General features: G+C 38.9%; 3 protein-coding genes across 5 annotated transcripts; 1 reads left to right on the forward strand and 2 right to left on the reverse strand.

Moving 5' to 3' along the window:
* Window positions 1-17,904: 17,904 nt before the first annotated feature.
* si:dkey-283b15.2 (neuronal pentraxin-2) lies at window positions 17,905-26,167 on the forward strand. Its single transcript, XM_056258784.1, has 5 exons — window positions 17,905-18,570; window positions 20,007-20,454; window positions 21,788-22,038; window positions 24,092-24,271; window positions 25,504-26,167. Exons 1-5 carry the CDS (start codon window positions 17,905-17,907, stop codon window positions 25,711-25,713), a joined length of 1,755 nt encoding a protein of 584 aa, XP_056114759.1. The 3' UTR covers window positions 25,714-26,167.
* A 7,774-nt stretch (window positions 26,168-33,941) lies between these two features.
* Window positions 33,942-55,291, reverse strand: cyth2 (cytohesin 2). Its single transcript, XM_056258005.1, has 12 exons — window positions 55,106-55,291; window positions 52,871-53,021; window positions 52,290-52,356; window positions 51,468-51,586; window positions 50,904-50,984; window positions 50,351-50,463; window positions 49,783-49,931; window positions 47,227-47,338; window positions 42,754-42,830; window positions 41,991-42,062; window positions 41,689-41,843; window positions 33,942-34,336 (listed from the first exon to the last, which is right to left on the reverse strand). Exons 1-12 carry the CDS (start codon window positions 55,170-55,172, stop codon window positions 34,249-34,251), a joined length of 1,251 nt encoding a protein of 416 aa, XP_056113980.1. The 5' UTR covers window positions 55,173-55,291; the 3' UTR covers window positions 33,942-34,248.
* A 1,601-nt stretch (window positions 55,292-56,892) lies between these two features.
* On the reverse strand, window positions 56,893-69,779 carry zgc:91890 (solute carrier family 52, riboflavin transporter, member 3-B). Of its 3 annotated transcripts, none has more exons than XM_056257991.1 (4): window positions 69,758-69,779; window positions 62,453-63,529; window positions 60,003-60,126; window positions 56,893-57,213 (listed from the first exon to the last, which is right to left on the reverse strand). In XM_056257991.1, exons 2-4 carry the CDS (start codon window positions 63,481-63,483, stop codon window positions 57,001-57,003), a joined length of 1,368 nt encoding a protein of 455 aa, XP_056113966.1. In that variant the 5' UTR covers window positions 63,484-63,529; window positions 69,758-69,779; the 3' UTR covers window positions 56,893-57,000. The 3 variants fall into 3 exon arrangements, with proteins under 3 accessions (XP_056113966.1, XP_056113953.1, XP_056113961.1); XM_056257978.1 differs by lacking the exon at window positions 69,758-69,779 and adding an exon at window positions 65,645-65,881; XM_056257986.1 differs by lacking the exon at window positions 69,758-69,779 and adding an exon at window positions 65,638-65,881.
* Between the last annotated feature and the right edge of the window lie 2,310 nt (window positions 69,780-72,089).

The raw sequence follows: 72,089 nt of genomic DNA on the forward strand, positions 1-72,089 counted from the left end.
AGGTGAAAATTCACTCTATATAGCACAAACGGGGCTACCATGATATGTGTTACAAAGCATCTGAAGCAGAGGCAAAAGCAGGATCCACGTGCAGCAGTGTTTTATTTAAATAAACTAGAAACTAAACAGACTTGGTAACCAGACTCAGGAACAGGACAGCGTGCATACAGCATTACAACAATACAAGAACTCACAAAGACTGGACTGAAACACAGGGCTTAAATACAGGGGCAAACGATCTAAACAGGATAACAGGGGGGCGTGGTTAACGGGAAACACCTGGGAAGACTAATAGACAGACAGGGAACCACTAAACATGACAAGACAAACCCACACCGTGACATAGCCCCCTCCCTATGGGCGGCTCCTGACGCCCATAAAACACCAAAACGTCCAGGAGGGCGGAGAAGCGGAGGCGGACTTGGGGGAGGGATGGAGGGCCTGGTCCGCGCAGGGAACGGGACCAGGGCCTTGCAATGACGGGCATGGGCCATGGAATGTGGGCGGACCTGGGCCATGGAACGTGGGTGGAGCTGGACGTGCAGGTGGCCAGGGCGGAGCAGGCTGTGGGCGTGTCCATGACAGAGCAGGCCGAGGGCGTGGCCACGACGGAGCAGGCCGAGGGCGTGGCCACGGCGGAGCAGGCTGAGGGCGTGGCCACGACGGAGCAGGCCGAGGGCGTGGCCACGACGGAGCAGGCCGAGGGCGTGGCCACGACGGAGCAGGCTGAGGGCGTGGCCACGGCAGAGCAGGCTGAGGGCGTGGCCACGGCGGAGCAGGCTGAGGGCGTGGCCACGGCGGAGCAGGCTGAGGACGTGGCCACGGCGGAGCAGGCTGAGGACGTGGCCACGGCGGAGCAGGCTGTGGGCCCTCGGGCGTCCAGGGCGGAGCTGTCGGACCCTCGGGCGGCCACGGCGGTGAAGACCCCTCGGGTGGCCACGGCGGAGAAGACCCCTCGGGCGGCCACGGCGGAGAAGACCCCTCGGGCGGCCACGGCGGAGAAGACCCCTCGGGCGGCCACGGCGGAGAAGACCCCTCGGGCGGCCACGGCGGAGAAGACCCTTCGGGCGGCCACGGCGGAGAAGACCCTTCGGGCGGCCACGGCGACTGGCGCAGGATCAGCGGGCTCTGGCGCAGGATCAGCGGGCTCTGGCTCAAGTGTGTGCGCAGCCCACACACACCACATGGCTGTGGCCATAATGGCCAGTGTTGCGGTCACTGAGGGCTCAGGCAGCGCATGCGTGGGGTGAACAGTCTCTGGCTGGGCAGACGTGACGTGAACGGTCTCTGGCTGGGCAGACGTGACGCGAACAGTCTCTGGCTGGGCAGACGGGACGTGTACAATCTCTGGCTGGGCAGACGGGACGAGAACAGTCTCTGACGGGCAGGTGACTGGTTCAGGCCTTGGCGAGCAGGCGACGGCCTCGGGACTGGACGAGACCAGTGGCTGGACGGGCTCTGGCTGGACGGGCTCTAGAAGACTGGCCCCTTGAACGGTCTTCTTGGCCCTCAACACTGACATCAGCGGTGGCTGTGCCACGGTGGACATCAGTCCTGGACGCCCATAGACTGATGCCATGGCTAGCTTGATGGCTGAAGTGATGAGAAGAACAGGCTGAGGGGGTACTGCGGGCTCACGGAGCTCCTTTTCCTCCCCGCCCACAGTAAACGGAGAACCGCTCAGCAAAAGGGCCAGGTCGATATATTCTTCCAACGAGCCGTGTGGATCATGGGCAGGCATCACAGACCGGAGTGGTTCTGATAATCCTCCACGGAAAAAGATCATCAGGCATTCGGTGCTCATTTGCACGGGATGTGCCAGTTCGACAAAATCTGCCACGTAGTCCTCAATGGATCGATCATCCTGACAGAGACGCAAGATTTGGATATCTGGGCACAGGGTTGGCATGGCTGCTGCTGGATCTCGGTGCGGTGAGTTCTTCTGTTACAAAGCAGCTGAAGCAGAGGCAAAAGCAGGATCCACGTGCAGCAGTGTTTTATTTAAATAAACTAGAAACTAAACAGACTTGGTAACCAGACTCAGGAACAGGACAGCGTGCATACAGCATTACAACAATACAAGAACTCACAAAGACTGGACTGAAACACAGGGCTTAAATACAGGGGCAAACGATCTAAACAGGATAACAAGGGGGCGTGGTTAACGGGAAACACCTGGGAAGACTAATAGACAGACAGGGAACCACTAAACATGACAAGACAAACCCACACCGTGACAATATGTGAGCAACATGTATGTAGTGCTGGGTTTCGATTCAAATTTCAAGAATCGATTCGATTCGGATTCTCAAGATCTTGAATCGATTATCATTATTCGATTCGATTCGATCCGATCCGATCTTCGAGATTTAGAAAAGTGTTTTTGAAAAAAGCATATTTTTTTTCCAGCTGTTGAATTACAGGACTGTAGTTATGCAACATATTGATACAATTATTATAGACATTTAACTGCAAATTAATGGAGTATTGATGGTTGTAAAGAACAATCCCCCTTCCAGAGTGTTGATACAACTGCTTTCACAAACTTGCACTGGTGTAGACGACAGAGGACGCAGAGGTATATCAGCAGCAGTAACCGCAGAGGATTGCAAGTAACCGCAGCAACCGCGATATTCACGTTTTTTTATAAGGCTATACCCTTCTTGTTTTGAACTTCATGCATGTGTATTGAATGTTAAACAAGTTCATAATGATAACAAACAAGACTGTTTATCGTGGTGATGTGTAGCCTACAGAGGCTTCGCACAGACAGTGAATGAGAGAGATCGGCAGAGCGCGTGTGATTACCTGCGTCTGTCTTTGAAGTCATATGTATTTGTGAAAAAGGTTGCCGTGTCAAAGGAAAGCGAAATATTTGTCGTATCATCCTTTTAACTTTCACGTCACGGGGTATTTACCATAAATGCGCGTCAGCAGCAGCGCTGGTCAGCATTCCACAGCGCGAGGAAGCCGCGGGGAAATGAAATCAGCGAGTCACGCATTGAATCAATGCCATATTGGTCTCTAATAAGTGAAGCATCAGCTTCAGCGTTACCCATGCGACGCATTGCTGCTCAGCTGAGCCTTGAAAAGTGGAACTCAAAGTTAAAAATAATTAACACCTTGTTTCATTACATCTCTTTTAATGAATCAGCTTTTTTGAACGTGTTCGTTGAAAGAACGGTTTAATGACTCACTCAAAGCCCGTTGTCGTAACAATGTGCGCGCTGAGTGAAAGCCTTTCAATGCGCATACAGGGATCTCCCAGTCGCGGCAAGTTAAAGTTCACGGGGAAAATGTAAACCTATTAAAATCGATCCTCTGAGTTACGGATCGATCTTTAGAAATTAATATGAAAATCGATTCAGAATTGGTGAATCGATTTTTTCAACACAGCACTACATGTATGTACATGTTTGTATTTTTAAGAGAATATTGTTTATGCGTGGTTATTGAAAAAAATAAAAATGAAAGTTGCTGAAATAAGACCACAAAACACATACTAAATATGTGTACACAAGACTTTTGACTAATGGATGTTGTCGCTTTGAGTTCTGGCTTCAAAATTATGTGAAAATCATCCCTCCTAATTGTTCACATAAAGCAAAACATGAATTCATACTTTGTATGACAGTTTTTTTGTCAGAAGAGGTTTATGCGAGGGGGTGGTAATGGCCTATCAATATTAATGAGATTCAGACCAGGGGTGTGACAGACACTCCCCCAATGGCTAATGGCCCATCAAGTGAGGCAGCCTGAAAAAAGAATGAGAGGAGATTCAAAGGTTTTTCAATCTGTTTTATTGTAATTCCTCTATGTGGAGAAACTAAATGTTCTAAATTTGCTCTAAGCAAATCAAATGTGAGTAAAATAAATAAATAATCAGTCGGCTATAAACAAAGCAATTGTGAAGTCATACAGGCTCATATTGTATTAACACTAAGTATAAACAAAATTGAACTAACATCTGTAAAATTGTAGGAAAATATGTACTTTCTTTCTGATTTCTGACTGTGTTGCTAAGCGCACTCCGAGTTGCAGGCGGAGGTAGTGATGATGCTACATTCCTTTTTTTTTTTTTTTTTTTAAGTTGAGGAATATTATTACATAAATATATCCATAGCAGCATTAGTCTATAATGAATAACTGATGTAAATAATTTTAGGCGAGTGCAATAAATATGCGTGTCAATGGGCCATTGCCGGAGAGGCACACCGCAAACAAAACACATTTGCGCAATTCATTAACTGGGTATATTTACACATTTCAGCACATTTACACACATTTACAACTGATATTTGCGAGCATGCATCGTCAATGATAATAACGAGGCAGCATTTAAACTAGTCAAAATATAATCTAAACATCTAGTAGGCCTATTTTCTAAAATAACGTCTACATTCTAGCTTTCATACACAATGATCTAAACATATCATTTACATATACAAATTTCCTAACTGGGGGTTACAGTGCATAGCATGCAAAAAAAAAAAAAAAAAAAAACCTTTTTCTCTTTAACGAGATATTAAATTCATGGTATAGATATGCACTTTCATTAGATCGTGTTGAATATATCAAATGTCAATACTCTGGATGGCAAGTGGAAAATAGTCCACCCAGTATAATATGTAAGCTATGTTTATATTGAATAGCTTGTCAACTAATGGAAGTAAGACTAAATACTTACTCATACGAAATTCTATCCAGGGCTCGATCAAACGGTCGTCATCAGAGTCGCGCTCTTCTTCTGATGAAAATGTGGAATCTTCGTCGCTAGTATCCAGGACGAGCTGAAGAGCTTCTACACCGTTGTATCATGCCATCTTCCTAACGCGCAGGTGAACTGAATGATGAAACTTGAAGCCTTTGAATGCATTTGCTTGGGGGCGTTTACCTGTTTTCCATAGATGGCTTAACACATTATCTTGTGAATAGCGCGCTCCGGGAGTAGGCGTGAACGAATTAAAGTGAATGAGCTCGTAATGAGCTCGACTGGAATCGCTCTATTTTCATACAGATTACAGAAGCTGAGAATATTTGTTTTTAATATAAATGACTTCATTTAAAAGATGCGATCTCTAGCTTTATGCCCGTGGGTATGTTTGCCTGTTTGACTGAATTTTCGTGGAGTTACAGATCATTTCCGAACGCGTTTCAAATTGGAGTTCGCTGACAGAGAGAGTGAAGAACTCGCATCATGTTCATTTTTCTTTATTTGGCAAAAAGCGAAACACTTTATTTTTATTGTGAGTATACAGAAAAAAAATAGAAACTGAACCGGATCGATTGATGTATAACACGAACATGAAAGATCAAAATTAACAGAGCAGTTTGAGTTTATTTTGCATTGCTAAAAAAAAAAACGAGCAAAACAAGCGGGCGTTTCTGGTCCCCAGAGGGTTAAAGGGGTGGTATAATGCCCTTTTCACAAGATGTAAAATATATCTCTGATGTCCCCGGAGTGTGTATGTGAAGTGTTAGCTCAAAATACCTCACAGATATTTTTATATAGCATGTTAAAGTTGTCACTTTTTGAGGGTGAGCAAAAACGCACCATTTTTGTGTCTGTCCCTTTAAATGCAAATGAGCTGCTGCTCCCGGCACAGGGGGCGGAGCTTCGAGAGCTTGTGGCTTTTACCTCACACAGACATGCACTGAAAATTTCACAAACTTTTAGCCTTTTATGTTCAAACCGGAGTCAGACAATGATGAGAGACTCAAGAAGAAGTGACAACATGTAGAAGCAACAGGACATTTCTGAATGGTTAGTTGAAGAATTTATGAGCTTATGTGTAGTTATCTTCTAGTCATTGATTAGCATATTCTGTCTTGATAATCTATAAATCGTGTTCCGGGGGCGGGGTTTATGTAAATTTTAGGGTTAGTGATGTCATAACCCGGGAGGAATGTTGTGTAGTCTCTACCAGCCGTTTGTTGTAGTCCTTAAAAAGCAATTTCTTTAAAAGCAAATATCTCCCTTTGCTTTGAACTTTGAGCGTCGTAACTTTGCAGATGTTGTTTATGCTCAAACAGCAACATTACACACTAACTAAAGTTAGAAAAGTGAAATTACAATCAACCACCCCTTTAAATAAATCAATAGTGACAGTAAAGATATGTTACAAAAGATTTCAAATAAATGCTGTTCTTTTAAACCTATTCATCAAAGAATCCTAGGGAAAAAAAGGTATCATAGTTTCCACAAAAATATGAAGCATCAGCACAACTGTTTTCAACTGTTTGTGTACACACACACACACACACCCACACCCACACACACACACACACACACACACATACACACACAGGAGCCAGTCAGCTGGAGTCTGTGTGAATGTGTGTCAGTGTGTGATGGTCATTATTGTAACCTACATGTGAGGTGACTGACTGCTGGATCCCTGTGTGTGTGTGTGTGTGTGTGTGTGTGTGTGTGTGTGTGTGTGTGTGTGTGTGTGTGTTTGGTAGGTCGTTGTTAAAGAAACATGCATGTTTACAGCACAGTTTACAGACATGATACACAGACACGAGAGGTGAGTTAAGGTAAAGCTATGATGGACTCAGTGGTTTATCATAATGCTGTATATCCTGCACACACTCGTTAATTCTCCTTCACTCCCCGTCAGCCAGTGGTGTAGTCTACGTGATACGCAGGTATACGCCGTATACCCACTAGAAAATGTCAAGGATTTCCGTATGCCCACTAGGAAATGTCAAAGATCTCCGTATACCCTCTTTAAAAAGCATGAGGATTCGTAACAACATCGTTTTGTGAAAGAACTTTCATTCATAAATTCACCCCGCCGCCCGCCGTGACGTCCGTGTTTGCGCAGCGACACGGATCGAATCGCGGAATCCAGCAACAAAATAATGTAGGCCTAACTTAGCTGTAAAGCGTAACGTCACGCAAAAGTAATGATACAATGAATCAAATCTCGATATGTACTAAGTGTCTATGAATATTAAAGCATTCTGCGTGTTTCTGTGAATGAGCGCTCAATGTGTGCTCTACTACACACTGAAGCGCGCGTGACACGTGACGCGTTGTGTTTTCAGCGTCTATGAGGAGGACATGCACACATTTGAACTTCATCGCAGAGCTTTTATGAGAGTCACATCACAAGAATTTTACCATTTCATTTGATAAAACTATCGTCATTCATTCGTATCATATACACACACTCACAAACTAGTCCATGACAACCTGTCAAAATCAAAGTTTTGTATAACTTGATGAAAATATAACAGAAATATATTACTATTGCACAGTAGAGTATACTTCAAGTAGGCCTAATAATAATAATAATAATAATAATAGTTTATTAAAACACACAGAAGCTCAAATGTCTTTAATTTACAACCCACCAAAATAAAAGTTTGTAGAGAGAAATAAAGTAACTCGAGGGAATTATGAAAGAAATTGCATAGTAAGATGTACTTTTTAAAATAATAATAATCAAATCTATTAAAACATAATTTTAAAGGAATATCACACACGTTTTTAAAAAGTAAATTTTTATTTGTGCTTATAATGTTTAAGTCTTTTAATTGTCAGCTGATAAAACCTGTGCTTCAGGGACCATATTCATATAACATCTAAGGCTAAATGTAGCTCTTTACTGGCTGAGTTAGATGGGGATTAACACTAAACAGTAGAAAATTGGGTGGCGGCAGCGGGTGGGGGACGGGGGTGCGGTGGTTGGGGGGGGGGGGGGGGGGGGGGGGTTGGGCTGGTATATCACAGTATACTCACTACAAAAAACTAGACTACACCACTGCCGTCAGCGCAGATCTAAGGTATATTGTATGAGACGTTTCTGTGTGTAGAGGATGAAGAAGCCTTCAGTGAGAGAGTCACACGAGACACACAAACACTTGGAATATGTTGTGATAAAAATGTATGTACAGTACTGTTCAAATGTTTGCGGTCAAATTTTTTTTTTAAAGAAATGATAACACTGTATTTTGATCGTCCACTACATTTTACTATATATAAGTAACTTTGCAACTAAGTCAACTTATTCTACTATCTCTAACCCTAACCTAACAGTCTACTAATACTCTAATGAGAGTTAGTTGACATGTAGTTGCAAAGTTACTTATAGTTAGTAGAGCATCTAAAGTGGACCATCGAAATAAAGTGTAACCAAAGAAATGTATACTTTCATTCAGCAAGGTTGCATTAAAGTGATCCAAAGTGACAATAACGACTTTTACATTTAAAAAAAAAAAAAAAAAATCTATTTCAAACTTTCTATTCATCAAAGAATCCTCAGGAAAAACAATGACAGTTTCCACAAAAATATGAAGCAGCACAACTGTTTTCAACATTGATAATAATCAGAAATGTGCAAATCGGCATATTGGAATGATTTCTGAAGGATCATGACTGAAGATTAATGATGCTGAAAATTACGCTTTGAATCAAAGGAATAAATAACAATTTTAAAATATATATAACAGAAAACAGTTCATTTAATTGTAAAAATATTTCACTATTTTACTGTACTTTTTGTGAAATAAATCGTTGAGCATAAGAGACTTCTTTAAAAAAAAAAATCATATCGACTGCAGACGTCTGAACAGTAGCGCATGTTTTTACTATAATTGTAACTGCACAATGTAGAACAAACAGAGATCTTTAATACACTGCGCAAATGTTACATTTTTGGTAAAACCTGTGTTTGTTATCGTCAAAAGATCCTTAAATGATTAAATTAAATTTACCAAATTACTTGAACAAAGCAAATCCGTTTAGTACTTTTAGTACAACCACCAGAATAATACAATTACTCAATTAAACTGTCACAATGTTCTGTCCCAAGAAAGTACTGGTTAATATAAGGTAACACCATGGGTTAAGGTTAGGCGTATAGGTTCAGGGTTAGTACTAGTTATTACCCAGTTATTGTAATTACTATAATAAGTACATAGTATGTACATGGGGAACAGGACGGTAAAGTTGTTTTCTGCAAGTAACTCTTGGACAGGTGAGCTGACCTTTTACCTCTGGCTGTGTGCCGAGCAGATTTCTTTATTCCTGGAAACTGTGGAGCTGACACACATACAGCAACACACAAGTGAACTGACCTGACTGTAGAACAGTGTGATAATGATACGTATCTTATGTCCTTATTTCATGTAATTCGAATTTACATTTTGTCTAGCTACTCTGTTTCGGAGAGTTTTCAGTTGCTAATTTTAGGTTACACTTTATTTTCATAGTCCAGTTTAGATATTCTATAACTATAAGTAACTTTTGCGTATAAGGTCGACATGAAACAGAAGTAGCGATAGCTTTTTCTTCTCTATTGTGCCGTATATCCAAGTGAAACGGCTTCTCAAACAAGAACAAATGTACACTGTAAAAATTATTTTGTGGTGAAGTAAATACTACTGAAAAAAAAAAAACAATGTAATTTACATGAAAAAGTTAGTTCAGGCAAGAATTAAAAAAACTAAGTAAATTCCATATCAGTACTTAATTCAAGCGAGTAGAAATGAAAGCGTAAATATCAACTTAATAAAATTAAGTAAAAATGACTCAACTTTTCTGATACTGGGGTTCCCATCATGCGCTGGACCTTGAATAATTAATGAGGTTGATTTTTCACTGGTTTCCAGCTGTATTTACACTGTTTTATCATTGCTTTTGTTGTTAGAATTAGTAACTTGCCATTTTGTGACATTTCGAGTAAATTTTCTGCTCAAAATGACACATTCAAACACAAAAACGATCCATCAAATGTTACCGTCATTGTGTATTTTCTTCCAAGTATTGAGGTCTTTGCATTCACATGATGTTTAATATCTGGCATGATGTAGTATAAATTACTTAGAAGTTGTAAGTAAAGCACATACTGGTATAATTCAATATTATTGTTTGAGTGAAATGTAATGCAAAGGAAATTTCAACTAAATTGATATTGCTCAACCTTTTACTAGCCAAGTTAGAATTTCTTATTTTCTTTGTTACTTTCACTTGACTAGGTTAAGTAAAGTTTACTTAATTCCATATTCCAAGTAAATTTAACTTAAATATTTCTAATTAAAGCTACTGATAAATATGTTTCGGTTTTTACTTGGCAAATCGTTGTAAATTTACTGGCATTTTCTGAGTGAAAAAAGTTAGCTAGCTGTTTTCAAGTAAATCCTACTCCAAATTTTTTTTCAGTAGGGCGGGACTTGATTTATGTCCGTGGGGAATTGATTGGATGGTTGTGGATTGCTATTGGTGGATCTCATGTGAGTGACAGGTTGGCCCCGCCTTCATCATCAGAGAAGAGAAGAGATGTCACTGCAGAAGGGAGGGGAAGTTACTTTGATTAAAAATTACAAGGGCAGATGAATATTTAAAAAATATTATGTGCCCACATAAATCATTTATAATAAATACTGCAATATTCCACTAAAAAATAACTTCCATTTTGTTTTCACGGTTTTATATAATTGATTAAGTTATTTCCCACATTGCTGTGCTAGTTTCATATCACTTGTATCATCCTTTCTTCGCAGACAATTAGACAACACTCAAATCAATTCCAGCTGGCATTTTAACGTCGAGTCACTGTTGAATCAACGTCAGGTGCCAGTGTTGGATAACCGTTGAATTTTGTTTAGATTTTGCAAATCAGATTGCAAATTGGATGTTGGAACAACGTTATTTTTCTACTGATATATTTCAACAAATTGTTTAAAAGTCATGGTTGTAAAAATAATGTTGATTTGACGTACAACAATTTTTTTTTTTATATTTCTATGTTGAATCCGTAGTGAGTCAACGACACAACTTCAACTATTTAGTGTTCAACGTTGTTTTAACGTTGGATTAATGTTTTTTTCATAAACTGACATTATTTCAACCACATTTAAACGTTTAATGTCAGTCGAATGCCAGCTGGGATATCTCATGGTTCTAATTATTTTCTTTTTTCTTTTTTCTTTCTTCCAAAGTATGTGTTATTCTCATCGTTCTCTCAGTCTCTCTGCTTTGTGCATGGCCTATTCCCCCTGACCTCAATAAGTGTCCATCTGTCTCTGTGGCTGCTGTGCTGGATCTCTGCTCAGACTTTAATCAGGCTGGTTATCTTGTTAAGACCTATGACAGCTTGTGGCTCAACATGGCCTTCTAATGTCACAGTCTGACGAGTTTCCTGCACGTGCAAATGAACAAAGACAAATGACCAACACTATCAAAACTTTGCTGAAAAACCTGTTGCACACAATCTACTAGCTTCCTTCTGTCATCTGATATTTGTAGCCGACTTGTTAAGCAAGTTAAAAGCCTTTTAGTATAATTGTAAAAACGTCCTCCCTTCAGGTCATGGTTCACGTGTCTTTTTGCTGTGAAATCTTTACTGTAAATGTAAGAATAACTTGTATATTGTTATTAATATTTCAAGAGGAAAACTTACTGGACTGAATCAACTTTATTTGATTATCCATACATACATCATTTAAAAAAGAAAAGAAAATCACGAGTGTCAAATTAAATATGATCCATCAGGCTTTTGAGGAACGTTTATTTGTTCATCTCTCAATCATTGTATTGCATTATATGTTTCGAAACTACAGAGATTTGATCATAAAACTAAGCATTTAAATATCATCTTGCTAAGACTTTCTATCGTGGAAGATATAGTGACAACTGATATTTATACCTTATGTAGGTATCTGTTATAAAAATCTCAGTAGGCCTACATTACTTTAATTTTTCTTTTTAATCAGTCTCAAATTGCATAGTTTTTCTTTTAAATAAAATCGTTTTTCCTCCTTGAGTATGTGTATATTCTCACATGATATACTATATGAGCCATAAAAACCTGATGTATCAAATCAAGATTTTTTTAAAACTCAAATTTGCAATTAAACTCTTCACTGAAATTGTCATGATAATAATGTAATTTGTTATGGGGGAAAAAAATAGATATAGATTTTTCGCCAGTGCTTTTGAATCCTGCTGTATATATATAAAATGTAAAAAAAAAATTCCAAGACAACTAAACTTGTCAAATCTAAAGGTCTTCATAGCACATCCCAAACATTTCACTGAAACTAGCATTAATTGCTAACTGCAGTTCTTGAGGCCTTTAGGTTGTCAATGAGCACAGGACAACATCGATTTTAATTGCTGTTGAGCAACAGGGGTGACAGAAGAAAGGAGACTGTTAAGTGGAGGTGGAAGAAAAGAGGAGGAGGAGGAGAGAAACGGAGGGGAGGCGGGTGTTAAAGAGACTCTTCTGGATTAAGTGCCTGACAAGCTGTTTGGTGACTGAGTTTGACTAGTACAGGCTATACTAGTGACAGGACGAACAGAGAGACCTGCAGGAGTCCACACATCCAGACAAATGAGCTGACAGCATCTGAACCGTTACTGTAAGTCTCCGTTTGTTGATCCTTTATGTATATCATACATCTAGATAGCTCAGGTAATGAGATGGAGATTATCTGATGTTTTACTGAGAGCTTGTGTTTTACTGGAGTGTGAATGACATTGATGAACGCGTCCCAGTTCTCCGTGTGTTTGTTTATATAATACTTTGGTCATATTTCATGAGCTTTTTTCTTGATAAACGGATTTTTTGGTGTGTTAAAAGCTGTTTTCTATATGAATTATGCTCTTGTGCAGCTGTTTTGGTTGAGGTTATGATTGAGGTCGGAGGTTACAAACATTTGGGTTACTGACACATACGTTTTTGCCCATAAACTTTTGCCATGATAGTCATAACTGTATTCCTGGCTTTTGTTGGTAATGTTAATACGGGATCTCCTTCAAACAGCTTCCAGGATCTTTCTGTCTTTTTGTTAAGTTTCTCTTTTTTTCTGACAGTGGTTGACAGGTTACCACAGTTTTGTTATTGGACATTGAGATTAACACTGCGTTTAAGGACTGGAATTAATGGAATAAGAAGTGCGCTTAATTGTACTGAATGTGCACTTGTAGTGTAGGCCTACTTCAAATCTTAAAAGTATGTTTTTTTTTTTTTTAAATGTACTTAAAAAACTGCAGATAAAACAATATGAATGAAATAAAACGGCACTTAAGTGTATTTAATTTTTAAAGCGAACCACTCAGTACTTAAAACTGAAACAAAGACACATTAAAATAAAGTGAACCATATATTTTCATCTTATTGTAATTAACATGTAATAAAGTGCAAACAATTTTTCCGGATACTTAATATTGTTTTAAAGTATATTAAAGTGCTCTTTTTAAGCTTTTTAAGCTTACTGATTTTTCAAAGGGATGATTTTCTTTTTGCTATAATTTTGAATGTATCATTGTATATGCTTTAAAATATCTGAGCAATACTTCAGTGATATTTGAATGAAAGATTACATATTTCGCAGTAAAAATTGCATTTTATAATGTTACTAAATGACTAAAACAGTCACTGTTTTGCTCAGCCAGTTGTTCCGGATGAAGATCCAGATGGTTCTTTACTACACTAGAGGTGGTTGTTTAATACTATTTCATGGATTCAGCAGACGGCGCATTCAATTTGATTTGAGTGTCTCTGACTTAAAGTTCTGCCTTCATTCGAACCTGACAATCAGGCTAATCAAGTGGATTTAGACTGGAAGATAAACCGAGATGAAGTGAGGATTGAGAGAGACTGCAACGGCTTCACGCTGTTCTCAACTGCTGCCATCTGTCTTGCTTTCTAAGCTCGTGACACGCATGATCTTACCGCACACACATGTTCACGCAAGCACACGACCTGTGTGAGAGGGGTCTAAAACTCAATGTCATTTAATTAGTAAGATATCTTAAATGTAAATGGGTGGGTAAAGTCGTATGAACTGTTATTATTTATGTTGTTTAGTTTTGAGGTCAAAGGCACTTTGGTTTCTTTCTGGTTTCATCAAGGTTGTCTGTCTGATAGCAGAATCCAACACAAACCCATTGGCACATTAAGCAACAAACATAGCCATACTGACCCGACAGACTCCACCCTCAGGAAAAACCACTGCTGCTAGTCAAACCACAGGCTAAATCCACAAAAGCTTTAAGCGAGTTGTCTGATAACTGGAAAGATGTGCATCCTGGTTAGCAGTGAAAATGTCATGATGGACAAAATGCACTGACAGTGGGGATGGACAGTCCAAGATCAGTCAGTCCAGTACAGAATATATATGTCATTTAGGGTTCAAAATTCAGAACTGAAGAATTGGTTCCCTTTTAATTTTCAAGAATTGATTTGATTTGAATTGCCCACACTCGACAACATTGAATTGGATTAGGAATCGCAATGACAGTAAGAGGAATTTACTCAATTGCAATTCAAAGAATTGCAAGACTAATTATAATATAAATTAAATACAACAGCTTAAAACATTGATTATTAATATAATGTAATGTTTCTAGAATTTCCCATATGTTTTGTATATGATAACATTTTTAGGGCCAGATTTACTCAGCTTGCTCTAGCGCAAACCTAGACTGACTTCGTCATACTCACAAGTCATATTCTAGTCAGAATGTGAGTCTGATACTGCTCCATAGGGCTTTGATTATGAGGCGTGTCTTAACCGAACCAGGAAAAAAAAACCTCTGCACTCAATTGGATAGACCTACAACCAATCAGAGCAACGCAGTAAGTGTTTTTTTTTTAATGAGCTACGCAAAGTTGTCAACAGAACCGAACAGAACTCAACTGCACGCACGCTGGAAGAAGTAGTAAAATAATGAGTGTTGCTTCTTTTACTTGGTCCTCCATGAGTGCGACCAAAGGAGAAACCACAACGACCACAGGGTTTTCATTGCGTCCCATCTTCTTAGCGACCATCGGAGCCGGCTGATAAAATAAACTTTTGCCGAATCCCGTAGGAAGGACGGCAAACACATCTTTCCGATCGACAAATTCTCTGTTCGTCTTTTAAAATGAATGCGCAGTCGATTTATTTTACAACAGACGCGATGGCTGAATCTCTACATCTCAATTCTCCAGCTGCAGTCATCTCTGAGGGAAACCAGTTCAACCCAAGCGCTCTTTGATAACATGATGATTACGTATCTGCAGATCATCTGTCCATCATCGTATAAAGCCCGCCCTGGCAATTTGATTGGCTCGACTAATTCTGAACCGATCATAATATGGATCAAGTCCAGACCGAACTTGCCGACCAAAAAATGTTGTGGGCGGGGTTCGGGCTGGCATCCAGGCTAACGCAAACCCTTTTTTGGCGTTAAAAAACTACTGACAGGATTTACTAAAGACACGCTGTGAAAAATTAGCTCTGAAAAGGCTGGACAGGGTTATGTGTGCGGCTGACATTATTGCACATGCATTTGTAGGAGTTTCCATTTCAGACGCAAACTTTATGGAAGGAGAGTATTTTTGAAACACGCAAGGTGATTTACTAAGGTTTGCGCTAGTCAATTTACTGGTATTTGCGCCATTATTTACAGCCCAAGAAAAGCATGTCTTAAACCAGACGCTAATTTTAACTGCTCTTGGTGGATTCCGTTGGTCATTATGGAAGTGATCCAGCTGGATAAAAAAAAAAAGGCTCTCTCAGTTTGATTTTAAATTGTGATTTTAAATTGCGTGCACTGAATATTGCGATAAATTCATTAGTGAAGCTCAAGCTGTGTTCTTCTTTAAGTTCTGGACATGAAACTCAGTCCAGCCTCCTTCCTGCCAGCGATCATACCAAGCACTTAATTAATCCAATTAATGGCAAAGTTCAGTAGAAGAGACAGTATGCGTAGACTCTCTCAAACAGACACGATCACATGCTAATCCTCTGTAGACGACTCTTTTCTTGAGTTATCTTCATTAGGAGGGATTCTGACGTACACACATCCACTTGTGCGGGCGGAAATGTTTCAGTAGCTTCAAACAACTTAAACTAATCATTCCTAACATCCCAAACGAAACGTTCTTCAGTGGTTATTTGCAGCACTCAAATGGAGCAACCTTGAAACCTTCTTTGGTGATCATAAAAGCTCTTGATTTTACATTACAGGTTCTTCTAATCAGTCTATAAGTTTCTGGGGTTCTTTGAAGCTTCAGTATGGGGATTTTTAGAAGAACTAGAGAATAAAAAGTTCTTTGAGGATCTTATAATGGATGTCTTGTGGCATCAGGCTGTCAAACCCCATCAGTTAGAGCTGGTGCCTTTATTTTTATGAAGAAAATAGCAGTCGGGCTGGACGGTATGATGCATATACTGAGCCTTGTGGTTAACAAAACAGTAAATTGCAGTTATGTCATTGGTCATAAGGGTCATACTAACCCGTAATTGTATTAAAACCCTTAATTGTATTAAATTGTATTGCTCTTGTAGTGTCCTTCAAATCTTAAAAGTATATTTAAAAAAAAAACTGTACTTGCAGATATAAGATGATAGTAATGAAATAAAAGGCAACTTAAGTGTGATTAAAGAGAGTACACTTTCATGTTTCTTAAAGGAGAACTCCGGTGCAAAATGAACCTCGGGTGTAATAACACATTGGTACAGACTAAATCGTTCTCTGAGATTTGTTTTCATTATAATCGAATGTAAAGAGTTTTATCTCTAAAAACAGTTTAGCGTATAACGCTAGTATATTGGGCATAGAGTAAGCAAAAAGAGATCGCTAGTTAATACCATTAACAAGGCTCAAATTAGCCCCACACTAACACGGCAGCATAATGAGTGTCCTTACATGCAAACCGAAGCATTGAGAACTTTGTAAGTGTACAGACAGTTTAATAAGAAGATACTTTACACAGACAGTACAGTTAGCGCATACAGACAGGAGCCATCTTGGAAAACAGTCTCGACCAATCGAACCACGAGGGTGAGCGAACAGTACGTGTAGATATTGAAGATAAGATCAATTATATATATATATATTTTTTTTTCTCTGTTGCGTTAAGTGCTTCTCTTATGTGCTCAGTGCTTTCTTCCGGAAACAACGGACCATATGAGATTCCAAGTCACAGTTCAGCTCACGTATCACCGTGTTCGTGGTTTGACTGATCGAGACTGTTTTCCAAGATGGCTCCTGTCTGTATGCGCTAACTGTACTGTCTGTGTAAAGTATCTTCTTATTAAACTGTCTATACACTTACAAAGTTCTCAATGCTTCGGTTTGCATGTAAGGACACTCATTATGCTGCCGTGTTAGTGTGGGGCTAATTTGAGCCTTGTTAGTGGTATAAACTAGCGATCTCTTTTTGCTTACTCTATGCCCAATATACTAGCGTTATACGCTAAACTGTTTTTAGAGATAAAACTATTTACATTCGATTATCATGAAAACAAATCTCAGGGAACGATTTAGTCTGTACCAATGTGTTATTACACCCGAGCTTGATTTTGCGCCGGAGTTCTCCTTTAACACACTTAAGTACAATTTTACTTTAACAAATTAAAGTTTTTCTAATATTTGAATTTTCTGTCATGCTTTAAAGTACACTTGTTTTGATGTGTTGACTAACATACTAAAGCGCATTTAAAGTATTGTAGTGTTTTTGATAATGTACTAATCAGTTCCGTCGAACATAAAAGGGGAGTTTAGATTTCAAGGTTTAAAGAAAAAAGATCCTGTCTTCCGAAAACTTCATCAGGAATGACAAGAGATTTTCTTTGTTTTCTTTTCCCAAGCTTTAGATGGCTGCTCTGAAGAGACAAGAGAAGGATCATCGGACGTATTACTAGTAAATACACGTGGCCTCTGAACGGCTGATGACCTTGGAGAGGAGGAGGAGGCTTGAAGGAGGCACAGTAAGCAGCAAGAGACAGTTTTACAGGATTTAGAAGACGAGGGCAGATACAAGTGCAATCCTGTTCAGGATAAAGACTTTATTTTCATTGTACTGCTGTGCAAAACAACAAGATTTGGTTGCTATCCCGCATTCTCAAACATTTCATTCAACAAATATGCATCCTATAAGGTCCACAGTAGGACTCGGGATGGGGATGAACCATGCTATTTCCCTGTTCTTCTTCTTCTATGCCATCTGTCTTTCCGTATGCGCTGGGACTGGAATGCCAGGTTCCGACTACAACCCTCATCCTCGTTTCATTTGCACCCCCATTCCCGCTGACGCCGATCCCGGGTGTTTCCCAACGACGGGCGGCCCAGGTGGCCCCAGTCCCGGACCCCACAGCGGACCTACCGGGAACAGCAACAGCTGGTGGGGAATGTCCGAGGAGGCAAAAGCGACAATCCTGCACCTGCGGGAAAGTTTGGTGCAGCAGAAAGAAACCATCCTGGACCAGAGGGAGACTATCCGAGAGCTCACCGCCAAACTGAACCTGTGTGAGGGTTTCAACCGCGGCACGGGCAGCCATGACGACCACCCGCACCGCAAACCTACACACCTGGCTCACCACGCCCACCACGCCTACCCGACAGCACCCGACACAGCACACCTTGGGTGGGCGCCGCCCGATGGGAACCACGGCAGTCATGGAATGGAGCTTGGTCACTATGGCGACGGGGCCGGGGGACATCATCGCGGGAAAGCCTCGCTGAGCGAGAAGCAAGTCACGGGGGAGATTCCTTCACCCTCGTCTACGCCGGAGCAGATGAGCCGGATGCTTCAGTCCCTAAAGGAGCGGCTAGAGAACCTGCAGGTATAGAGTCAAGTCACATTTATTTGTACAGCACTTTATCAATACAGATTGTTTCAAAGCAGCCTCACAGTAATAAACAGCAAAATAGCATATCAATTATGAAACAAATTCAATTTCAGCTGTAAAGCTACTCTACAGAAGAGCAGACTGAAGTGTCATTATTCACCTCAATTTAGTTTAATGTTTTATCTTAGTGTAGATTTTGGAAAGGGTATCAGTTATAAAACATTAAATTCAGCTATAAAGCAGCTCTACAGCAGTCAAATCGATAATATTTTTTGTACATTAATTATGAATATATAATGAATTATTAATATTTATATTACAGGGCTGTTGAATGCTTGAGAAATGGAGCAGCCTTGAAACCTTTGGAGTTTATAAAAGCTCTTGATGTTACATTACAGGTTCTTCAGATCAGTCTATGGGTTTCTGGGGTTCTTTGAAGCTTCAGTATGGGGATTTTTTAGAAGAACTAGAAAATAAAAAGTTCTTTGAGGATCTTATAAATTAACTGAACTGACCTCAGCTGAACCATGACACTATTGTCTTTTTAGAGAAAATAGTGTCATTGCTCATTTGCTCCGGCGTGGATGAGGATCCTCGCTCAGCGAGGTTTTCCCAAGATGATTTCCTCCGATGATGTCCTAAACTAATGTCTGAATAAGTATACAAATGTATAACTTTTAAACATAAAATCAAGATTTTTGACACTTCAGACTATTAGGTTTATGTTTGCATTTTCTGGTTTTCTTTGTTCTCTATGTTCCCGCATTCCACTTGTTGTCATGGTTACTCATTAGTTGATTGATTAGTCCCCACCTGTTTCTTGTTTCTTGTATTATCATTACATGATTTTGATGGTAAAATTAAGAAATGTACATGTAAATAAGATCCAAATAACCTACATCTCTAAAGAAGTATGTAACTTTATTGTTATTACTTTATATTAGCGTACTATTTCATTAAAAAAGAAAATGCTACACCTTCAATAGTCTCGCATAGCCCAAACTTCAGACTGACGGCAGAAAGCTCCATCTCAGCTTTCATTGGCCAAGAACCGCCCAAGAGGATGTTTGACATGTAACGCAACCAATCACAGTTCGTTTTGTTCCTTGTCATGTTTACGGGCGTGAAAATGTAAAGTTGATGTCCCTACGATAACAGACCAGCGTGCATCTAATAAATGTTTCATTCAAGAATGTTGCACTCTTAAATTAAACAGCAAAACACTCTTACTGTTCCCAGTCAAAAATGACAGCAAACAACCAATGTGTGACCATTTTTGAACTGCCTGTCAAAGTGAAATAAAACTGATGGGACACTGTTTGTCTTGCTTTTAAACATTGCTGTGGGAGCGTGTTTCATTAGGGTAATGAAAGTCATCCTGTCAATTTAAACAATAAATATTAATATATAATAATATATTGTATTTACAGACAAGAAACACTTCCACCAGCTACTCGAGTTCACTGAAAGATCTCCTGCAGAGGAAGATCAACGCTCTAGAACAACAGATGCAACACCATTCTTCATCACTAATCAGTGTCAGTCACAGTGACCACGAGGGTGACGATGATGGCGGTCACCACGTCGACGATCACGACCACAGCCATCATGAGGACAGCCACGACGACCACGATGATCCTCACGATGAGAGCCAGCACAGTGATCACCATGATGATGATCATCATGACAACGGTCACCATGATGACAACGGCCATGACAATGGACACCAAGACAACAGTCACCATGACAATGAGGTTTCTGAACACGGCTTCGAGAGGTTGTCTTATAACGTGCAAGGTCACAGAGAAGCACAGGTTGGAGTGCACAGCAAACTGGACGCAGTTCTGAGTCATCTGCAGCACAGGCTTACTGACACTGGTAAGAGCGCGGTAAAACAACGCTAGTTAGCATTTAGATGACTCCGCTGGAGAATACAGCTAAATACAACTTAAGCTTGGCCAGTTTTGGTTCTTAGCTGTTCTAGATTGTTCATCAGCTGGATGATGGACCTGAAAAACCACCTTGATAAAGATGATTAGGATTGGTAGACCACCGCAAATCGGGGTGCGTAAAAAAATCAGAGGGGGAATATTTGAATGTCATTATTGAAATTTTTATGTAGATATTTAGACAATGCAGAAGTAGTGTAATTCATTTAAAATGAACGTTACAAATACCAAAAAGTAGTTGCTCAAAATGAATTAACTAAATTGCATTTTTTAAATTGCAATTCAATTATTGACTATAAATGTATTTATACAGTTTGCAGGCCCCATGAGGTAATAAGATAAAATGTCAAACACATTTAGATATTGAAATATATCCAGACAAATATATCCAGCCCTAAAAGTTGTCACCTACTTTTTTCTTCAAGACTGGTTGTAACTTTTTAAAATTAGCTACATAAAAAGTTATCTTAAGATAATTTGAATCTGAAAAGTAAGACTACTTTGTCAAACCAATGATACAAACGTGATTACAAGAGATTAGCCTACAAGATTCAAATAAGATCCTTCTGGATAAACTGAAATTCCAATCTTTTAAGTTGTAGTGTCGCGCATGTTTTACTAGGCTGCTTGCAAAGTTGAAAATAAAATCTGTAAAACAAGATAAAATTAAAATCTGTTTTGGTCTCAGCGACTGCATTGCACTGACTATGGTTTATGAGTCCGAAAGCTGAAGGTACCTCACGAAACTGATTTCAGACAGACTTCTCAGGCAGCTTAACGGTTTAATGATCTACAGCAAAATAGAGAAAGCTTGGGTGATAACTAAGTTAATATATTTAATTACTACAACAGTAGTTTCTCACTAGAAATTACATCAAAAGTGCAAAAACACACATTTACACACTAACAGACCACCAACCGCAACTTTCAGACGCCATCTTTATTTTTTAGCACATCTGTCACAGAATGGAAAGCACAGGATTGTGGGATATTAAATGGCAGTGAAGGATACATCTATGCTGCCTTCAAAAATCGATCAGATGAAAGTATCACTTTGGATTCGGACGTGTCTTGATGCCTTCCTACCTTGGAATCCAAGGCAGCATTTTTCAGTTTTCGGTTGCAACCAATGTCAGTTAAAACAGTATTAATCCAATTACAAGCAGTTTAGCATCTATTGTCGGAAATTGAAAATGCATCCCCTCTGACCAGAAGACAAATCAATCACACTCTGCCTCTGACACTGATTATCAATTCCACAGGTTCTAGAAAGAACAGCAAATCCACTGAAGCTTTCCAGGTCGGCTTCCCCATGCGGACCAACTACATGTACGGTCGTGTGAAGCGCACTCTGCTGCACGAGATCTTCTCCTTCACACTGTGTTTGTGGATGAAGGCTGGAATCGGGCCTGGACTCGGAACGCCCTTCTCCTACTCTGTTCCAGGCCAGGCCAACGAGCTGGTGCTCATTGAGTGGGGAAACAACCCGATGGAGCTGCTCGTCGATGACAGGGTGAGTGAAAGAGAGAGAGACAAGAATGAGATGAAGGAGATCTGAAGGAATGTGCACACAATTCACATAACACTCACCAATGCTGCATTTATTTGATCAAAAATACAGTAAAAACAGTATTATTGTGATATGTAATTACTATTAAAATAGCTGTTTTCTATTTGAATATATTGTCAAATGTAATTTATTCCTGTGATGTCAAAGCTGAATTTTCAGCATCATCACTTCAGTCTTCAGTGTCACATGATCCTTCAGAAATCACTCTAATATGATGATTTGCTGCTTAAGAAAAATTTCAGATTTTTATCAGTTAAAAACATTTTTTTTTTTTTTTTTGTGAAAAACAGAATTTATTTTTCAGAATTCGGAATTTATTTTTCAGAATTCGGAATTTATTTTTCAGAATTCGGAATTTATTTTTCAGAATTCTTTGATGAACAGAAAGTTCAAATGAACAGCATTTATTAGAAATAGAAATATTGTTTTTTAACATTATAAATGTCTTTACTGACATCTTTGAACAAAATCTAAATTGAAGCTAAATTTCTTTCATTAAAAACGCATACTTACCCCAAACTTTTGGACGTAGTATAACATAAAACAAAAATGTTACTTTATAGACACCACAGGCCACGTTCATAAGATTTGAGAATAATAACCATATAAAAATTGTGAGCTCACTGCTTTAAACAAGAAACATGGATACTGAAAGTTCAACCTGTTTGGTGAAGCTGTGTTTATTCAAAATAAAGTTTTAGTGACCAAAAAAAGTATGATCATCTTGCAACAGTGAGTTAAAGGGATGGTTTACCCAAGAATGAAAATTGTGTCACTCGCCATCAAGTTGTGAACACAAAAGAAAATATATGGGTAAACCAAACAGTTGATGGACACCACTGACTTTCATAGTGTTTTTTTTTTCTCTGTAATATGAAAGTCAGTGGTGTCCATCAACTGTTTGGTTACCCATATTCTTCAATATATCTTCTTTTGTGTTCAGCAGAGGAAAGAAATTCATACAGGTTTGGAACAACTTGAGGGCGAGTAAATGATTTTCATTATTGGGTGAACTATCGATTTAACAACTAGTTTTGTCAGTGTTAATTCAGTTGTCAAGTGACATCCGTGTTTAGCTGCATTGGGATGTGAATATAGTTGCATATATGACTAGTGTGATGACCAAACAAATTTAAAGAAAATATTTTGGGGTTTTAAAATTCCTTCAGCTCTCCTGTGATGTCCATTAACTGTCCAGTTAGACGGCTCAGTTAAAGGGATACTCCACTTTTTTTGGAAATAGGCTCATTTTACAACTCGCCCAGAGTTAAACTGTTGAGTTTTACCGTTTTTGAATCCATTCAGCCGATCTCCGGTTCTGGCGGTACCACTTTTAGCATAGCTTAGCATACATCATTGAAGTGGACAAGACCATTAGCATTTCTAAAAAAAAAATGACCAAAGAGTTTCGATATTTTTCCTATTTAAAACTTGACTCTTCTGTAGTTACATCGTGCACTAAGACCGACGGAAAATGTAAAGTTGCGATTTTCTAGGCTGACATGGCTAGGAACTATACTCTCATTCCTGCGTAATAATCAAGAAACGTTACTGCCGTACCATGAGTGCAGCAGGCGTAATGATATGATGCAGCGCCTGAAAATAGGCCACCTTCCGTCAACACAACGGAACTATTTTCAGGCGCTGCGTCATATCATTACATATAACAGGGGCTTGGGGCAAAAAGGCCACCAAAATGAATAAAAATTCCCCCAAAATTCAAGAGTTCTTGTTTTTAATATTTATGGCATGATATAGAGTGCTGTTTTCCCGAATATCAGCACGATTGCAAATGTGATAGTCCATTGATTTCATAACAGTTCAATAAACAAGAAGTTAATGTTAGGTGATTTTCATTTTAGACTTAGAACATTGTCTTTTTGAAACGGGCCTCCGAATTGCAAAGGGTGAAATAGAGGAGCACAACAGAAAATAAAGTGTTTATTAAGAGAATTCTGTGTTTAATAGAGGACATTATCTTGCCTCGGGTTCACAGGCTGTTCCTTTACCCCTCTCGCTGAGTGATGGTAAATGGCACCATGTGTGTGTGACTTGGTCAACACGAGACGGCCTGTGGGAGGCCTTTCAGGATGGAGTGAAGAGAGGGTCCGGAGAAAACCTCTCCCCCTGGCATCCCATCAAACCTGGCGGGGTGTTCATACTGGGCCAGGAACAGGTAACACGAGACAAGCACAACATACAATCAGCTAAACTTATATTTCTCCTTTGACTTGTGCCATAGACAAACACCAGGAACACATTAGCAACTGCATAGCAACACCCTGGCAACCATCCACAACACTATAGCATTGTGGCAAAGTAATTGATACTTAACTAAACTCCTGTGAGGAAAAAGTGCACTTAATTGTATTGAAAGCGCACTTCAAATCTTAGTATATTTTTAAAAACTTGAACTTGCAGATAATATAATATGAATTAAATAAAAGGCCACTTAAGTACACTTACAGAGAGTACACTTTCAGGACTAGGCTTCTTAGCACACTAAAAAGTGCACTTTGTAATAGTCAAATAAATAGTTTAGTTACACTTCATTTTACAGTGTCGTTGTTACAGTGTAATTATTTATTAATAATAGTACCTACATTTAAGTACTGAATAATATTAATTAACTACATGTACTTACCTCATACTCTGGCTTAGGGTTTGGTGTATTGCTTTGGTTACACTTTATTTTACAGTGTCTTTGTTACATGTGTTACATGTACTTACCGCATTAACAGTAAATTATGTAGTTATGTAGTTATCATGTAGTTAATTATTATTACTCAGTACTTAAATTTATAATTACACTATAACAATAACACCTCAAAATAAAGTGTATCCGTTGCTATTATGTATGCTTATTTTTCTGTTATTACTATAGTAAGTACATGTATTATAGTAAGTACATATATATATATATATACAACAGTTTCATTAAAATATATTTTAGTTTACGTAAATGCTTGTCGGTACATTCAGCAGTACACTTTAACCATATATTAGAAGCAATTATGAAATTACATATAAAGATGTACTTAAGTCCTACTTAAGTGGGTCAAAAATGCACTCTAAAGTTAAGCTAATTGCATTTCATATAAATTTGCATAATACATTTTCATTAAGTTGCTATTAAAATGCGGTTAAGTGTCCGAAAACATTACATTCAGTTCATACTCAAGTATACTCTGTAAAGTGTATTATTACTCATTTTAAAAGTATGCTAAAGTGAACTTCTTTTTCACAAGGAAAGTCATATATTAGACTTCACGCTAATGAATAAGCCAATGAAGTTGTATTCATGAAGTTGACTTCACAAATAAAGAGCTAATAAGTCGAAGTAAGATGAAGCATCTGTTTAGTGTTGCTAATATAATATCACCAAATCTTCCATCCATGTTTTCCCAGGACACACTGGGTGGTCGTTTCGATGCGACGCAGGCGTTTGTTGGAGAGATCTCAGACGTGCAGATGTGGTCTCATGTCCTCACGCCACATGACGTCTACAGCCTGGCTTCATGCGGTGGTCATATGACCGGTGACATCATCGCCTGGTCAGAGTCAGTGGTGGAGCTGCATGGTGGGGTCACCAAATACCCCTTTGACCCCTGTCATTAAAGGGCATCACCGGGCAAAAGGACAATCCACTTACAAATCTCAGAGCGCAACATGTTTTAAATAAGCTTGTTTTGAAGCATTCTGGTGATTTGTCACCTGGTTGCAATGCAAAATTCATCCATTATCACGTCAAAAACATTGCCTTCTGTTTACATAAGAAAATTGGATGATCCCATGACCTCCAGGATTTCAACAGGGACCCGTTTTTGTATTTATAATGTTTTCTTACTGAACTTTTTCCATTTGTATTCTATAAATGGCACTTCAGTGTCATTCAATGTTTAATGCAAGTGTATGACATATTGTCATAACTTGGATAGAAATCCATAGAGGACACTAAAAATGTAGATGTTTGTGCAAAAAATAGAAAAGCGGCTCAACCTGAGCAGTGAGTTGAAGTTGAAAGATTCGTTTTCTTGTACTGTAAGAAGAATCTAAAGATACAGCGATACCAAAGAGAGAGTTACACACCGCTGCAGAGACAGCATTTGACCAGGCTATGTGCACTGTTGTTGTGTTTGTGAATTGTTTTTCTGGTTTTACTGTACTTTACCGTACTGTACTTGTCCAGGCGTTTGGTGTTTTGAGCTTCACATTAAGTGTAGTAGTTTTAGTTCATTTATGAATCTACTGTAAATGTGTTATTGGTTCAAAATAATATACTTTTCCACTGTAATGTTTGTGCATCTGAATTTATTATGCATTTACTGTTTGTTTAGGCCTTACTTGTTTTCATTTGTTTAGAGATTTGGAAGCTGAAATAAAAGGGACTGTTTTTTGGGGGATTTTTCTTTAATAGCAATTTCATGGCTACTGACTAATATAATTCTAAAATTTGCATAGTACTTTAAATTAAGTTGATTTTCATTGCATTCCCAAACTGAATTCTTTTGGCTATTCTACAGTCCTGCAGTATTGATCAGCACAAGCCTCTCAGTAAAATAGCAGACCTGTCTTATGTTGGTCTTCATTGCTATTATTAGAACTAGGCTGCATGAAGTGTTTGATAAGGCCCTGCAGAAAACACTCTTGTATTATACTGTAGTGTATAGATTCACAAGCTATCATCACTTACAGCATCTACACCTAAAATTGAGGACCAGATTGGCCCCCCTTTTGCCTTCAGAACGGCCTTAAGTCTTCATGGCACAGATTCAACAATGCGCTGGAATCATTCCTCAGAGACTTTGGTCCATATTGTCATGATAGCATCACACACTTGCTGCAGATTTGTCGGCTGCTCATCCATGATGTGAATCTCCAGTTCCAGCAAATCCTAAAGCTGCTCGACTGGATTGAGATCTGGAGGCCGTTTGAGTTTAGTGAACTCATCGCCATGTTCAAGAAACCAGTTTGAGATGATTTGAGCTTTGTGACCTGCATTATCCTGCTGGAAGAAGCCATCAGAAGATGGTTCACTGTGGTCGTAAAGGGATGGACGTGGTCAGCAACAGGACTCAGGTGTGCTGTGGCGTTTAAACCATGCTCAATTGGTACTAAAGGCCGAAAGTGTGCCAAGAAAATATCCTCTACACCATTTACACCACCAGCAGCCTGAACCGCTGATACAAGGCAGGATGGATCCATACTCATGTTGTTAAAGCCAAATTCTGACCCTTCTATATTATATATATATATTGACTCAAAATGAGGTTAGCAATAGATTTCTTAACCATTTTGTCTTGAAGTGAACTAGACTTGATGTGGTAAGGCTGAAATACATCTGTTCACGTATGGTTCTGTGGCATTATGGGAAGACTGAGATTAAGCAGGACTAATTGTTCTAGTTATCAGTCAGGAAATGAGCTAACAAGCTAAAGCAGTGTAGGATGGAAAAACAACACACAGAAGTGTGTCCACCTCCGGAAGATTGATGTTTAGACTGCATTGAGGCATTTGTGTTAATCAAAACTAGATTTGTACTTTAAAAAAAAAAAATATATATATATATATATATATATTCTGGGTATGTGTCTCCCTCTGCAAAATCAGCTGCCATGATGATCATCACACATTAAGGTGGCGATGCAAGTCAGGCTCTGTTTACACCTGGTATTGAGATGCATTTTGGTCGATCGGATCACAAAGATGAGGGAGACACATACCCGTTTACACCTGGTGTTTTAATCCGTCTCTTTTGTCCACTTTCAACCACTTCTGTCCTGATTTCTCCGAGGGGAGGGTCTATGGGCGGGTAAATGTAGATTTTATTCGAAAAAAGCTCACAACTGCAGTGTTGCCAGATTCCCGCCCAATTGGGCGGTTTTGAATTTGATTGTGCGGGTAAAAAATGGTTTGGGCGGGTGGTCAAAATTTGGGCTGGTTTGGGATCATTTCGGCGGTTTTCAAACATCTACATTTTAAAGTCTAATTGGTTAAAAAAACGAAACTAAAGTGCATGTAGTCCATAAAATCAGTCATCATGACATTAGTGTACATAAACGCTCATGCAGAGTCAGCTGGCGTTAGTGTTTACATCACCGGCGACGAGCACGCACTTTTAGCCAATCAGCGATCCGCAGGCAGACCCGATTGAGCGCGAGAAGTTGTAGCTGTATATTCAAGTGATCGCTAAGGCAAAGTGACATAGCTACTATACAAAAGAGTGTACATTAGTGAGCAACTCTAAAAAACGCACACGTCACTATATGGTGAATATAACTCTGAGAGGAGAGCACAGTTGAATGACTTGAATTGAAATCAAATATGGGACGATTCCTGTCCATGTCACATGTGCACACTAGCCTAACCAAACATCTGCATTCTGCAACTGCACCATCCAGACTGCACTCTACTTGTCCCTGACAGCTGCTGAAAAAGGTTTGAATCAACCATGAATCCGTTTTGACTGCTAAATTCTGCATTATGTTCTGCAATGTGTAGGCTACTTCCGAGGGTTAAAGTCATCGGTTCTTGATTGCCGTTTTGACAGTGTCCACCTGGACATTTTAGTCATATTGGCTAATTCTCCTTAATTATTGCCCTGTTTTGATCTGTTTTGCTGGAAAATTTATTTATTTTTTATTTTATTTTATCATCGTTATTTTGTTTTAAAGAGATACAAATTGTGCTTATCAACCTTAAATGACATGGTAATGAAATTATATCACATTATTTTGGCAGTAAAATTTTGGGCGGTTTTTTCTTGTAGTGGGCGGGTTTTGGTGAGCTTTTGGGCTGGAAATCACCGTCCCAATCTGGCAACACTAATTTACGTGACCGGAGCGGACCGGAGACGATGGAAAAACATATGGAAAACCAGCCGAACGCTGCGAGTGTGTGTTAGAAATCACAAATCAGGAATGGTGAGAGAACGCTGTGCTTGGCACATTTTTCATCTTCAAACCAAACTTGGGTCTTTAGTCGACAAAGTTTAAATCCTGTATCCGTCCTTATGCTCTTGTGTTTACTCATTAGGTCAGTAGACGGAGAGTAGACGGTCTTTTCTGGCTGTTTGAACACATTTGACCACATGAGCTTCTACACTACCTAAGCAATCCGGCCGAATGCGTTTTTGACTGCCTCTGGAAGTGGTGGTTGAAAGTGGACAAGCTAAAAAAAACTATTGCACAATTTACTGCATGCATTCTGTCGTCTGATGAGTGATAGTTTAGACTTTTTAGCAAGTCAAAAGCCTTTTAGTAGATTTGTAAAACCATCCCCCTTCAGGTGGTATTTCATATATTTTTGCTGTGATCCTCACTGATTTTTATAAAGTAAATAGAAGAATAACTCGGAGCAACTTAGGTTTACTTGATTATCCACACATTTTTTTAATCATTAAAAATGTGAGTATCTAATATGAACCATCAATCTTTTGAGGAAGGCTTATTTGTTCATCTCTTAATCATTAGGCCTACTGTATTGCACTGCATTATGTGTTTTAAAACTACAGCGATTTGATCATAAAACTAAGTATTTAAATATCATCTTACTAAGATTATTAGCAGATGTAGAAAGACAACCACTGACATTAATATGCATTTCATGTAATTAGTCTGCTTTAAAGATCTGAAAGCTATCAAAATTTCATGTTTACTTTAAAAGGTAGGCCTACTTAATGCATTATTTTTTGTAAATAACATGTTCATGCAAATACTTGTTGCCAGCCCTTATATTGCAACAGCCTCATGACAATTCACAATTATTTTGGCAAATTTATGAATTTGTTAATGCTTACTTTTTTTTCTATAAATAACACTGTATGAATTTGTACAAAATGTGTGAGATAGAGGTTGAATATTAATCTCTTGTTTTGTAGGTTTACAAATATTTCCAAGTACACCTTGTTGATAACAATATTCACCAGCTATTAATAAACACACACACAATGTGAATGTCTTTTTTAAAATCTTTTTGTTTATTAGAGTTGATTGGCACCAGTGTACCATAACTGAGTTTTCATTTTGCTACATGAATTTCTCAACAATCTGTACCATTCTGTGGCCAATCAAAAAAAAAAAAAAAAAAAAAAAAAAAAAAAAGATAGATGAGGAGGAAACGCTTTCAATTGTCGTATCGTATTCACAGACTAGCTGAAAGGTTTTGGCACCTTCGCACTTCTCATCAAGAATGCCCAGATTTAGAGTCTCCAAAACGTATTCAAGTCATCAGAGTCATTCTACAGTCTTCATCAGACCACGTCATGCCCAAACTATTCGTTTAAACATATAGCTTATATCAAGGAATGTACTGTTGCAGTCAGCAGTTTAATGCCATTTAACACTTGGGAGTCTCTTGAGATCTCTCGCAGTCATATACGTGTGGCCTGTGGGTTAACATACAATACAATGTGAAGCAGGTTCACCTCAAACGATTTGATGTGGATGCTGTATACTGGCATCCTTTAAGTGTGCAGCAAGGCTTAAACCAGTTAAGAACTGCAGTATCATTACATACTCATAGAGGGCACTAGAGAGTAAATCAGGCTGTCGTTTAGTCGAAACTGTGCTGAACTCTATTAAAGTGCCATAAACATGGATTCTAACTCCAAACTATTAAATATGTCTTAAAGTCAAAGACATCGATTACTATAGCCAAGCTTTATATTAATCGGGAAAAATCACAAAAGTCAAGCAAAATGCACGGCTAAACAATTCTCAGTATTAACCATTTCATAATTAGTATATTTAAATAGCGTGGTTATTATTATTATTTTAGACTCCAGACGCTATTAGTGTTCCGTATAAATCGGCTTTAAAAATATTTATCGCTTTGTATTGATCAAGTACACGTTTTAATAGCTACTAGATGCTTTTTGAACTGCAATGCCAATTTGCAGACTCGCACGCTCACGTGAGGTTTAGAAATACAGAACGCTAATAGTCGCCTTTGACGTGCCCAAAACACACCCTTTACAAAAGATGCTTCAATTCAGTACAACATGCAACCCCCGATCCTTGTTTCTCAAAAAAAGAAAGAGTTGGAAAAACAATAAATAAAAATGCTAGCAATGTGTGTAGTAAACAAAGATAACAACATGTATTTACAAACAGAAAAAGGCAAAATATAATGTACATTGGAAAAAGCTGCCATGGACTCCTTCAAACTGAACAGCACTGAGTAAGAGGGAGTAACTAGTGTTTCACACAAATAACGATACAAGTACGTCTGGCACATGTTTTAGGATCAGGAATTATACGAAACCATCGTGTTTTCATGTCTGGTTTGTGGGGGATTAAGCAGCAGACACGGCAGTCTTTCTCTGCTTTGGCAAACACACATTCTGAAAGGCCAATCGAGACGGTTTGCTTGTAATGGCACAGAGCGAATCTCACCAAACCTGTCAAGACCATGTCAAATTTCATCCCAAACTCAAAAGAAATTAGGGTAACACTTTACAATAAGGTCTCGTTTGTTATAAACTAACAATGAACAATACTTCTATCGCATTTATTAATCTTAGTTAATATTTAATGCTCTGTCCACTAACTAATGCTAACAAAAGGGTTAGTTTACCTAAAAAGAAAAAAATCGCGTCTCACGTCGATCATCTTCAGAACACAAATGAAGATCTTTTTGATGAAATCTGAGACATTTCAGTCCCTCCATTGACAGCTACACAACTGAAAAGTTCATAAAGAGATCGTAAAACTAATCCTTATGAATTTAGTCAAAATTTTCTGAAGAGACTCGATCGCTTTATATGACGAACAGATTTAAGTCTTTTATTCACATATAAACATTGATCAGCGAACATGAACATGACTGACGCACGAGAATGAACCTCATTGGTTCTTGGACGTCAAGCGAACAGGCTTGAGCTGTGAGTTGATCAATGTTTATATGTGAATAAAAGCCTATATTAAATCTGTTCATCATATAAAGCGATCGAGTCTCTTCAGAAAATTTGGACTAGTTTTGGATTAGTTTCACAATCTCTTAATGAACTTTTTGAAGCATCATGAAGTGGTAGTTGCGTAGACTGTCAATGGAGGGACAGAAATCGGTAACACTTTACTTGAAGGGGTGTACATAAGACTGACATGACACCTTCATAACCATGACATGACATATGTCATGAATATGAAGTAGGGTTTATGCATGTTTATGACAACTGTCATTAAGTGTCTTTTGCTCAATAATGACATTTTGAATGCAAATATGACATTGTTTAAGATGTCTTTGTTATGACACCTTGACATAAACCATAACATCATAATCTGTCAGTGTCTTTGTCATGACAACTTGACATTAAATTAAGTTAAACTGTCATGTGGTTGGTTTTGACATTGTCTGTCATAAGGCCATTATAACTGTGTCATGAATATTTTTTCGTGACCTCAACTACAGTGGTACAAATTGAATTTGTCATTAAACAGTTATAATGGCTTCATGACAGCCAATGTCAAAACCAACCACCTGACAGTTTAATGTAATGTTAACCCATAAAGCTAAGTGGTTTCTTAAGTTTGATAATTAATCTGCTGTGTCATGTTTATGACAGGTTGTGTTGTCTTAGTAGTATCAAGTTGTCATGACAAAGACACTGTAAGGTTATGCTGTATTGGTTTATGTCAAGGTGTCATAACAAAGACATCTCAAACAATGTCATATTTGCATTAAAAATGTCATAATTGAGCGAATGACACTTAATGACAGTTGTCACAAACATGCATAAAACTTCCTTCATATTCATAACATGTGTCATGTCATGATTATGAAGGTGTCATGTTAGTCTTATGCACACCCCTTCAAGTAAAGTGTTACCCAGAAATCTCTCAGATTTCATCAAAAACATCTTCATTTGCGTTCTGAAGATGAACGAAAGACTTACGGGTTTGGAACGAGTAATTTTTGGGTGAACTAACCCTTTAACAAATGTGACCCAATGTTACCAAAATTAGATTTAATTCCGCCAAACATCTGGATGCATTTGGAGGGAAATGTGCTTAGTTAAGGGCAAACAATAAATTAAATTAAAAAACAAAATCTTGAAAATGAGTTAATTTCTTTTTGCAAAATCAATTTTTCTTCTTAGTGTACAATATAATCTGGACATATTTTCATGAGATTCCCCCCAAGAACAGTTTTGCAGCACCAGTGGTTGAGTTATCAGTTTAAACCCAGTTGGTTTAGTTGAAACACTAGTAAAAACATTCAGAAACAGGGCTTGGGGACTTTTAAGGCTCTTTTCTCAAAGGTGGAGGAGCTTATTTAAGGACTCGCATACAATGAGATGTGTTTCTACAGATGCTTTGATGGGTCAATGAAGTTCAATATAGTTGTCATCAACTGTGCACAGGAAATGACATCACTGGCAGGTTTATCACTATTATTATTCTATATATACCAATATTAGTCTAAAAACAACTGATGGGATATGCTTAACTCAGTCTTGATATGTAGTGTGAACAGCAATGACCTTCATTTACATCTTCATTTATAACATGTGAATAAACTCGAACGAGTAAGAGATAAATAGTGTCAGTTTAGTTAAATAACTAAGACAGGTAGCAGATCGACCCAGTAAATCAATAACAAAAGCCTTCAGTGCGAACGAAACTTCCTGCTCATTTCTGCTAAAGGCTCGGTTGAATCGGTCCCTGACGATGGTGGTGATGAAGATACATCAGGCTGGTTGGTCATCTACCCTGTATGTGTAAGAACTTCACAGTAAAATGCTGGAAATAGCAGGAATGGTGGACAGAAGCCACCGAATGTGAGAGCGCAGGAAGAAAAAGTGAACGTGATGAGGTGAGGATGGAGAATTATGCAGATTTATGTCTGAATGTTATGGAATGTCAGCGTAATATAGTGCGGGACTACGAACTAGAGTGATAGTGAATAACACTGTGTAGTGTACAAGTGTAGTAGAAGTTATAACATAAGAGATGGGTAATTGTGCAGTCCAGACCACCTAAATCCAAACCAAAGATGATGACGTTCAGGTGTACCCAACGACATCCACCTCTCCATAAAACCAGCATTATGGATTCTTCTGATGAGAGGACAAGAGCTACCTTAATGAAGTATCATTGGTTTCTCAGAGAATGGATGGAGTGTTTGGAAGGATGGAGGAGAAATGGAGGACTTCTAGGGTTGCTCCTCCTTCTTCTTTAGGGAAATGCGTTTCTTCCTGGCAGCAAGCATCTCGTAGAAGGGGTCGATGCTCACAGCAGATCTGGAACAGAAACAGAAGATCGGGTCATGTTCCATGCTCTTATTTGCAGAGTTGGCATAGATTTCCCATTTGACCCTATAATGCCTAGTTGTATTAGCCTGGTTAAAACCAGACCATTCTCAGTTGTAACTGAGTTATGGTCTGGCAAAGCGTCATAGACAAATCATTTCCAGAGGGGCGTCACCAACGGACGTCGCGGATAGACCTAAACCCAATCAGAGCGATGGAGGAGATGACGTATGCAGAGCGGCGGAGAAACATCTCCGAGTGTTGTTCTTTGCTCGGTTTTTAACAAAAAGGAAACGTTATTTCAAAGGCCTCTAAATGATAAAAAAAAAACAAAAAAAAACTTTTGCACACAATCTACAGCATGTCTTCTGTCGTCTGATTGAGATAGTTTATACTTTATAAAAATCAGTAAAGATTTTACACAGCACAAAGTAAATGTAAGAATAGCTTTTAAATTGTTAGTAGTATTTCAAGATGAACACTTACTGGACTGATTACTTGATTATCCATACATATTTTTTTATAAAAATCATATTAAATTGTGAGTATCAAATATGATCCATCCGGATTTTGAGGAACGTTTATTTGTTCATCTCTCAATCATCATTGTGTTGCATTGCATTCAATGTTTTAAAACTACAGAGCTTTGATCATAAAACTAAGTATTTAAAAATCATCTTACCATCAAGACATTATTGGGAGATATAGAGTGAAAACTGATATTTATATGATTTTATGTAAGTATCTGCTATATTGTTATAAAGATCTCATTGATTTACAGTACAAGCTATCAGAATTTCATCTAACCATAAAAATATCTGCATCTGCAACAAATTTCCCATTTTTGGGCCTGAGCTGTTTTTCCTCCTTTAATATGAGCTCCATATTTTCACTAAATCATACTACATGACCGATAAAAGCCTGACGCATTATGATACTCAGACATTATCAAATGTCAAATACTGTATATATATATATATATATATTTGACATTATCAAATGTCAAATATATATATATATATATATATATATATATATATTATATATATATGAAGAGTTTGGTTCCAAAACGCAATAAATCCATTTAGATTAATTTGAGTAAAAATGTGTTTTCTTTACCAAGAAAGTGGAAAGATGAAAACGTCTCGGGTTATGACTATAACCCTTGTTCCCTGAGAAGGGAACGAGACACTGCGTCGAGAATCGACACTTTGGGGACGCTCCCTAAGCGTGCGCCTCTGAAGTATGAATGAAACTATTCCAATCCTGATTGGTGTTGCGTCGTGACGTAACATGTGACGGCATACCCGGTAGTATAAAAGTGACGCTGTCACAACAACACACTAGCCTCGCGATGAAGCAAGACGCTCCAAGGCCTCAAGGGGCGTGGCAGAACGACGCAGTGTCTCGTTCCCTTCTCAGGGAACAAGGGTTATAGTCATAACCCGAGACCTTCCCTTTCGAGGGAACTCTACACTGCGTCGAGAATCGACACTTTGGGGAACGAGTGCCCACTAGGCCACGCACCGAATAGGCCTGTCCCGGAGTGAAACTGTTTAGGCACTCAGCAAGGACTGAGCACGTGTGTGCCAGGCGTACTAGGAAGGTGGAGACTGTGGAACCTAATAAAAGTATGTGGAGTAGCCCAACTGGCTGCCTCACTGATCTCCTGTAGAGGAACTCCTGAAAGAAGGGCCCTAGAAGAAGCCATGCTTCTAGTTGAGTGAGCCCTCACGGCTAAAGGTGAAGGCAAATTGCGCACCTTGTAAGCCTCAGTAATAGCCTGAACAATCCAATTACTAATAGTTTGCTTGGATGCCGGGAGCCCCTTCTTAGGTGACCCAAAACATACTAATAATTGGTCCGACCTTCTCCAAGAAGAGGACCCTCAAGGTACACGCTCAAAGCTCTGACGGGGCAGAGCAAATTAAGCTTCTCTTCTTCTGCCGACACATGAGGTGGAGGATGGAATGCCTGAAGAACTGTAGACCGAGCCGTATTCGATACTTTAGGCACGTAGCCCGGACTCGGGTGCAAAAAAGCTTTACTCTGCCAGGGGCAAACTCCAAGCAAGCTGGTGTACCAGGGCTTGGAGATCTCCCACCCTCTTAAGTGAGGTAATAGCTAAGAGAAAAAACATTTTCAGCGTTAAGTCCTTAGGCGAAGCCGACTGTAGAGGTTCGAAGGGGGCCAGGGACAACCCTTCCAGAACTATTGCCAGGTCCCAGGCAGGAACCCTGCACCTGGTTGCCAGTCTCATCCTCCAAGTACCACGGAGAAAACGAATGACCAACTGGTGCCTCCCCAGAGGCCCATCACTTAAAGGTGAGTGGAAAGCCGCAATGGCAGCCACGTACACCTTAAGCGTGGAAGGGGAGAGACCCGCAGAGAAACGATCTTGAAGGAACTCCAGAACTGAAGCCACCGGGCAGTTAACTGGGTCCAACTCATGTTCTCTACACCAAGTGAAAACACATTCCACTTGAGGCCATATAATCTCCTAGTAGATGGAGCCCTAGAGCTAAGTATGGTTTCAACTACTCCAGCTGATAGACCAGCATTTAGGTACTGAACCCCCTCAGAGGCCAGACCCACAGCTTTCACAGCTCTGGGTGAGGGTGGAAGATTGTGCCCTCCGCCTGGGACAACAGATCCCTCCTCAGAGGAATCTGCCATGGTGGAGCTATCAGGAGTGATATAATGTCTGAAAACCATACTCGGAGCGGCCACCTCGGGGCAACCAGAAGTAGACTGATGCCCTCTTGACGGACCATCTCCAGGACTCCCGGGAGCAGAGCGATCGGGGGAAGTGCGTACAGGCGAAGCCTCGGCCAGGCCTGTACCATGGCATCCAACCCCAGTGGGGCTGGATGTGTGAGGGAGAACCAAAGTGGACAGTGGGACGTCTCTCGAGACGCAAACAGATCCACTTCCAATGGTCCAAACCTCTCCCATACTGACTTCACCACATCGGGATGAAGTCTAAATTCCCCGGGCCTCAGCCCCTGCCTCGACAGGATGTCTGCTCCCTGATTCTGAACCCCCGGAATATACATTGCTCTGATAGAGAGTATTTTCCCCTGGGACCAAAGAATAATCTGATGCGCCAGTCTGCACAGAGGGCGCGATCTGAGTCCCCCTTGTCGGTTCAGATAAGCTACCACAGACGTATTGTCTGATCGTACTAAGACATGGTAACCATTGATGTCTGGGAGGAAGCTCCTCAAAGCCCTGAACACAGCCATCATCTCTAGACAGTTTATGTGCCAAGAATGATGATGGTCCTGCCACAGACCCCTGGCAAAGCGGCCGTCCATGACCGCACCCCAACCAGCGAGGGAGGCGACTGTCAAACGGTTTTCCGGCGACATGACGCTCCCAGCACTGGCCTGTGGGATAGGAACCAAGGTTTCTTCCAAATTACCAGAGAACGAAGGCATCTGCGCGTAACTCTGACTATACGGAACAGATTCCCCTTGAGGGAAAAAACCCTTGGCTCTCAGCCACCACTGAAGGGGGCCTCATGTGTAGAAGGCCCAAATGTATAATGTTGGATGCCGCTATCATAAGGCCCAGCAGTCTTTGAAACTGCTTTACAGTGATGGTCTGGCCTAGCTTTATCCCGGACACCACGGCCTGGATGGATTCGATACGAGCGGGAGACATACGTGCCCACATTGTAATCGAATTCCATTTCATGCCCAGAAGAGCAGTCTTCTGAGCTGGGTCCAACACATTTTTCTTAGTGTTGAGTCTCAACCCCCGATTCTAATTCTGGCCAAGGACGACATCTCAATGCCGAACTGCCATTCCTCGAGACTGGGCCAATAAGAGCCAGTCGTCGAAGTAATTCAGTATACGGATGCCCTGAAGCCTCAGTGGAGCCAGAGTCGCATCCATAAACCTACACATGAACATGCGGGGAGAGAGTGCTAGGCCGAACGGAAGAACCCCGATCTAAGAGAACCAGCCTCTCGAGACTGGCCTCTGGTGGTTTCCGAGCACCCTTCTCGACTGCCTGAAGCGGAAGACCGGCAGGCTGTAGTCGATACGGCTTTCGTAACCGTAACTGATGCTCGTTTTTTATTTTTCGAGGAAAAACGAAGCATAGTGCGTTCGCTGGAAAATGATGCGGCCCGAAGCGTCATAGACGGCGGGCAATACACATTGTTTCCGGGCCCCGCTGCAAGAACCACATCCGATCCAGCCTCTCGAGACTGGTCTCTGGTGGTTTCCGAGCACCCTTCTCAACTGCCTGAAGCGGAAGACCGGCAGGCTGTAGTCGATACGGTTTTCGTGACCATAACTGATGCTCGTCTTTTATTTTTCGAGGACAGACGACGCAGAATGCGTTCCCTGGAAAATGATGCGGCCCGAAGCGTCATAGACGGCGGGCAATACACATCGTTTCCGGGCCCCGCTGCAAGAACAACATCGGTTGCCCTGCAACTGAGTGGACAGCCCCAACATTTAGATCTACCATGCCAAACCAGTCCTCGGATCTGATTTGGTTTCCGATAATGGAAATTGTAAGCATTTTGAACCTGGATCTCCTCAAAGAACAAGTCAATAGCCTTAGATCTAAAATTGGCCTCAGTCCAACATCCTCCTTTGGAACTAAAAAGTACCGGCTGTAACACCTGGACTTTCTATCTGGTAGGGGAACACTCTCTATGGCCCCTTAACTCCAGTAAAGTCTGTACCTCTTGTTCCATAACCCGAGCCTGTTCTGGAACCCCTGCGGTCGGTACGACCCCAACAAAGCTGGGAGGTCGGTAAACGAACTGCAGTCCGTACCCATATTTGAAAATATTCAGGACCCATATAGATAATTGGAAGGCGTTGCCATTCTACAAAATTTACTAAGGGAACCAGCCCCTTGGGACCGGCCTCGGGTGTTTCTCGAGCACTATTCTCGACTTCCTGAAGCAGATGACCGGCAGGAAAAAGTCTAGAAAAATTTTGTGACCATAGTCGGTGCCCGGTTGCAAGCTCTTGGGGTGAACGCCACGGTGTGCGTTCGCTGGAAATCGAGGTAGCCCGAAACGTTCAAAAACGGCGGGACAACATATATAGTTTTATATATATATATATATATATTTATTTATATATATATATATATATATATATATATATATATTTTTTATTTATTTATAAACCTGTCGACGATTGAAGTTACAGCGTCGGAGAACAGGCCAGAAGGTGATAGCGGAGCGTTCAGCAGAAAATATTTGTCTTCCCTTTTTTATACCAGACAAATTAAGCCACTGATGTCTCTCAACCATCATAACTGCTACAATAAGCTATGGTACGTTTAGTGCCATTATACGCCTGTAAAATCGTCTTAGAGTACAGGAACGTACCAGCCTGACCAACCGCCATCTCACACCCACCTCTTCAAATAATCATTTAGTGAATGTGATCAGATTTGAAAAAGAGTGGGGTTTTTCCCAGGAGAGTTCCTATCTCTTTATTTGTAAGATTGGGGAAAAACAGTTAGCCCAGCGCTGAGGTTGTGACCTGTGCTGCAGGAAACGCTCATCAAGCTTGCTTTCACTTGCGTTCCTTGCTCATCATGTGGCCAGCTAATGTTAAGTCTGGCCACAGCACGAGTCACAACCTCTACCAGCTCCTCATAGCTTTGGCCGTGAACTGACGCGCCCAAATCACGGTCATCCGCATCAATACTGAGCACATCCACTTCCTCAGAAGCAGAGAGCTCAAGCATTGGGACCTGATCGTGGGCAGGAGAAGCCGCGATGCGGGCTCCTGTACCACTCTCAGGGGCTACGGGATCCTCAGATGAAGAATGAGAAAGTGCCGCAGCAGTCCCATTCTCATCTGTAAGATCCCGCTGCGAACCCCGCGATCTCAATCGTCGCGCCGCCTCAACGGACGCGGGACCAGAACCGTGGGGAACGCGAGCCTGACCGTGCTCATCAAAGCACGCCAGCCGGGAGCGCAGCACTCTAATAGGAAGTGCTTCACAGTCTGCACAAACAGCTCCCTCAAGAGCTGCTTGTGCATGCTGCGCTCCCAAACAATTCACACACAAAGCATGCGTGTCCCCACCCGTAATAAAACGAGGGCAAGGATGCACACATCTTTTAAATTGTTCGCTGGCCATTCTGATCAACTGATTGACAAACAACACCAAATAAGACAGACAGTTTCAACACAGAGCGCTTGCTGAAGAGCGAAAGCTAGTGTGTGTTGTGACAGCGTCACTTTTATACTTCCGGGTATGCCGTCACATGTTACGTCACGACGCAACACCAATCAGGATTGGAATAGTTTCATTCATACTTCAGAGGCGCACGCTTAGGGAGCGTCCCCAAAGTGTCGATTCTCGACGCAGTGTAGAGTTTCCTCGAAAGGGAACCACTATTTTCTGTTTCAAACTTTCACATAGCATTTGTAGGTCATAATAACTGAAAATCAAAACCTGGATTAATTTTTTTTTTTAAAGATTTATTATAAAAACGGATTATTTTTCCCCCAAAATGCAATAAATCCATAAAAAAAATTTCAAAATGCAATTAATCCATTGAATCAATATAAAAGGTTTTTTTTTCATATTGAAACTGTTGAAAATACACAACAACGTAAGTTTATTAGTATAATATTTTTAGTAAGTTTTCACAGACAAAAACACGTACTTTCAAAGATTCACATATTATAGTATCAATTTTATATGACTTGTTTAAGCCTATAAGATTTTTTTAAAGATTTTTATTCAACCCATAACCCTGTTGAGCAAGGTCACCACAAGCTATTGATAGGTAAAGGAATAGCTATAGCTCACAGTGACCTTGCTCAACAGGGCTATGGGTTGAATAATGCCAGAGTTATGCTTCAAGTTTTACTGATTTTTGCAGTAACTAATTTTTTTTAAAAATGGCGTTTATCGCGTTTTGGAACCAAACTCTTCATATATATATATATTTTTTTTAGATCTTGTCTAAAGGTTCAATAAACTGTTCCATTAAAAAAAAAAGAAGAAAAGATTTTTCTGACTATTGTTATATGTAAGACAGGCTAAACATGTTGGGGAGGGACATATTGGAAGGCTTAGGAGCGCAAAATTTACATTTCAAATATTTGTATCTGTTATTTTTGTGCCCTGAGGAGTATACTAGCATATACCCTGCTATTCCCATCAGGAAATGCAAATATACTTCAGATAAGTACGCAAATATTTGTCAGAGGCTGCACTGGCATCAGAGTGAATATTTTTACAGCATTTGAGCCCCTTTGTCAGGTCGTTCTTTACTCTTTCGAATGCCTTGCCCTCTGAGATCTTCAGAAACCCCTCGAGCATCTTCATTCAGCGGTTTACTCACTTGATGCTGTGTATCCATTCGTCCTTTTCCTCTGGGGTGGGAGCTGAGATCCGGTACACCATGTGGTTTCCCTCCACCACACGTCCATCAGCCTCGGTCTTACACGCTTTAATCAGCTGCCCGCGGTTATTAGGGATGTACAGCTCAAAACAGTTCTGCACACAAAAAACAACACCATGAACAAACAGCACACAAACCCTGTTCGATATACTGCCCAGCCCTAATGGTAAATAAAAGAATCTATAGTCGATATGAAAATGATCATTGAAATTGTTCTATTTGATTAGGTGCATTCGGCTTACTGGCTTTCTGGGATCTTCGACCTCTCGAATGCTCAGGTTCTCCAATGGTATGATGCCTCTGGGCTCCTTGTCCTAAACACACACAAACACTCAGTAAATCAGTCAGAACGTCCCATCAGGGGTCAATTCAGTCCCGTGGAGTACACACAACCATTCATAGGTTTGAGGTCACTAAGTCTCTCATGCTCACCAAGACCAAAATACAGTAAAAACACTGAACTATTATTACAATTTAAAATAACTGCTTTCTATGTGAATATATTTTAAAAGTGTAATTTATTCCTGTGATCAAAGCTGAATTTTCAGCATCATTACTCCAGTCTTCAGTGTCACATGATCCTTCAGAAATCACTCTAATATGATGATTTGCTGCTCAAGAAACATTTCTTCTTATTATTATACTGCTTCATATTTTTGTGGAAACTGATAAATTTTTCAAGATTCTTTGATAAATAGTTCAAAATGTTATTTATTAGAAATATATATCGTTTGTAACAAATGTCTTTACTATCACTTTTGATCAATTCAGTACAAACAATTATTACATGGCTCTCTAGAATATTTGATTCTGATTGGTCCACCGCAGCATTCTCTGGTCAAATAATTTTGTACAATGAACTATAATTGACTGCTGGCCAATTCATTATCCTGCTTAATAAATGGCTATCAGTATTTTCAGTATCAGTATCAAAAGTATTTTATACAAAAGTATTACAAAGAGCTGTGTAATAAAATGAAATATTGCTATTTTTGATTGACTTACTGTTGTGTACTCAAAGTAATAGAGGCAGTTATCTGTCAGAATGAACCATCGTCTCTTCCATGTTTTCACACGACCTCCTGAGAATGATAATTACACTGGATTAGAGATGTAAGACAGGCTTTTTAAACATCAAATTTCCTCTGTCAGCCTGCAAATGAAACTGCACAGACACAGCAAGAAATCTCTACACACATAATATTATTAGTAGAGTGAAAACCTTGAAAAACCCAACTAAATTCCTACTAAACTAACTTTACAAGATTTTTTTTTTTACATTTTCTGCAGATTGGTATTGATGTTTGCTAGTGCAAAAATCTTTACCAAGATGCCAGTGTATTAGGAGTGGTTGCTTGAGTACAATGACACTTCTTTTGTGTTTTGGTTGGTTGCTAAGTGGTTGTGTAGAGGTAAAAGTCAAAAGAGCTCACAGCCTCAAACCTCTATGAGAATATACACTATATTCTATATGGAGTTTTGGGACACCTGACCATTACACCAACAGGGACTATAATGACACTCCATTCTAAACTCTAAAAGGAGTTGGTCCTCCCTTTGCAGTTATAACAGTTTCCACTCTTCTGGGAAGGCTTTCCAGAAGATTTGAGAGTGTTTCTGTGGGAATTTTTTGCCCATTCATCCAGTAGGGCATGTGTGAGGTCAGGCACTGATGTTGGACGAGAAGGCCCGGCTTACAATCTCCATTCCAGTTCACCCCAACGGTGTTCGATTGGGTTGAGGTCAGGACTCTGTGAGGCCCAGTCAAGTTCCTCCACACCAAACTCATCCAACCATGCCTTTATGAACATTGCTTTGTGCACTGGGGCACAGTCATGCTGGAATAGCAAAGTTGGAAGCATAGCATTGTCTAAAATGCCTCGGTATGAAGCATTATGTTTTCCCTTCACTGGAAGTAAGTGGAGTAACCCAACCACTGAAAAACAGCCTCATACCATTATCCCTCCTCCACCAAACATTGAAGTCAGGCAGGCATCCGCCAAACCCAGACTTGCCCATCATACTTCCAAACAGAGAAGTGTGATTCATCACTCCAGAGAATATGTTTCCAGACTCTAGATGCGGTGTGCTTTACACAACTGCATCCGACACTTGGGATTGTACTTGGTAATGTGAGGCTTGCATGCAGATTCTCGGCCATGGAAACTCATTCCATGAAGCTCCCGCCGCACAGTATTTGTGCTGATATTAATGGATGTTTCAGCTATGGAATCAGCAGAGTGTTGACGAATTTTACACACCATGAGCCTCAGCACTCAGTAACATAACATGGTCTTCCACTTCGTGGCTGAGTTGCTGTTGTTCCTAAACACTTCCACTTTCCAAAAATACTACTTATAGTTGACCCGACCGTGGAATATCTAGCAGGGATGACATTCCATGAACGGACTAATTGCAAAGGTGCCATCCTATCACAGTACCACGCTTGAATTCACTGACCTCTTCAGAAAGACATTTTTCCCACAAATGATTGTAAATGCAGACTGTGTGGCTGGGTGCTTAATTTTATACACCTGTGGCAATGGGTCTGATTGAAGCACCTCAATTCAGTAATTAAAAGTGTGTCCCAAAACATTTGTCCATATAGTGTATGTAAGAGGTAGGTCACTTTTCAGGTCTATGAGGGTTTTTCCCCCTCATTTAATGGTCTGTTCATTAGTGATAGTCTAAAGGCTCGTACACACCGGGACGAATATCGGCGCGCGTTATTCGCCAGCGTTTTTCAACGCGTTTTTTTGTGTTCACACCCAAGCGATTTTCGCTGACGATGAGCCGAGTGGACATGCAAATTCATTCCCTGACATTAGATGGCGCCCATTTGCTCTGCAATACCACTCCATAACATTCTCTTTTATCAAGATTTTTGTAGTCGCTGTCGCGTTTGTCATATAGTTCTTTATGTTCCGACAGCAACGAGACCAGCGGCTCTACATTCATCTTGCCTTACATCTTCCTCGTCTCATTTCTCCTCGGCAGTGTAGACGCTACTTGGCGTCTATCTTCTTCGCCGTTACGTATGTGTGCTCGGCAAGACCGTTTTGTGTTTGAGCGCCCCCAAGTTGTGTTTTACTGTAACTTCAGAAACTCCAGACACGTGAGTAAAAGCGCCGATCTCATTGGTTGGAAAGTTTTTGACGCGGCGCGTCAAACCAAAAAAACGAACCTGAGGCAGTTTTAAAAAAATTACGTTTTTCGCGTCGGTGTGCACACTCACATTGGCGCCCTTTGTTTAGTCACGAGGCATTAAATGTCGGCGAATATCGCGCACGAAATTCGTCCCGGTGTGAACAGGCTAAGCTTTTTGAAACTTCGAATCAGCAAAACCATTTGCTTTGCAAAATAATTCAGTTTTGAATCGCCCACAAGCTGATGACTCCTGCTGGTCAGAATTGTGTAAATGCAACGTCAACACAACCCAAACATGCATGCACTTTTTACAAACCAACTGCAAATGTTCTATTGAAAGTAATCCATTAAATGCAATTACCAATTCATCTAATACCAAGAAATATATAATGTTATTTTATGAATTTGTAGGGCTTGTTTTGTATGTTTTATGGAGAGCTTGGTTAATCAATAAGAAACTACAACTCTTCCTTTTTTTATTATAAACTATGCCATTGAAACTTTCTACAAAATTATAACAGACTGATCAGAGATGAGGTAAAAACTATAGACACTGGTTCATGGTTCTCAGAGATCGACCCTAGTGGCGAACCATTGGAATTTCGTACAATTCCTTGTTTACTGAAATCACGTCACTTTGCCAGTTTGATACATGCTCCGAATCACTGGTTTGAAACAAGTGATTCGCAATGTTTCGAAGCTTCATGAAGCAGTGCTTCGAAAGTACCCATCACTACTGGCGCCAGTTGCATAAACTTGGCCAAATTAGTTCTTAAAGGGGTCATATAATGGTACATGCACTTTTACAAGTTGATTGTACTGAAATGTGTGTTGGCAGTGCCTGTACACAACCATCATATAATAATAAAAAAACATCTAGTGGTTTGTTTTAATCTCCTTATATGTTTTCCCCTGCCTCAAATCAAGCCGTTCGACCGTGTGACGTCACACGCTCGGAAGCCCCTCCCACGATTGTTGATTGACAGCAGCGTTTCAACACAGACCCGCCCTCGCTCGTGAGCCAGCTGTGAATCATAGTCTGCGCGGACCGGTGCGCTCATTGTTGATATGCTGGAGCACTGTCAGCAGTCATTTTAATGTTCCTAAATCCGAACCGCTGAAGACGCAGTGGCTGAGTTTGTTTTCGAAGGGAATATTCCCCACGAGCAACGTCAATGTTTTCATGTTTGCGCGAATCATTTCTCACCAGACTGCTTTATAAAGGAGGGTCAGTATGAGCTGGATTTGCTAAGAAGCTGCTCATGAAAAAAGGATCGGTACCAGATATTCGTGTTCCTGCTGAACGTCTAGAACAACTGAAGTGAGTGTAACGTTTTATTAAACTTTATATTAATATTTATATTAATCTTTGCAAATGGCTAGCTGCACGCTTCACAATGAATGAGTCTCAGGTTTACACTCAGGGTACATTACGGCATGTTTTCTATGTATGATGTTCTCAATATAATTCATAATCCCAAGTTTATTTATACTGAACAACGCGTTATGGTTATTGTGTTATTGTGTTACAAACGGTGTACGCACAGAACAGAGAGGCGGAGTCAGCAAAGCTCATTATCATTTAAAGTCATATGCACTGAAACGGCGTGCTGAAAACAGAGCTGTTTTTGACCAAGTAAAATAAGTGTTTTCTTACAATACTAATGAGAATTTGTAATTAAAGTATATTACAAACTTTTAATTTAGACCCTAAAGAATCATATTAGCTTGTACAAAAATGGCATTATATGACCCCTTTAAGACACAGTCTTAACATAGTGGCTAACTAGAAATTAGTCAAGAGGTAATCAGTCTTACTTTTCTGATTCAAATTAGAGGAATCAGTCATGTCTGAAGCACAATCACTACAATAATGATAATGCTTCGCAAACATCACTAATAAGATCATTGTGTCCTAATCTAAGTGGTCCTTCTAGTAAGGCTGTACGTACCTCCTGAAGGGTGAACAGCCCCAGCAGAGAAATCACAGGTCAAGCAGAGCAGGAGCCAGAAGAGATCGGAAAAAGGGAACGGGGAGGACGGATCACAGGAAACAGAAAGACAGAGGAGAGGGAGACACAGGGAGAGGGAAACAGATTCAAAAGCTTTTAGTGCTTGAGAGATCACAGAGCTCGCCATGCAGATTTGCAGAAAGAAAGTAAATCTTCGAAATTAGAAGTGATGTTTCGCTTGGGTTTTTTTTTAAGGAGAAAAAAAAAAGTGCAAAGCGCTGCCAATGAAATAGAATATCATGCAATGGCAATGATAGAGACCCTTCCAACGACTGTGGTTAAACAGAAAGTCTCCTGGCGCACATCAGGAGGGACTCACCTAGCTTGAGGAGCCAGCCTTCTCTGTCAGGGTTGAAGAAAGTGTGGGTCAGGTCATTCCCATCATCCTCTGGGATCTTAAAAGGCTCGTTCTTAATGCTGTCATACAGATTCTGAAGAGGACACTCACTTTGTTTATAAAAGCATTCAATGTGAATAGTTATTATTAAAAAAGCCTTGAGACACTCAACAATTTGGAGCAGCATAGAGACCGGAAGTAGAGCCCTACGAAATGGTTGATTAAAAATGTAGTAATTTTTAGTAATAAAAAAGCAGGACTAATTTATTGAGCTCGTGAAACCTACATAATTTAACAATTTATTAAAAGATTATAAAACATAACATTCTTAGGGCCCTATGAAATCCATTTTATTTCCATCCCCAAATTCTGTTTTATTATTTCTAATTTATTTCTATTTTTCCATTTTAACTTTTTTATGGCTTGATTCAATTTTAATAAATCAAAAAGCATGTCTAAACAATTGAATAAATAAAACTTTAACACTTAATACAATTTTTACAATAATGTGCCCCACTGTTTTTTGTATCAAAACAGTGGTAATCAAATGAAAGCATAAAGCATTAATGAATCTTTTAAAAAGTAATCAATAGAAAATGAACAATTGCTTTAATTTTTTTGACAAATAAAAAGCTGCACAAAAGAGGCTTACTGTTAAAATTGTGTGATATTCCATACTATAAAGTTTTAATTTTGTAATTTAATTATTATTACTTTGAGAAGTACATTCACACAGTGTCACACAGAGACCCATAGAACATGCGGAATTCAATAGCAGTCTTTTTGCAATTTTATATTCACACACTTATCCATATCAAGATTTGAATAACTGTACCGCCTTTCTTATGCAATTAGTCAAAAAGCCAACAATATTTGTAAAATAAAATACTAGGCTTATTTGACAACTACATTAGAAAGCAAGCTAAGAGAAGAGAAGAGAAATGCAGAGAAGACTTTTGATTTATTAATCTAATTCGTCAAATTCCGTGACATTTTGTGTTACTTCTATTAAATTCTATTTTTATGACTGGATTCCATAGGGCCCTGCTGAAGTCATTCATTTTCTTTATTTTATAGCAAAAAAACATAGCCTTTTAAAATCAATAATGTTGATGTATTTGTGTAACAGCATTTTTATTACAATATACTAATCAGCCAAGACAGGGCTTGACGCTTACCTTTTCCCCAAGGAGCACATGTGCGCATTTATAAACTTTAGGGGTGCAACTAACTATTTCTCCATTATATATATATATATATAAAAAACACACTGTAACAAATCGCCATACTAGTGTTATTTTAGCATCACTGAGATACTATATAGTTTGTTAATATTTTGAATTCAATTTAATTCTGCTTTCATTTTAATTTTAGTTAAGTTTTTTTTTTAAATCTTTTTAAATGTCTGTATAGTTTTTTATAAATCTTTATCTCAGTTTTAGTTTGGTAAATCAGGTTATGCTAATGAAACTAAACTTTTTTTATACATTTTATTTGATGTCAGTTAACATTTATTTATTTCAAGTAAAGAGATTGTTTTATAGTTTCTGTTAACTATATTAACACTGATACTAGTAAAAATATATATATTTAATAACATGCCTCAAATTTCCTGTGACAGGGCATCACAGACAAAAGCTAAAATAGTTTACTTTAAATTAAATGAAAATTAAATGAAATTACATACAGTTTGTGTAACCAAATAATAACTGGGTGGAAATTGGACACACTGCGAGACTTATTTATAAACGAGCCCAAAACAGACAGCGACTCTTATTTTGAAATGTCTATGCTTTATAATTGCAGGATGCTCATTCAAATTCAGATGAGGGAGATAAAATATGCATTCTTAAAACCGTATATACAACATGTTACTACCGGTGCGTTTACATGCACCCTTATAATGCGATTATAATGGGATTTTGGCAATATTGCGAATAAACCTCATGGTGCACCAATAATGTGATTATTTCTTATAATCAGAGTAAGGTCTTAATCACAGTACGATGTTTACATGATATGAGCAGAACTCTGCACTCCAGTTTACATGCAATTTTTTAATTATTCTGATTATTCGCTAATAAGTATGATTATACCACACTCAGATAGAAATACAGTATGCATGTTACTGGCCATTGTTTTAATCTACTCACATTAATTAATTCAAAATACATTTTTATGGACGTTCTGGATATTATTCGGCACGCTAATGAACATCGCAATAGCTGCCGTCACGTTCTTCACACCGTCTGGATGAAGATGCGGAGCAGAGACAGAGTTTAGTGATTTGAAGAGAAAACTTCAGAATAATGTCACGGAGTTCATTCACGAAGTTGTGTGAACACACATGTGCGTGTACGTCCGTGCACATGCGCACTTTGGTCAGAGCGGGAATAATGTGATTTAAGATGTTTACATGCTTTTTTATTCGCACACGTGCTCCAAACTACATTTTACAGCTCACACACATCTATTTTTAGTCGCAAACGCCAGTGAAACTGTCGCACTGTCGAGACATAATGACACGTTCACACTCACTCTGAGCAGATCCTCTGGTAAATCTCCCCCGTCATTGATGCCTCTGTTCATGCTGATGAATCGCTCCACTGTGGGCTTGTCCCGCACGTTGGGGTTGTGCAGACTAGTGTTCAACATGATGATGGAAAACGACAGCACGTAACAGGTGTCTGCGGGGACAAGACAGAGTTTAAGGACTGAGAGATGGAATGGTGTTCTTGATTCTCAGCATTTCAATGTTTTTCACCGCAAGACGAAGAAGTTTGTTTGTTCGGGTTCGGTGTCTCTCTGACCAATCAGTGATCTGCAGTGTTTACACGTCACATTTCAGTATCGGTTCGGCTCGCTTGGAACCTCAACAGAGGTGGTACTGGTACTATTTAAGTAAGCCGTACCCATGCAGAGGAAAAGCGCCATAACCAGACACACTTACTCAATTATGACTATTCTGAGAATCTTAGAATCAAAATGATGAAATAACACAAATGTGACCTATTATATGTTGTGATCAAAAGCATGTGGAACAGCTAGTGTACATATTGATGAAAGCCTCAGGAGCTGTGTGTGTGTGTGTGTGTGTGTGTGTGACCTGTGCTCTGGAAGACTCCAGGATTGCAGTGACAGTATCTCTGTGCAAAGGCCTCCATCATCCTGTCGATTTTCTGAGCCTCGCCTGGCAAGCGGAAACTCCACAGAAACTGCCTGCGTTGAGCAGAAACACACAGATGCACCATGAAAACAAGCACAACACAATAACATATGAACATACGAAACTGTTTTGCACACAAAAAGCCCCAATACAAAATGAACAAGATGTTCCTAGACTAGTCAGGGTTATTTTCGTTAACTAAAAATGTTCATTGAAATAAAGCTGAAATTAAATTAAATGTAAATATTAGTTAGATTATTATTAGAAATGCTGTCTTGGCAATAAACTGAAATGAGTTTAAGTGTAGTTAAGTACTAAAATTATTAACTGGAAATAAAACTAACTGAAATAAGAATAAATTAAACCTAAAAAGCTAAAACAAATGGGGGGAAAACAAATGACAAAAGCACAATGAAACTACTGAAAAAAAAAAGGAAAAAAAAAGATAATTCAATATATTAATAACACAAACAAACAAAAGTTGCTGATTTACCGAAGTGCTTGTACCAAGTTCAGATCTGTGAATTCGTGAAGATCAACAAAAGCCTGCAATACTTTAATATTGAAGTCATCTCTGAAAGAGAGAGAGAGAGAGAGAGAGAGAAATGTACATACAACATTAACAAAATCTCTGATCTATTATATATTATTATAAATCTATCATAATAATATTGTTATTATATGATCTATTATAATGATATTATAAATCAGTAGTTTAAATATGCTTGTTGCTTTAGCTGTTAGAGACCGTTTGCCAAGTTAAACGCTTAGTTCCCGCACAAATGAAAATGACTGCATGATTTACTCACCCTCAAGCCATCCTAGGTGTATATGAATGCATGAGTAAATCATGGGGTAATTTTCATTTTTGCGTGAACTATCCCTATAAATCCTCTCAGAAAAGTTTCTTTAAATTCATCTCAAATGCCCGTCTGCTTTGAAATTGATTTGAAACAAAAATTAAATGTTGCTTATATGGTATTGCACTTCTTTTTCTTAGTCACAAATTAAAAAATTAAAAAAATCACAGATATAATGCAGTTGAAGTGCAAAATACCTTTCACCCAAATAGTCTCCTATTGCAGTTTTATTGAGTCCTTCTCCTTTGTACAGAAACTGAGCAATGTCCTCTGAAGTGTGTCTGAGAAGCTCATTCTCCACTAGGAATACAATGCCCTGTGAAAGAGGAACATATGTAGAAAATGAAGAAAAGATTCAAATGTAACAAAATGTTTAAAATCTCCCACATTGTCCAGCCACGAAATGTCCTTAAAATATTTTATCAATATATTTACGTTTCAGAAAAACCTATACAGTATGTGTTTTCACAAAATGCTAAGTCATCTTTTAAACATATATTTAAACGAAATTAATACTTTTATTTAGCAAGGACGTATTAAATTGGTCACAAGAGACAGTAAAGACTTCCAATTTCTATTTCAAATAAATGCTGTTCTTTTCATTAAAAAAAAATCCAGATTTTTTTTGTTTTGCAGTTTCCACAAAAATATGAAGCACCACAAAGTTTTCAACATTGATAATAATCAGAAATGTTTCTTGCGCAGCAAATCATCATATTAGAATGATTTCGGAAGGATCATGTGACACTGAAGCCTGGAGTAATTAAGCTTATTTTAAATAGATTTAAATGAAAAACAGTTCTTATAAAGTGTAACAATATTTCATTATATCACTGTACCTCTGATCAGATATATAAATGCAGTCTTTTGTAAGCATAAGAGATTCTTTCAAAGAATTTTAACGACCATATAAAAAAATGTGACTGTGCTGGAAAACAGTGGCAACATGAAACACCTTTTCTTCTTTCTGTTATCTTGAACTGAATTACTTTTTTAACTTCACTTTTAGGATGGCTTACCTTTTTCGGGTCCATGTTGAATTTTTTTCTGCCCATGGCCACATGTCGACTCTTCTGTAATGTTTTACTATAAAATAAAAGACAGACAGGAGATCAATATTGTTTTCAGGTGTGAAATACAACACCTTACTTTACAGTGTTCAATGAACCTGAACACACAGCATGAAGAGAGTTCAAGTTCATGTCAATGACTGCACTGTTCACACAGAGATAATGTGTGTGTGTGTGTATTTATTGAGTGTTATCTATCAGAGAAGGCAAATTAGAGAGAACAAAAATATATACCAACCATTTTCGCATGAAATCCCAACAATATATCAGGAATAAACCTGAGACTAAACCTGCATCTTTTTCAGCAACACTTGATCCATAAATACTAACAAATTCTCTTCTATTCTATTATATATCTATTTATAAAAAAAAATACAAGTACTGCGTTAGATTAAACTGGGAAGGGTCATAGGCTAGCACTTGCATATTGATGTCCTATTGTTAGTTTAACCGCTTCTATTGTTCTCATTTGTAAGTCGCTTTGGATAAAAGCGTCTGCTAATTATGAATAAATGTAAATGTCAACTAACCTGCCCTCGGTGCTGGTCTCCAGCCCCTCCACCTCTATAATGGCTTCTCTCAGCTCCTCTTTCAGTCTCTGGATCTCGAGAATCAGCGCTCCTTTCCTGCGCCGGATCTCCTCCAGCTCGGAGCGCTCCTCTGGGCTCAGGTCCGCTGGGACTGCGAAGAGAAAGAAAGAAATGAGGTCACCGGGACTTGGATAGGAAAGGAACTGAAAAGACCGTTCACTCCACCCAGGCCTAGTCTTTAACACGAACCCCCCGTTTGCTGACTGGCCTGTGTCTAATATCATTCACTTTATGAAGCGAGATGGAAACGTGATGGGGATTCGGGACACATGCGCAAGTTTACGTTCAGATTCTCTGTGGACTGACAGACGACTCTTGCGACACCGGTGGGTGTTTGGAAGCTTTAGAGAGAGCAAGCCAGGACAAAACTGAGCCAGACACGCAGAAGCTCAGAAAGCAACGCCTGCAGGCAGAGACACATACTCTGGTGCTCTGAGGAACACATTTGCACAATCTTCAGCTCAAAACCCTCAAATGAATCACTTAAAAACTCACTATTAGCTTCTGCTTCACAATAGGGTCTAAATGCTTCTATTTTAATACATTTTCCCATTACAAAACTGACTTTATCAGCATGACAATTTGATGTTAGATTTTATTTTGTAAATCCAAAATTATGAACCCCATCAGACCTTTCACCCCCCAAAAAAGAATAATTTTCTAAAACCTGCCATTTGTACCTATATTCTTTTTTTTTTTTCGTTCGCAAATCCTAAATTTGTACATGGATACATAAAAAAAAATTCCGATAAAAAAAAAAAAAGAAAGTTGATTCTGAGAAGGTCTCAATATTTGGGGGGTGTCTCTCAGCAGGACTGGATCTACATGAAGTGAAGCTGATGATCATGTTCTCCAGCATGATCTGAGATGATCTAAGAGCATCTTGAGCTTCAACAGAAGAGCATCTGACTGACTGCAAAGAGTCACATGACCGTGACCGTCTCCATACCGGCGTGATGACTCCGATCTTCACCCAGAAGGAACTGGATTAAATATTATGAATGTTCAGATTCCAATCTGACTTCTGAGCTGTAATGCTGCCTGAATCATAATCATACACTGTTCGGTCATAGGCCCCCCGCCTGAGCCTGGTTTCTCCCAAGGTTTTTTTCTTCTTCTCCATTCTGTCACTGATGGTGTTTGGGTTCCTTGCCACTGTTGCCTATGGCTTGCTTAGTCGGGGACATTTAATATTCATCAATATTATTGATCTGCCTGCATTGACACCATTATATGAGAACTGAACTCAGCTGGACAATGACCTCACTGTTTTTTGTCCAGAGCGGCTAAATTAACTAAATTAAGAACTAGTAATGATTTCTACAATGGAAATTAATCACCACTGAACTTAAACTGGACAATGACTTTCTTCTAAAGTTGCTGTACAGCCAAAACAATCATTTTTGCATTATTTTGCTGTTATCACTGTAAAGCTGCTTTGAAACAATCTGTATTGTAAAAGCGCTATATAAATTTAGATGACTTGTCTTGACATCTATCTACTTACTAAAACAAATATCACTTTTGGCCACTACTGTACATCTGGTTAGTTACAAATAATTTATGGCTTCATCATAAGGTTTCTTTGTTGTTTAAATCCTAGGTTTTCAATGTGGTCTCAGACTTTTATGTCTAACCAGCCCATCTTCCAGTGAAGAATTAAATGTGCAACAGACTGATGATGATGACAAGCATTTCACTCTGTGTGCCTATATTAAGTTCATAATTAAATTTTTTAATTATGACAAATCTGTGTGTGCTTAAGAATTTCTCCTTAAAACCAACAGAAACACTGTTAAAAATCCAATAACGCCACCCAAAAGATGTATGATGATGACCAGCTGATGAACTATGACATCATGTCGGCACGACACTTATGAAATACACAGAGTTGACATGAAATTATTCAGCCTCTGATAAAAGCAAAGAGACACGATACAGATGTAAACAACTGAAGGAGGCCGAACATGAATGGATCCAGAACAGTGACTGGAGATGGGCAGATTAATGATGTACTAAAGCTGGAGAGATGCTAGATGTGACAACAAAATAATGACATTTGGTTTAAACCCTTTAAAATAGCAAAAACATCCTTCTACATGAAGCATTTCCCAAGCTCATATACAACAGTACGTGATGCGGCACTAAACACAACGCTAAACCAGCTTTACTTACTGTAGTCCAGGTCATCCATTTTGGGGGCTTTGCTTTTAGGCATATATGTGTCGGAATCGAATGTCATTCAATAACCGAGAGATAAGGATATATAAAAATATACCCCACAAACGAAAATGAAATAAATAAATAACTAGGCGGAGGACCGATCGGGCTCAGACAAAGGAGGAGTTGAGAACGGAAGTTGCGCCAGTGTCAGCCAGTGAAATTTACGACCCAGAAATGCGGCCATCTTGGTAAGGGCAGGTATGTTTGGTTCGTGAACAAAAAAATGTGTTTCTAAAAGTATAGACTTGTTATATATATATATATATATATATATATATATATATATATATATATATATATATATATAGGCCAACACTAGTAGTCAAGTACGTAATATTAGGCGATAATTTTTAGTTTTAACACATGATGATGTTACAACCAACAGAGGTAACAGTAGGCTTGTTGTAACGCCAACAGTAAACATGAAAATCAATTTAACACGAATTTATTTTACAAATCAATAACCACCATCAGCTCCTTCTTCTTCTCCACCCCATTTCAAGTATTTTAATCCAAATTGAAAACACCTCCGCAAAATAGGATAGCCTAATTATTAATTTACGCCTAGTCTAGTTATTTCATACAATAAGGCATAGAAAAAAACTAGATGTTCTCATGTAACAACTAATGTGTGCTATAATAGTAGTTCTAAAGATGAAAACATTTAGGCCCTAATGAAAACTCAATGACAGGTTTTCTATTACAAGCACGATCAGACGTTTTGCATTAGTAGTTCAGAAAATAGATGGTGTGGTGTTCTTAAATAAAGTGGCATTCTTTTCTTTTTCTTACAAATTATCATATAATAACAATTTAATTATAATAACATAGCCCATATAAATAATAAAATAACATATATAGCCAGCTGTTTTTTGTTTGTGAGTGTTTTTGTCCAACATTTAACTAATGCATGTTGTCAGAGAAGGAAGGCTAAGATTTAAACTGTCTTGCTCTTTACAACTTTGGGAGTGTTTATGGGCCATTATCACTATTGGCTTGATCTAAATCTAGTCTTTTTGCAGTCTATATAAAGCTTCTTTTGGAGAAAATGTAAAATAATAAGAGCTATCAAGAGATGATTTATGGAAATGGAAATTCATGTCACATTTGCTGATATGGTACATGTATTTAGGCTCACTTTTCCTTGAAAATAATACATATTTTCATACATGCCCATCAAAATTTCACATACTATTAGGTTTACCAGTTTGAGAACCTCTGTAATAAAATATACCAGATAAGTTGATTACATGATGGTTTTCTATGATTTAAGTTTTAATAATGTAACAGACTTATGTATATCAGTTAAACAAATATAAAATATTTCACAGAAATAACCACAACACAATTTACATAATTCTTAGAGAACAAAGATTTATTTTTTCCTAAACTAGTCTTGTAAAAAAAGAAAAAGAAAAAAAAATAAGGATTGTCAAGGCCTCATTTAAGCATAATGTCTTAAAATCATAAATATTCTCAAATTCTTAAAAAAAAACATGCCCTCAGACTTCAATGAGATATTCAAAATACTATATTATCAAGTATAACATTTAAATAACAAAAAGGCAGGAATTGACAAGTTACACTGTAACTGTAAGGGTGTGCCAGATATTACAGCAGATTATGAAGCTTGTTTTGTCATGATGTAACAGTACTATGAACTAAAATGACAACTAAAAGGAAAGATAGTTGTTGGAACAATACAGTAGCTGGGATTTGTGTATATATATATATATAAAAAAAGTATAGCCTAATCGAAAAATGTGTGTGGTCAAACATTTGTGTATCATTCAGCCTTGTGTGGCATTGATTCACTTTACTCTGAATCCAACAGAATAAAGCTTGCTTTATTGAGGACACTTGGTATTACAGGGATCTCCTGACTGGAAAAGTCCATAAACACTAACCAAAGGGAACATTGACAGGGCACCTAACATAGAGCCCAGCTGCACCACAGCTCCACACCACACGAGGGCGCTGTGGCCTTCATCTCTCAGGATCACTCCAATAATCACCTTCACATAGGACAGAGTGAGGACAAATATGACCCAGGCTATGACCTAAAGATCAAGAGAGAGAAAACAAAGATTATGTGATGCTGTTGCCCTCACACAGTGGCGGCTCCAGACAATTTTGATTGGGGGGGCAATGGGGGGTCCTGGTCATTTCAAGGGGGGTCTCATGAAAACCAACAAAAAATACAGTGGACACGGCTAATAACTGCATATTGCTGCTACTTAAAGGTTCTCTAAGCGATCCTGGGTGACGTCACTTCTTGTTGACGTTCGAACTATTGTCAAACAAAACGGAGGCTAGCTAGACCCTCCCTCCTCCTCATCCGCACACTAACCCCCCAAACCCTTCTTGTCGGTGATTGGCTGGAACAGTTTGTTATGTTTTGGGGAGCGGGTCGCTGCAGTTTGTTTTTGGTGCTGTTTGTGAAGCATGGGCTGTCTACAGAGATCGCGTTTCTTTACAGTGTGTTCAGGGGACAGGCAGCCAGCGGATAGTGAGGAGATGTTTGCTGTATGTGACAAAAAATGTTTTGGCCTAAAAAACACATGACATCGCTTAGAGCACCTTTAACAAATGGTAAATGGTAAATGGACTGCATTTATATAGCGCTTTCACAGACCCAATGGCCACCAAAGCGCTTTACATATTGCCTCACATTCACCCATTCACACACCGACGGTTTTTTGTTTTTAATTAATTAATCAATTGCAGTTTGCAAACAATATGCTCGAACTTTAATTGCCATAGCCACACCCATGACAGAAAACATATTTACAAAATAGTATCCTCCTCATCCTCCAATTCCTCTGTGTCCTCTGTTTCCAGTCTTTACTAAGAAATCCTATGAAAAATTATTTACAAAATCTTCTGCAGGACAGTTCAATTCTTTACAATAATATAATATATTATAAAAGAAAATTAAGCTGTTACACTGAGATGGTTTAGGAAAACCATAAAGTGTTTTTGTAAAGTCAATTAATTGTACAGGCAGCATTAAACCATCAAAGTTAAATGATTGTTTTTAGCTTATGAATTTCCTAGCCTATATTTTCTTTAGCAGGGGGTTTCAAACTTTTTAATGGCAATGAGCCCTAAACAATACCCTTGTGAGATTCTTTATTTAGGCTTATAATATAATACAATATATGCCCAATATAATATAATATAAAAAAAAATGAATTGAAGTATTTGAAGTGATAGTTTAAATGCTTCAATTTGTTTTCATATAATATTATTATAATATGAAAAAAAACTGAAGCATTTACTGTAAATAGCTAGATCTAATGGCTAAATATTTTCAAGAAAAGTAAATATGTGAACTCTTTTATAGTAGCCTAATCTAACCATGCCTGAAACTATTTAAATCTATGTAAACTAATGATGTATTTTGAGTTTGCACGCGGGTGGGTGTCTGTAATTGTTACCGTTCTGTGTCCATCATCCGTTATTTCCACCACTTTAATCAAACCACTCTTCTTTAAAACATGATATTGTGATTTTATTTCACATGTCTTTGCGTTTCTCGTCGCCTCTCGTATTGAGCTATTTGGTCCGCACACACGACTCACTGCCAATCACACGCGCTCACATCATTCTCTTTCTTTGAAACCTGTTAACTGCACTCACCAGTTTGAGCACTGCAATTATTTCTCACATACAATCAAATGGATTTCCCCACACATTTCGCGTCAGTCCTCTGCGTGGCATATTATTCTTTTCTGCGCGGCCGCGGCATCAGAAGTGCACGACCGCGCACGCGCGCAGCTTAGAGGGAACGTGATTCTTATGTTTATATATTTTGTACGTCGAATAAATTATTAATTATTATTGTTCTGCGTAGTTTGAAGATAAACATTTTTAAATATTTATCCCGGATATATATTTTTTTAATCAGGAAGGGGGTGGGGGGTCAAATGGGGGGTCAAAGCATTTTTTGGGAGGGTCTTGAGACCCCCCAAGACCCCCCCTGGCGCCGCCTCTGCCCTCACATTATATTTGTGATGAAATATGTAGCACTGTGCACTGTAGTGTATATGATGAAAAATGTTGTAAGAGTTCTAACATACAATTAGATGCCCTTTTAAACTCATTTAAAGCAACACCATGTGATTTTTCCTCTGACATGAGCCTTCCGCAGCCGACTGTCGCACGCGCACGCTCGCTGTTTATCCAGCACTGGCTTTGGAATCAACAATGGCAGACATCCCAACCTGCAAGAAGTCATTTCAGGGAGGTATATCTTGGTGACTGTATTGTTGACGGGGGGGCGGCTGGGGGCGGCTGGTGGCGGGTTGACTAGCTTTCGTGAGGCACACTCGCAAGGTCTCTCGCTCTCTCTCTCTCAGCCGTGCTCGTATGTTATGCGCGCAGTATGTTTTGTCTCGCATGCGCGCTCTAGATTCCGGCAGATCTGAACTAATTTGTGGGCATCAGGGAGACGCAGGAGACTCCCGGGAGACTTGGGATGTCTGCAATGGCCATAGACAATTTGAGGAAGTGGTGGGGGAAGTGACGTATGCCGTAAAGCAGTCGAATTTTGTAGTTCTTTTTGTGCACGGGTTCCTACCCGAAACCCGAAGTTACATAGTGCCAGTAAAAGCGATACAGACCACGTCAGGCTATGGCAGACGTGTCATTTAACTTATTTTAAGTCGAAGTGCCATCACAAGGGTCTTGGAAATATATTATGAAGGTTGAAAAACTACATAGTGTTACTTTAAACAAGGTAAATGCCAGTGCCAGTACATTTACTTTACAGTCACATTTACGAATGCTTGCAAAACATGGAACAACTACCACTAATGGAAAGCATATGTGTGTATGAGAACCTTACAATGAGTGCTGCTCCGAGGTCGTGATCGATCAGCAGAGGGCAAGGGCTTAGTGCTGCCATGGCCATTATATACGCTCCAAACCCTGTGCCCGTCACCGTCAGAACCGCCATCAGCGCCAGAGACCTTAGACATAGTTACGTAGTTGGATGAATTTGTATAATAAAAGCATGTCAGGCAGTCAAACATTTCTTGGAAATAGAATAGTTGAATTTCAGGGCTGCACGATTAATCGCAATTAACATGAAATCGCTTATTGCGATTATTATTCTACTTCACTTTTAGACGCGCATTTGCAAACTTCCCTAAGCACTTCCCCTCGGGGGAATCCCCGCCGCCATTTTGAAGAGCGTTCCACATTGTGAAGTGGACGAGGGAAGTTTATATGGACAGACGGTCTACTACTCCAGTGCACACTTCAAGGAGCTCTATATCCCACAATTTAACTTGATTGGGATGTCATTGTGTTTGATATATTAATTGTTTTGAGAATTAATCGCATACAATTGTATCATATACTAATTATGTTGAGATTTAATTGCATATTACTTTTGATATACTATTGATTTTTTTTCTTTCGTTTGTGTAATTTTATTTTTTTCCAACAGCTTATACACCTATATGATTTTATATATTTTTTCCAACAACTTATATGCATATAGAATGGTGCATAAAACAAATTCAAAAGTAAAAAAGGGGTTTAAATAATAAATCAGCTTCATAGTGAATTCCAAGTGATCAAGGGCTTAGTGCGTCTCATTTAAACGTTATGCACTCGTTCCGGCAGTAGTGGGCAGGGGCGTAATTTATGGGGGGGGAGATAACCCCCCCAATATTTATACCATGATCACATGAAAAATATGCAGAACCTTTTTTTTAAACTATATTAAACATTACAACCCCCCCAATGTTCAAACCAAATCTACGCCCTTGGTAGTGGGCATTTGTGCTACGCAAGCAATGACGCACATCCGAGTCCACGAGACGGAGGGAAGTTAAGGCTGATTTATACTTCTGCGTAGGATCTACGCAATGGTTTTTATTTATACTTCTGCGTCTTTGTCCGCATTAACATGCAATTACACATGCAGAAGGAGCGGTTCTAGCAGACCAATCACAGCGCTTGCGGTCCGCGTAGAATTGACGTGGTTACATTTTTGGAGAGGTGCACCACAGGGTACGCCGTAGTAGGCGTGAGTTCGACGCAAAAGTATAAATTGGGCTTTAGCGAGTGAAGGGCATAAAAAGTGGTTACCCTAAGTCCAAAATTGTCATGCCCTTCACTCGCTAATCTCCCTCCGTCTCGTTCAATCGGATGTACGTCATTGCTTACGTTGCATGAGTGCCCACTACTGGCGGAAACTGCAATGGGCTGAATTGGAACGTCCTAAGCCCTTGATCACTTGGAATCAGCTATGGAGTTGATTTATTATTTAAAAAATGTTTATATTTTTATATTGAAATTAATATATCATAGAGTTGTTTGTGGTGGTGGTGATTAAACTGCGGTGACGTCACAATCGTGTTGCATTGTGGTATATGGAATTGCCTGAAATGTACATACGAAGTAGACTCGCTCCCTCGATCAAAATCGAAAACTGCTCATATAAACAACCCACGTCAACTTCACGAAGTGGAACGCACTTCAAAATGGCGGCGAGGGGAAGTGCTTAGGGAAGTTCGCAAGTGCGCGCAAGTGGACTGGAACGCAGCACTAGAGTGTCTCGCCCTTTTTGCCTGGCAGCATAACACAGCATTTTTAGTCGTTTTTGCGGACCCGTGCCTTTTTAGTACATCATTGTCGTGTAAACATACCCTTAGTGTTTTACCATAGAGCAAGTGCTGGGCAAAATGACGATATATAACAATGATGCAAGTAATCCTCCAGTCCAGACTTTAGCATTTAAATCAGTGGATTAGTGACTCATCAGCGTTCAAAGGCGATTAATAGATTTAAATACTGGTTGGTATTATATTAAGAGATTTAAATATTGTTCGGTTTCGTTCAAAGTAAGAATACATATGAGTGTGATTCTCAAAAATTATTAATGAAAAGAAGATGTCGCAGGTGAAAAGTTTGATGCTCAGGCACATGCCGGGAAGAATAAAATAAGGTTTTAGATTTCTTAGTAAGCAAGAGTAAACAATTCTCAGTCAGCATCAGGGAAGATTCAATCAGTTGTCTTAAGTGAAAACTTGCCAGTTATCAGTAGACTGATGCAAGTTGAACACTTTTCAAATTTAATTAAGTGACGACGTTGAGAAATATAGGGTATGGCTTCAACTTTAATTAGTAGCATCTCTAATTCCAGACATAGTTACTATAGCGTGATGGTGTTTCTTACTGTGATAAATAATTATATTATGGAAAAGATCAGGCTACACTGGCTTATTGCATGCATCCCCTAGGAGAATATTGACTTTATAATCAAAGTTAATTATTTTTTCTCACCTGATTGGTACAAACAAGGCAATGAAGCATGCCACTGGATTCGCAACTGAGGACAAAGTGGCTGCAAGATGATAGGCTTGATTTCCATACGGCAAACATGAGTAAGACTGGACTGAGGGCAGGACTGCATTGGTCAATGCATTGACCCAGCCCAGAACTACAAAAATGAATACCAGCTCTATTTTGCTGTAGGTTCCTTTTCCAAACGAGCTGGGGCGCTTTATCACTGGGCCTTCTGGGAAATCCAGCATGGGTGTCTGTTCTGGAGTTTCACTGTTCAGGGATTGACTTATATCAATCTTCTCCACCCGCTGAGAATCATCAATATAACCTTTGCTCTTGTGTTCCCGTTCCACAGCTGGGTGGAGGTTGAGTAACAGGAAAGCGCCTAGGCACACCATCATCATCGCACTAAGGAAAAGGAAGAAAACCTGAGCGGAGAAGTTGGCCGGCTGGTAGTGTGCCTGTAGGTCTCCATCGAAGCCCCAGGATGAGTTCTCCATGCTAAAATTTGCATTAGTACTTGCATTTTTACAGTGGACTACCCCTACACCTTGGATAAGAGCCACCAGTGCTGGGACCAGACCACTGAGACCTTCTCCAATGAAGTAGGTGGTGAGGTACTGAGGCTGTAGACGCATCATGAAGGGTAAAAAGGTGACGGATGAGGTGCAGTCCACAACAGACAGTAGGAAGCTAAGGGACAGTAAGGCAGCACTATGTTCGCCATCTCCAAAAGTAAGCGTGCGGTTCCAGAGGAAAGCCAGGAGTAAAGTGGCCACCACACCAACCGTCACAATCGTGTAGATAACGGGCCGCTCGTCCAGCACGCCCGGTCTGAAGCGGTGCATGAGCGTGATGAAGAGAGGGCCAATGTTGGCCATCTGGATAATTATTGTGAGATAGGAGGGCAGGTACCAACCCTCAGGAATGGCAGGGACAATCAGAGGTAGCTCCACCCACATCCCATTAATGGCCACCCATGATCCAATGCCAAAAAGGCACGCCAAAACATGTGTGAACAGTGACATGATGAAGGCACTGATGTCCAAAAGGCAACTGGTTTTTAAAGGTTATCTGAAAGATGGGAGTACAGGTAAAGTGATTAGTTTTACAATAGGCCCTCCTTTTCTTTGACTTACAAACACTGTTTTGATGTCAGAAGTCATAAATAACTGGTATTAGCGCTGCGCTTCTGTGTTGTACGTCACACGTAGGCTCACTATTGGCCAACGCTGGTCATGTGTGTGATGCCTGTGACGTACAACCAGAAGCGCTGCGCAGGTACACTACGTGAACTAACTCGAGGCCCACAGAGAAGGAAATTAATAGTTGAATAAAGTCGTTATTTAAAATTTGTTTGTTTTTTGCACACAAAAAGTATTCTCGTCGCTTGATAAACTTAAGATTGAGCCACTGTAGTCACTTGGACTATTTTAACGATGTCTTTCATTTTTCTGGGCTGGCAAGTTTCAATCCCAATCAATTGAGGGTGAGTAATTACTGACAGTATTTTCATTTTGGGGTGAACTAACCCTTTAATTTTTACTAAGAGGTCTTGGGCTGAAAAGCAATTGATGATCTCTGGTATAGAGGGAAAAAAAATGAATTCTACTTGTGTAGGTCAAAAGTACCAGCACTTGGCCAATACAAAAAACAAAACAATAACAGTCTTTCTACAGTATATAAAGTTCAAAGTACTGACATTTGAACTGCACTCTGACAGAGAGGTGACTGCACTGCAACAATCAGCATGTGGTCTATGGAGAGTGTGTGTGGCATATGGTATGCGGCTGTGTGTGTGTGTGAACAGTCTTATGCAAATTCTCCTCTAGGTGGAATATTAATTAGGGCTGGATCTAAACTGCTGGAAAGGTGAAAAGTGCTGCAACGCTGCTGACGTAAGACGCTGCTGACGTGTGTCTGGTGCGTGTGTGTGTGTGTGTGTATTCCGGTTCTGTTGTGGATCCGCGTTCAGTGGCGCTGCTGACGTAAGACGCTGCTGACGTGTGTCTGGTGCGCCCGAGCTTCGTTTACAGTCTGAGGGAAACGCACGCTGGAAACAAAACAATCTTCGCAAACATGTCTAAGGATTTCCACACAGAGGAAGACTTGCATTTTTTTGCCCAGCCATATTTATTTGAACCCAATACACGGACGCACTGATAACACGTCAGCAGCGTCTTACGTCAGCAGCGGCACTGAACGCGGATCCACAACAGAACCAGAATACACACACACACACACACACACACACCAGACACACGTCAGCAGCGTCTTACGTCAGCAGCGGCACTGAACGCGGATCCACAACAGAACCGGAAGACAATACAATGCTGAATAAAGTTGTAGTTTTTCTTATTTTTGGACCAAAATGTATTTTCGATGCTTCAAAACATTCTAACTAACCCACTGATGTCACATGGACTACTTTGATGATGTCTTTATTTCCTTTCTGGACAAGGACAGTATACCGTACATACATTTACAATGGAGGGACAGAAAGCTCTCGGACTAAATCTAAAATATCTTAAACTGTGTTCCGAAGATGAACGGAGGTCTTACGGGCTTGGGACGACATGAGGGTGACATTAATGACATAATTTTCATTTTTGGGTGAACTAACCCTTTAACTAACTTGAACTAACCATGAACAATCTGTTAACATTATAAAAATACAGCTGTTTTGTTAGTTCATGCTAGTTCACAGTGCATTAACTAATGTTAACAAGATTTAGATAGTATTAGTAAATGTTGAAATTAATATTAACAAAGATTAGTAAATGCTGTATAGGTGCAGTTCTTTGTTAGTTTATGTTAACTAATGTAAGTTATTGTAAAGTGTTACCGAAATCAAAGTTTGCGTCAGAGATGCCACATGACCTTTCCCATTCAAACTCAGTCTCAAGCCGAACAGCAACACAGATTACTTATAAACCCAATCACTACATAATACTACACCAACAGTTCGTGTAATCACTTCTGTATATTCACTTTGATTACCTTTCTTGTTTTATGACATAACCGGTTCCTTCTACCTTATTGTATAATCAATTCATCACATTCACAATAACCAGTTTGTGTTCATACCAGTGGCTGAACTCTCCAATGCCCTTGAATCCTTTTCTGGTTCATTGGTTTACAAAAAAACACACTCATGTTCAAACACAAAGATACACACATACATCCCACCTGATTCTCCTGAGGTTTCAGTATATTCTGGCAGCAGTTTTAACAGCCTTCAGCGTGAGTTTGAGCTCTGTTTTTTCTCGCTCCTTGGCTCTCTCTTACGCTGATATCATTCACCTGATGGGAATGAGACTGCGCATGCGCGAGCTATGTGAAGCAGGGGTCCTTTATCCCAGTGGGCAAACATTCAAGACCATGTGCTCAACTAACCGACGAGACGTGAAGGCAAGTGTGTGTAAGCATGATGCAACTAATCCCTCTCTCTCTCTCTCTCTCTCTCTCTCTCTCTCTCTCTCTCTCTCTCTCTCTCTCTCTCTCTCTCTCTCTCTCTCTCTCATAACAACCTTGACGTTTATCGGAAACAGGAAGTGTATCTTATTACATGACAGAGGCTGAACCATAGGGGCTGAACTGATATTGAAACGATTAGTTAACCCTTGCTGTAAACTCACTCTGGCCATTTTGATTTAATACGGGTTAAACTCCAATACAAGAGCAGCTCACAATCTTTTATTATAACATTTATTATAGAAACAGTTTTGGGAGGAACACATTTATATTTTGAGTCCCTCGGCATGACAAAGCCACACAACCCCTGAAAAAAAAAGTGCATTTGCAATGTAAATTGAATTGTAATGTGCACTTGTAGTGTAGGCTACTTCAAAACTTAAAATAGCCTACTTTCATTGCTGTTTCTTAAAACACTGACAAAAAAAAAGAAAAAAAGTGTAATTTAACTACACATTATAAAATCAATAATCTTTTGTGATGATTTAAAGTACATGTGTTTTGATGTGTTGACTAACATACTAAATCACTTGTAAAGTACCTGATTAATTAACTGTAGTGTTTTATTTGATGTTATACTAAATTCCAACTTCATCATTACAAATGTGTAATTACAAATATATTTAATTGCATAATATAAAAGATTATTACATTAAAGTATATTTCAGTTAACCATAAATGCTTGTCAGGATTTAAACCATATTTCAAAGACAAGAGAATTATGCAATTACATATAAAGCAAAAAAGCACTTTTAAGTTCAGCTAATTGCATTTACTAAAAATGTAAACAATCTTTCTCAAGGGAACACGGTCACTGCCTGCACCATTACTCGTTTTTTATTTGACATTTAATTTTTTCTTAGTTCTCAGTGAAAGACAAACTGCAACATCTCAAAATTGTTATAAATGTTTGTAAATATGTGATTATTTTTCTCATTCTTGTTGAATGCAGCTGCATTCAAATAAGATTTGTATGTCATTTGTACAACACAAGCCATTCCATTAAATGCTGATGGTTTTTTCTTTCTTTCTCAGATGTATCATTATGTTGTATCATTACAGATCTAAGTATGGTCAAATACTTTACAGGATATATCCCAGTATCATAAAACAGAGTGTCACCTGACTTGAATACTGACACATTTGGGATAACAGTGGAGAAAAATCAATGTAGTTTTGCAAAATGATTCCAACAAAATAAACATCATGCTTTGATGCCTTCTTAAAGCACTTCTAAAATAAATGAATTAAATGCATTAAAATTTCATTTCACATGTATCAAAGTCTGTCAAGTTCTAATCTACAATCTTCTGTTCCTTTCATTACAATAATAAACACAATAACTGTACACATAATAGCTCTTTATATGTCTTTTGAACAATATATTTCATTATTTTTTAAAGTTATGTTGATTGCTGTGGGTTGCGGTTTAAACTGGCTCTTGTCATCCAGTTACTCAAGTCAAGTGCCAAGTGAGGCTTTAAATACAGTTCACTTATTGTATAAAGCTTAATGAGATCCTGAAAGCCTTTATTGTCACACAGTGGGAAGCTACACACATGGGAAGCACAATAATATTTCGAAGCTCTGAGAAACTCCTGGCATTTGGAAACAAAAATACCAAAGGGAAAAGAAAAGGCTTGGCTGTCATACTGAAGTTTATGAAAAAATAATGTTACAGTAGAACTGCACTGATCACTGACTGTTACTCTTGAGAGGATAACTCATAAATGTTATATTATTCATTTGGAGGACCGCATTTAACTGAGCATAGCATTTTATGAATTAATTGCATACATTGCAAAAATAACTGAAAAGAAAACTCATCTCTTTCTATAGAAAGCTAACTATCCTTTTGCACATTGCACTAGTCTGGTATGGTAACACTACTTTTAATATAATTTCCTCGCTTTGCTTCTGCCTTATTTTCATATTTGTCACTTTGGTAACACTTTACTTGAAGGGGTGTGCATAAGACTGACATGACACCTTCATAATCATGACATGACACATGTCATGAGTATGAAGGAGGTTTTATGCATGTTTATGACAACTGTCATTCAAGTGTCATTCGCTCAATTATGACATTTTTAATGCAAATATGACATTGTTTGAGATGTCTTTGTTATGACAACTTGACATAAACCAATACATCATAACCTGTCAGTGTCTTTGTCATGACAACTTGACATTACTAAGACAACACAACCTGTCATAAATATGTCATAAACATGACATCACAGATTAATTATCAAACTTAAGAAACCACTTAGCTTTATGGGTTTAAACTGTTAATGTCAACTGTCATTTTGACATTGGCTGTCATGAGGCCATTATAACTGTGTCATGAATATTTTTCTTGACCTCAACTACAGTGGTACACATTGAATTTGTCATTAAAATGTTATAATGGCCTCATGACAGCCAATGTCAAAACCAACCACCTGACAGTTTAATGTAATGTTAACCCATAAAGCTAAGTGGTTTCTTAAGTTTGATAATTAATCTGCTATGTCATGTTTATGACAGGTTGTGTTGTCTTAGTAATGTCAAGTTGTCATGACAAAGACATCTCAAACAATGTCATATTTCTTTGCATTAAAATGTCACAGTTGAGCGAATGACACTTAATGACAGTTGTCATAAACATGCATAAAACCTCCTTCATACTCATCATGACATGTGTTATGTCATGATTATGAAGGTGTCATGTCAGTCTTATGCACACCCCTTCAAGTAAAGTGTTACCCCTTAGTCTTGTATTATTATCATTTGTTGGATAAAAGTGAATGAATACACATATATAAAGATCACAACTGTAAAAAGTACAATAGTGGCTAAAAGTGATGTCTGGAGGGAAATTTGTTTTTAATGGCCCTACAAGTTCAATTTAACCATCAAAATATTTTAAATATGAGGGTGGAACAAAACACTAAACTTGGTTAAGGTATTGGTCTGACAGCATTATTTGGCAAAAAAGGCAAACTACAGCTACAGGTTTTATTTTACTATGTAAAAATGTTTTATAGAAAAACAAAAAGCTCACAGGAAAAAGAATACATTACAACATAATCAATTATTAATATTTTGTTGGTTCTCTCTTGTTTTGCATGTTCATCATTTCTTTGTATAACAACCAGGACACACTCTAGAAAATGTTGGGTTAAAATGTAAATAAAAAATGTACTGTTGAAAGTGAAAGTTGAAGTTGGGTTAAAATTTTAAATTACATTTTTAACCCAACATTTGGGTTGGTCCATGTTTGACCCAAATTTGGGTTAAAACAACCCATTGTTTAGAGTGCAAAAAATATGCCGCACAATTCGGCATGTTTTCATTGCGTTATCACAAATAAAACAATCGACTCCAAACACAACTACGCAATTATGCTTACAAAATCTTTAACATATTTTTAACAATATTTAAAGAGAGCATGAAGATGTCAAATTTTCCTAGATCGGACATCACTTTTGGCCACTACTGTACATTTCAAGAAATAAATAATACTTGATTTTTCTCAATACTTGAGAAAATGTTCTCTCAAATGATACGTTGAAGACTGCAGGGTTAACCAACATGCTGACCTGAACATTTAAGTTAAAAAATGTTAACAATTATGTATATTTGTTTGACAAGACAGTTTTCCAAGTAACTGAATAAAAATAATGACATAACTTGACATTGTTTCTCTACAAAGCATCTGGTAAATGAATAAGCCACAGACATCTGCAAAGAGCTTTTGTACAACAGAAAATAACTAATGCAAAACGAGTCACATCAACGCAGACTCTATGGAGGATGAAATCATTCCTGGCATCGTACACTCACCTGTTATTTTAATTGCTGTATTCTTCAATATAAGACAGTGAGGATGGATGAAGGGGAGAGCTGAATCGCTGCTATCAGATAGACGAGAGAAAAGCAGGAGGGAGTGTGTCAGACGCTTCATTTCAAGAGGCAGGACTGAGCGCTTTTTGTTCAACACAGATTTCACAATGACAAAAGGAAAGTTTGCTTGAAGAAATAGTTCACTCAATATGAAAATCACCTTTATGCCCATATGACTTTCTGTCAACCCTTCATGCAAACCTCTTTAATACAATAGCAGTTCATCATAGTAACATGTCTTGGACCAAAAACTGGTCTATATGGCTTGTGTGCTCTACTGTATATCATATCACCCGAAGGCATCTACTGTAGCTCTATAATGTCAAACCCTGCATCATGTGTTAATTGGCCATTTTTAAATCTGAACACCATCACAAATGATTTCTGAGAACTTGTGAGCAAACGTTCAGTCTGTTCAATGCTATTGTATGACATATGAAGACTTGGAACTTACCGTAGTAGTCAAATGATATTTTAATGGTGTATTTGGAGCCTGATGGAAGTGGTCATTGATTATGAAAGGCTGTTAGATTGAAGGTTCTTAAAAAACTTTTTTCATCATTTCAAATTTACCATGAAATCAAAATTGACCCCTTTTTATTGAAATTTGAGTATTTATTGTAAATTATCTTTATTTTTTTCAATCCATAATCTTGAATCAAAATAACTTCCCCTCCCTCTTGCAGTGACATCTCTTCTCTTCTCTGATGATGAGGGCGGGGCAACCTGTCACTCACATGAGATCCACCAATAGCAATCCACAACCATCCAATCAATTCCCAACGGACAAAATCAAGCCTGCCCTACATTTGTTCTTGTTTGAGAAGCCAAGAAAATGTCACAATAGGGAAGAAAATACTGTTTCATGTCAACTTTAACTTTTTTTTCCCAAAATTGTCTGCACTGTATGTCGATTTCTTTGAATTATTCCGTTGATGCATGGAAAGTTCCTTTACACTGATGTGTTCTGGCAGTGCACTTTATTTCTATCTTCACCTCTGCCAAGAGTCCAGCTCCATGGTCACTTGTTCAGATTGGCTTTTCCAAGGCCTCACAGCGAGAGTTGTCAGCATTTTCAATACCCTTGAATGGTATCAAGTAGAAATCAATAGCCAACCCAGAGTATGTTCGCACGCAAGGAATGTTGAGGCTAGAGAAGATAAGTTCAGAAGAAACAATTCCCAAAAACCTACAACAGCCGTGTGTCAGACACAGCAGAATTAGTGGATAACTTTGGTGCGTAAATATTTCACTCTAAAAAATGCTGGGTTATTTCAACCCAAATTTGGGTCAAATATGGACAAACCCAAATGTTGGGTTAAAAATGTAATTAAAAAATTTACAGTTGAAAGTGAAAGTTGAAGTTGGGTAAATTACATTTTTAACCCAACATTTGGGTTTGTCCATATTTGACCCAGATTTGGGTCAAAACAACCCAGCATTGTTTAGAGTGTACAATGTCGTTAAATGCATTAAAAGGGTTCACTTTAATGTAATGAAGTAGACATGAACTGTGTCGAACAGACAGCAGCTCTTAATGGATTCAGTAAAGATAAAGGAAACTTGCAACCCTAAGTGTCTACCCAGCTAACAAAAACATGTTCTGTTTTGCTATGTTCCCATTAATATATAGTCTTATTTATGTTTTTTTCTGAATGTTCTCTGAACATATAAAATGTATGTTTTTGTAATGTTTTGAAAACATTATATTTTATCATTTTGCAAACATTATGGGAAAGTTGAAGAATGTTCAGAAAACATACAAAAGTCACCAAACATTTAAAAAGCATTATGAACGTCCAACTAAGACATTTCAATAAAGAAAAAAACGTTCAATGATTAACGTTAATTAATGATTTGGTAACACTTTAGAATACGGTTCCTTGCCTTCGTCAATGAATAACAAGAACCAACGAGTAACAATATTAACAATCTAACTATTATTAACTAACAAGAAACTCTGATTAACGAACTAGTAAGTAATAGCGCACAGATGACAGTGGTAGTTCACTATTAACTAATCAATAATCTATTTTGTTTAATCTTCCCAGAGAACTACTGAACATTTTCATAATTCATGCAAAACTAATCAATAACCAATGCAGGACAAATGACTATAGCTCTACATTAACATTTGAACTGCTACTGTAAACGAATACACAAGGTTGTTTACATTATCAATATGTAATAGCATAGCAGACTTATGATTTGGGAAAGCTGTTAATAATTGGCCTATGCGGTCTATTTATCAACTGAATAATTTTAAAGAAAT

Source organism: Rhinichthys klamathensis, unplaced genomic scaffold (assembly GCF_029890125.1).
Source record: "Rhinichthys klamathensis goyatoka isolate OS25496 unplaced genomic scaffold, OSU_Roscu_1.1 h1tg000006l_1, whole genome shotgun sequence".
NCBI lineage: Eukaryota > Metazoa > Chordata > Actinopteri > Cypriniformes > Leuciscidae > Rhinichthys > Rhinichthys klamathensis.

Bases quoted from the DNA above. Each gene is read 5' to 3' on its own strand.
- si:dkey-283b15.2 (XM_056258784.1), top strand. From the start codon at position 17,905: ATGGGGATGAACCATGCTATTTCCCTGTTCTTCTTCTTCTATGCCATC. The intron at 18,571-20,006 runs GTATAGAGTCAA...TTGTATTTACAG, and splicing joins AGCGGCTAGAGAACCTGCAG to ACAAGAAACACTTCCACCAG. The intron at 24,272-25,503 runs GTAACACGAGAC...ATGTTTTCCCAG, and splicing joins TCATACTGGGCCAGGAACAG to GACACACTGGGTGGTCGTTT.
- zgc:91890 (XM_056257991.1), bottom strand. From the start codon at position 63,483: ATGTCACTGTTCACACATGTTTTGGCGTGCCTTTTTGGCATTGGATCA. The intron at 60,127-62,452 runs GTGAGAAAAAAT...ACTATGTCTAAG, and splicing joins GCCTTGTTTGTACCAATCAG to GTCTCTGGCGCTGATGGCGG. The intron at 57,214-60,002 runs GTAAGGTTCTCA...CTTGATCTTTAG, and splicing joins ACCTCGGAGCAGCACTCATT to GTCATAGCCTGGGTCATATT.
- cyth2 (XM_056258005.1), bottom strand. From the start codon at position 55,172: ATGACATTCGATTCCGACACATATATGCCTAAAAGCAAAGCCCCCAAA. The intron at 50,985-51,467 runs GTATTTTGCACT...TCTCTCTTTCAG, and splicing joins GGAGACTATTTGGGTGAAAG to AGATGACTTCAATATTAAAG. The intron at 42,831-47,226 runs GTGAGTCCCTCC...TATCATTCTCAG, and splicing joins AGGCTGGCTCCTCAAGCTAG to GAGGTCGTGTGAAAACATGG.